Raw genomic sequence first — 72,089 nt, 5'->3', positions numbered from 1 at the left:
GTCAAGGAGTTGGATCTCGTTTAGGTAACTTAACTTCCTACAAATTACATACGTTTAATATTTGACTTTTTTATAACATATATAGATGAATATTAAATCACCACTTCTACGATGCTAGTTAAATATTGATTTTATAAAATTTCTCTTTAAAAGAGCGTTTAGGGATATTGGGTGTAAATAATGTTTCTAGCGGACATAATTTATAGCTATGTAATGTAATACAGAAATGCTAACGGAGCTTGCAAGAAGAGAAAAGGAAGAAGGTGTGACCCCAGAAGCTGAAGTCGACTTTTTCATGAAAGCAACTGCAATTGAAGGAGATGTGAGCAGTTTGATTACTTACTACACTCTAAGAGTAAGTATTCATCACATTTTATTCTCTTAATCTATCCATACCCAAATCAATAAATTTGTTAGTTACATATATGGAGTGCTAAATTTTCTCTCAAAAAACATCTTGAAGAGACTCCAACGTATTTACAAGCACATAAAGACACAAGGTGGGACACTAACAATACTCATATGTTTATTAAACCAAAACAGATATTGGGTCTAGATATATGTCGTGACACATTTGTTGGAGATCAAATGAGACGAGGTATCTCCGGAGGACAAAAGAAACGTGTAACCACAGGTTGGTTAACTATATATATTTTTTCTTTTCATTTTTTTTTTCGTACACAGCATTTTTTATCCGCACACGACAATTTGTGTTTTAAAATGTTGTATTGTACAACTCTATAATGCATAAATTTTTGTATACGAATCATTTATCATCGATAAAGTACTAAATGGATATATATGTGTCCCAGGGGAGATGCTTGTTGGACCCGCAAAAACTCTGTTTATGGACGAGATATCAACGGGTCTAGACAGTTCCACTACTTTTCAAATAGTCAAATGCTTACAACAAGTTGTACACCTCACCGACTCCACCATCTTTATGTCCCTACTACAACCGGCACCTGAGACGTATGATCTTTTTGATGACATCATCCTATTATCTGAGGGTCAAATCGTTTACCAAGGACCACGTGACAATATCCTTGAATTCTTCGAAGCTTGTGGATTCGTGTGTCCAGAAAGAAAGGGTACTGCTGACTTCTTACAAGAGGTAATTAAGTAATTATGTAAACACATACCAACCTCAATATTTATAATTTTGTACATAAATATTGAAACGTTTTTTTAATGTGTTTATGATAGGTGACATCTAAAAAGGACCAAGAACAATATTGGGCAGATAAAAATAGACCATATAGATATATTTCAGTAAGTGAATTTTCGAAGCGATTCAAACGTTTCCATGTGGGGGAGAAGTTGAAAAACGAGTTGTCAGTTCCATACGATAAAAGCAAAAGCCATCAAGCTGCTTTAGTTTTCAAAAAATACTTGGTCCCCAAAATGGAGCTTCTCAAAGCTTCATGGGATAAGGAGTGGTTACTAATGAAGAGAAATGCGTTCATATACGTTTTCAAGTCTATACAAATCGTGTTTATAGGATTTATCACCATGACTTTGTATTTTAGGACAACTATGCACCAAAGGGATGAACAAGATGGTCGAATCTATGTAGGAGCACTTTTGAATAGTTTGCTCATAAACATGTTTAATGGGCTTGCTGATCTTTCATTAGTTATTATGAGGCTTCCTGTTGTTTACAAGCAAAGGGACCTCATGTTTCATCCTTCATGGGCTTTCACTCTTCCATCTTTCTTGCTTCGTATTCCTATATCTGTGCTAGAGAGTGTTGTGTGGTGTGGCATCTATTACTATGGAGTTGATCTTGCCCCTGATGCTTCGAGGTAATTAATTATTCAATATATAGGTACTAATTTAATATACCACTTTGTTATTTTCATGTTTTATATGCTAATGAAATATGGTTTACAGGTTCTTCAAGCATCTTCTGTTGGTTTTCTTGATACAAAATGTGGCATCAGGACTGTTTAGATTAATTGCTGGCGTTTGTAAAACAATGAATATTGCGAACACAGGTGGATCTGTTGTACTTCTTATGATATTTCTTTTGGGTGGTTTTATACTTCCTAAAACAAGTATTCCAAATTGGTGGGAGTGGGCTTACTGGATTTCGCCTCTTTCTTATGGCTTCAAATCTTTCGCCATAAACGAGTTTCTTGGTTCTAGGTGGACAAGTAAAATGGTGAGTTAGTAATTCTTAACTCAATTAGGTCAATAACTTACAAAATGGGCTATTATATTAGGGATAGTTTTGCAGTTTAATCACTTATACTTTTAATTTTTCCTATCAGTGAAGTTATATAACCTTTTCAAATTAACAATTTGATCCAGTAAATTGTTAGTTTGGACTTTGGAAAATCATCCCTGAAACATGACACAATAAAATCATATGTAAAACCTTATTGAACATATCAAAATCGTTATTTAAAAAAAAAAAAAAAATCCAAATTAACCCTTTGATCTGATAAATGGTAAGTTTGGAGTCAAACATGACAATACAAAATCATATGTAGAACCTTATATAACATGTCAAAATCATTAAATCAGAAAAAAAAATCTTATAATTTTTTTTTTATTTGATTGAGAAAAATATATATCAGTGTAAATGGCAAAACTACCCTAAATAATTATATTTGTTCCTAATTTCCCTTACAAAAAACAAAAAAATTAAATTAAATATATTTTGCAGAGCTCGGACAATTCAACCAACTTGGGGTATGCAGTGTTAGAGAACCTCGACATCCCAACTAAAGAAAGCTCATATTGGATCGGTGCTGCTGCTCTTCTTGGTTTCACATTTCTCTTTAACTTCCTCTTCACTATTGCTCTCGCGTATTTAGACGGTATGTTTCAATTCACTCCCCTACAGTTTACTCATATATCCACTAACTAACCCTGTTAATATATAATTCTTCTTCTGAATGATTAGCCCCCGGAAAACCACAAGCAATTATCTCCAAAGAAGAAGCTGCAGCCATGGAATTAGAAGGTCAAGATACAAACGAACAACCAACATTGCATCATGCTAATGGAAATAAAGTCACTCCTGATGTTACTAGTGTTGCTAAGAAAGGCATGGTTCTTCAATTTACTCCATATGCCATGTCATTCGACAAAATGAGCTATTTTGTTGATATGCCTTATGTAAGTTCATTTCATTAATCTATGTTGCTACTGAATATTTATAGAATAGAAACCAAAGAGTAGTGGAAACTTAGTTTTGTGGAAAAATTTCTAGTTTTCCACTAAAATTTTGAAAACCCATTTGGTTGATTCAGTTTTCAAGAATTTTCCAAGAAAATGAATATTTCTGTTTTCCAAATTTTGTATAAATTCTAAAGCTGATTTTAAATTTTTCCAAAGCTTTCTAAATTTCTAAAACAGAAAATAAAAACTCCACCAATTGCAACCAAACACGTTTTCTAAAGCTAAAAATGAAAACTCAACTCTGTTTTCTGAAAACGTTTTCTAGAAAAAACGAGAACAATTTTTCACAACCAAATGAGAACGATTGCTTGGTGATTAAACAGGAAATGAGAGAGCAAGGGGTGACAGAAAATAGGTTGCAATTACTTAGTCAAGTAACGGGTGCCTTTAGGCCTGGTGTCCTAACTGCATTAATGGGAGTAAGTGGAGCTGGAAAAACTACGCTAATGGATGTTTTAGCAGGAAGAAAAACTAGTGGTTATATCGAAGGAGACATAAGAATATCCGGATTCCCAAAAAAACAAGAAACATTTGCAAGAATCTCTGGATATTGTGAGCAAACCGATATCCACTCTCCCACAATCACTGTTCACGAATCTTTAATCTACTCTGCTTTCCTCCGTCTCCCAAAAGAAGTCAGCAAAGAAGACAAAATGGTAACTTTTTTTTTTTTTTTTTTTGTTAAAGTAGATATGGAAAAGAAGCACAAAGTGTTGATAAATTATTTTACGTGTCAGACTTTTGTGGGGGAAGTAATGGAGCTAGTTGAACTAGACAACATCAAGGATGCGATAGTGGGACTTCCAGGAGTTAGTGGATTATCAACAGAACAAAGAAAGAGGCTAACAATTGCAGTTGAGCTTGTTGCAAATCCTTCAATTATTTTCATGGATGAACCGACTTCTGGGCTTGATGCAAGAGCAGCTGCCATTGTTATGAGGGCTGTAAGAAACACTGTGGACACAGGGAGAACGGTTGTTTGCACCATTCATCAGCCTAGCATTGATATCTTCGAATCGTTTGATGAGTTATTGTTATTGAAAAGAGGAGGAAAAGTTATCTATGCGGGACCTTTAGGCAGACATTCTCAAAGCATCATTGACTACTTTCAGGTATTTGGTCAAATACATAAATATGTTATATGTATATATAAACTATATTTTCAAAAAATTTGAGATTAATAATTTGTTTTCTGTATAATCAGGAAGTTCCTGGGGTTCCAAAGATCCCCGAAAAGTACAATCCAGCAACATGGATGTTGGAAGTCAGCTCTGGTGCTGCAGAGACGCGGCTCAACATTGATTTTGCTGAGCACTACAGTGCGTCATCTTTGCATCAGTAAGTCGTCTAATTGGGAAAAAGTTAAATTGTTACAATCACATAGACTAATCTTTCAATCCAATCCCCGAATTGAAAAGATTTAACTCACTTTTCTTGGCAAAAACAAGAGAAGATAATAAGAAAAAATCAAATTCATTAACTTAATTTTGATTGGGATACTTTGAAACCAAAGTCTTGTACTAGTTTTAATTTTGATTGGGATACATTGAAACAAAGCCTTGTACTAGTTTTACACTGTAGGACTATTTTTTTTTTATTTTTATTTTTTTATGTTAGCCAAAATATCAACATATTGTAATTATAGCGTGTGTATGCTTGACAGGAGGAACAAGGAGATGGTGAAGGAATTAAGTGTACCTCCTCCTGGTGCTGTAGATCTTCACTTTGAGACACAATATTCTCAATCAATGTGGGGACAATTCACATCTTGTTTATGGAAAATGTGGTGGAGTTACTGGCGAAATCCCGATTATAACCTTGTCCGTTTTTTCTTCACTTTACTTTGTGCACTTATGGTTGGAACCGTATTTTGGAAAATCGGAAACAAAAAGTGAGTAGATAACGTGAGGTTTAATTTGCCATCTTTTGAAATGACAATTTTGCCCTAATTTTGATATTCTTTATAAATTTCAGGTCGAGTAGTAATGATTTGAGCACAACAATTGGGGCAATGTACGCGGCTATATTTTTTGTTGGTATTAACAATTCACAGACAGTACAGCCGGTTGTTGCAACAGAAAGAACAGTCTTTTATCGTGAAAGAGCTGCTGGGATGTACTCCTCTTTACCATATGCCATGGCGCAGGTTAGATAATTTTTAAATATAATTTACTTAGTTAATAATTAACTAATTACTAACTTACCCTTTCTTTGAATAGGTGTTTGTTGAGATACCATATGTATTCCTTCAAACGACATATTACACTTGCATTGTGTACACCATGGTTTCATTCGAATGGACAGCAGCCAAATTCTTTTGGCTCTTTTTCATCAACTTCTTTTCATTCCTTTACTTCACTTACTATGGAATGATGACTGTTTCCATTACACCAAACGAGCAAATCGCAGCCATATTCGCAGCGGGTTTCTACCTGCTTTTTAATATTTTCTCAGGCTTTTATATCCCACAACCCGTAAGTATCAAAATTAACTCATTTTTGTGTAATTGTATTATGTTGTTTAATGTTTATTAAATTGTTTTATTTTTAGAAAATTCCCGGATGGTGGGTGTGGTACTACTGGATCTGCCCGATGGCGTGGACTGTGTATGGGTGCATTGTTTCACAGTATCATGATGTGGATAGCACGATTACGGTGCCTGGCATGGCAATGGACCCTACCCTCACATCATATCTCAATGACTACTATGGTTTTGAAATGGATTTCATGGGTCCCGTTGCTGCGGTTTTGATTGGTTTTTGTGTATTCTTTGCCTTCCTATATGCCACTTTCCTTAGGACTATGAACTTCCAAATGAGATAGAAAGTAAGTTGGTATATAATGTTTGTAGGTTTTCTGAAAGATGATGTAAATTTTATTTTGCTTCATAACAACATTCTACTATCATATTTGGTTGAATTGAAATTATTCATTTTTATTATAGAAAGTGAATAATATATATATATATATATATATATATATATATATATATATATATATATATATATATATATATATATATATAGTCTTTTTTTATTTGTGCATCCTTTGTCTAGTTTTTTATTTATTTAAAGTTGTATGTATGTATATCTTTTATTCTAATATTGGGTGTGACGCGTGTATTCCGTGAGTTTATTAAAAAAAATTAATATAAGTTTTTGAATATCAAGTTATTATTAAAGTACAACTTAACCACTTGGGTTGTGATGATTTGGTAAGACATGTGGAAGATATGGTGGATAACCTATTGACCCATGTTCAAATCCTGACACCACTCAGCCCTTTTCGCCATGGAGGTTCGATTGCAGAGACTCCAAGGCATGAGACAAAGCTTTATGTTTGCAACGGGGATTAGTCGGTGAGCGAAAGCTGGCCCGGAAACCCTCGTTAGGAAGTTCCCTTTCCAAAAAAAAAGTACAACTTTTACCTATAAGCAAAGTCTTTATTGAATAAGTATGTAATGAAACCAAAAAATACTAAAAATTAGTAATAACATATTCTAAATAATTGTTAAAAATAACAAATATCTGGAATACTACTTTGAATACAACATTCGATGTGTTATTGCTAAGGTTACATTTAGTATCTAAAATTAATGTTTCCAATCCATCTCTACTTTTAACAATGAAAATGCAACATACAACTGTCAACGAGTAAACTTTGTTTGTCTTGTCTCAACAACAAACAAACATTTGATTGCGATTGTCATTAACTTTTGTTTTGTTTATTGTGTAACGCGCGCAGATCCGGGCTAGTCAAATTAGAGGCAATAAGGGTCGAAAATGACTTTTCGGCAAAATGATAATTAGAATAAATAATCTTAACAAAGTTGTAGAATATGTTACAAGGTTTCCGTACATATAAAGAACGCCGAAATCCGAGTTATAACGAAGAAGTTATGACCGGTCGAAGTTTCGCGACGGAACCGACACGACACCAGGGAAGCGTAAATAGTGAATTTACGATAGAGCAAGTTTTAGACTTAGCAATATAAATGAAAGTCGTAGAATTTGTTAAACTAAGAACATCGATAAAAGAACGCCCAAATCTGACTTCGTATGAAGAAGTTATGATTTTTCGAAGTTTTGGATTAGCAGTGTACACCCCGAGATTCGAATATTAGATCGAGCGGTTCTTAGCCGACACAACCTAAACAGGAATCAAAGATCTCGTTAAGAGTAGCGTAACGAGAAAAAGATGGGCAAAAACAGACGTCGGATGAAGAAGTTATGAGAATTTAATGGACCAATCCTGTCCCGGCTTGTTAATAATATAAAATTTAAAATCGAGTCAAAATTAGCTGATGGAGTCTAAACGAAAGTTGTAGAGTACGTTCCCACCTTCGCGTGGATATAAAGAACGTCGAAAACGGAGCTCATATGCTAAAGTTACGAATTTTTAAAGATTGCATTCGAAATTGCGAAGTCTGGAACGAAATCAATGACATGGCGCGTTCTGAACCGTCCATCACTGAAGAAAGCCTCGCTTTGGATCTTGACACATCGCCCATCGCTTTACGCCCCGTGTCCGAAGAAGTTACGCCCCGCGTAACTCCGGTCTGATCCATCCGAGGGTGGGAGACAGCTGGCTTCAACTAGCATTCTTATCCGAGGACTACGCCCCGCGTAGCCTCCCTACGCCCAGCGTAATGACCGAAGTTTGGCACTATAAATGGAGGTGTGAAGTGCTCCGATTTCTCACACCATTTCTCCCATCTTTCTCTCACTAGTTTATCTCTCTAGCCTACCCTAACCCCCTAAAAGCCTAGGTAAACCCCCTAGCACCCAAAGGAAGCTCCGAGGCTCCCGGAGTCCCAAGAAAAAGGGTCTTTCGGTTTCGAAACGCTGCTCCAAATAAGTTCCGGTTTTCGATAAAATTCGCTGTAAGTGTGCTACGCTTACACAATTTTTAATATAGCTTTCAAATAATTATAGGAATGTTATTAGGTCCTTAAAATAATTATATGGGCTATTATTATGAATTATATTGAGTGTTATTTAATACTTATATGATAATAATAATAGTCAGACTATTAATTTGTCGCGGTTATCGTTAGACTAAACCCTAGTGGTGTTGATACTAGGTTTTATCGAAGGAAATTGTTTTGAGGGTATCGAAGTGCTGTCCGAGTGCTAAGTCACCACCTTTCAAGTGAGTGCATAGTTACTTTCATCTTACACATAGATATGAAGTATTTTATATAAACTACGTGCTATGTGTGCATATTATCTGTATATTTGCTGTCTATGTTGGATGAACGTTTTTATACAGGTTTTAGATGATTTAAACTGTATACGTATTTTATATACACGAATATGTTGGGTATGACACGTGTAGATGAATGATGAGAGATAAAAGATTATGTGAGTAAACATTGGCAGCTATTGACTTAGTTCCCAACTAATAAACATCGACAGCTATGGACTTAGTGCCTATTGGACAAACATCGGTAACTATGGATTTAGTACCTGTTAGGAATTGGTAGCTATGGACTTAGTACCTATTAGATTAAACACTAGTAGATATGGATTTAGTACCCGATGAATACACTATAGCAGCTATGGAATTAGTGCTTTATGAACGAACATTGGCAGCTATGGATTTAGTGCCAGTCCTATAACCCTGAAAGTAAGGGAATTTGGAATAAACGAATGCAAGATAGATGACTCTTAGGATAAATCCTTAATAGTAAAGAAGATAATGGGGATGGGTAATTGAGTTGATTGTTTGATTGTTTAAACATAATAATTATATTATTGTGGATTGAAAACCCTATGTACTCACCAGGTTTCCCAGCCTGACCCACTCAGTTTATTTATATCACAGGTGTTGATATGAAGTCACATTACAATGAGAGATTTAAAGAGATGTAGATCACTAGTGTAAATAAATGTAAGTTTTGTATATGCTTATGTTTCTGTATTAACGATGACATCCCAAACATTTTAAAACGAATAAAATACGTTTCTTCGAAAATGTTTTAATAACATATTTATCATGTTTCTATGAGAATAAATTCTGCAACATTTTTATTAAAAGAAGTACTCTGATTTTTATAAAGCATAAACAAAAATCGGTCTTTTCTGGTCGTGAAAATGGGGATGTCACAGTTGGTATCAGAGCATTAGTTTAAGTGAACTAGGAATTTGTAGGAAATTTCTAGACTTAAACTTAGAATGCTAAGCGATGATTGTGAGGTGTGAGCACTAGCTTATTTTAGGAATGATGCCTAAATCGCTTTTATGTGCTAAATGATTTGTTATGCTATAGTTTGATCGGATCTATGGTCTGTTGCCGAACGGATCTGGGAACCTTATGTGTTTAGGATTCTAAACGTACGAATACGATATTAGAACTAGCATGTAAACGATTCGGAGTGATAAGGATGATTTAAACATCAATCCTAATTAAAGGTCTAGATTCACCCTATTCGATGTATAGATCAAGATGGTAAGGACCCGTAGCGGAAACGTGAATGCAAATGAGAATAGGAACCAACCCCAGTGGTTCAGCAAATACCTGTTGTAAAAGAAGTTGCACCTGAGCCAATCACCATGGCTGGAGTTCAAGCCATGATTCGGGCTATGCTAGCTGAACAAAGGGAAGAAATGAGGCGAATGTTGAATAGGGACGAACCTACTATGCCCACTGAACAACCCGAGCTGATTCCCAAGCAATCAGAGGAAGGGAACTACAGCCGCCAAGTGAGTCAAGCAGGGACTCAAGGTGAACAAAGGTATGGCCTGGAGAGGAGAAACGACAAGGATGGGTGAATGTACAAGAATTTCTTGGGTGCGAAACCACCAAGCCTCTCAGGAATCCCAATGCCTCTTGAGATTATGGATTGGATCTTAGAGATGGAAATGGTGTTTGAGAGTTACGACTGTAGCGAGAACCAGAAGACCGACTTCGCTGTAAGACAACTGAAAACTGGAGTTTTGAGCTGGTGGAAGCTATTGGTAGATACGATGCCATGAGGAGAAGCCTAAAGGATGTCTTGGGAAGAGTTCTTGGAACAGTTGAAAATGCAGTACTGCTCGGAGATAGATCTGATAGACCTAAACAACGAGTTTCAGAACCTGAAGAAAGGGAAGATGAATGTTGATGAGTATGCCACCGCATTCACCGAGAGGATGAAGCTATTCCCCTACTTGGTGCCTACTGAACTCTCCAAGATTGATAGGTTTGCTAACGGATTACCCACAGACTTTGGCCCAATGGTCAAAATGGCAACTACTTTGAAAACAACTGTTAGGGCAGCTAAGAACGTAGAGGCCCAGATAAGAGAAAAGGGTCTAGAAAAAGATAACGTAGGAGAGAAGAGGAAGTTTGAAGGACCTTCAAGGTCCAACAAGGAAACAAAATTCTCAAATCTTGGAGGAGGAGATGGAGGTGAAGCGAGATGGTGTGATAAATGCAAGAAGAAGCATTTTGGGAAGTGCAACGAAGAAGTGACTTGTTACAAGTGTGGAAGGACTGGTCACTATTCCAAGGATTGCACACATAATGATAAAGTATGCTACAGATGTGGAGGCAAGGGGCACATGTCCAGAGACTGCCCGAGGAAAAATAAAGCAGCAAGACCAGAAACGTCACCAAGGCCAAGGGAATTCCACATGATCCTCGATGAGGCGGAAAACAATGCGAGAAACCAAGGATAAGGAATCTATACCCAAAGATTGAGTTACGAGGTAGCCTAATAGATAAAACCACATGATGTAGCCTCTTAGAGGCATAGTCTAGGGTGAACTTCAACACCTATGTAATAGTTTGAAGAAATAATAAAATCTTCGTTTTGTTATCTGGTGTGTTAAACTGGTATGTGATTTTCTTGAATGGTGACTTGGAAAACTGCGAGACAATACTTGGGACGAGTATGAGTAGGTGTGAAAGGTAGTAGATGCATATACTACCGGAAGCACAAGACTCACGCTTGGATCAGGGAAAGTCACAAGGTTACCAAGAAGCTAGTAAATGATTTCGTTTTATTCAAGCATGTCGTTACCATCGTTTCGGTAATGACCAAGAAGATTGTTGATATTCCGACCCAAGTGGTCATATCGAATTGAGTCCAAATACGATAAGTATGTTACGTGGTTCAGAGAACCAAGTTTGATGTAGCACCGACTTAAGCCAGAAAAATTAATCAAAGCGACCAGTAGAAGTATCGCGACGGTTGCTAGAAATGCTACCTTTTATGATGTGATTAGAACATGAAGGAAGGTATAGTCTGTTCCAGAATTTGACTGTAAACGACCTGAGTCCAAGCAATGCATCACACGATGACAGGTCATTAGAATATGACACATCGTTCCATCGTAGTAATAAAAGAACTTATCTTAAGTTCGTATCAACTGAGCATTGACATTGTGACTTGAAGGTCATAATTTGGAGTCTAACGTGAGATAGAGAGCGTATGCAAGATCGAGCACCGCCTGCAGTCAAGGAGTCCAAGAGTTAGATACCTGTTCGAAGCAACATAGAAGTTACAGTTATTACCTAGGATGAAGAGATACGTATGGAGTCATTATACTGTCCTGTTTTGTTGATGATTCCGGGATGTAATCATCCTAAGCGAGAGATAATTGTAACGCCTGCAGATCCGGGCTAATCAAATTAGAGGCAATAAGGGTCGAAAATGACTTTTCAGCAAAATGATAATTAGAATAAATAATCTTAACCAAGTTTTAGAATATGTTACGAGGTTTCCGTACATATAAAGAACGCCGAAATCCGAGTTATAACGAAGAAGTTATGACCCGTCGAAGTTTCGCGACGGAACCGACACGACACCTGGAAGCGTAAATAGTGAATTTACGATAGAGCGAGTGTTAGCCTTAGCAATATAAGCGACAGTCGTATGAAGAAGTTATGATAAAAAAACTAAGAACATCGATAAAAAAACGCCCAAATCTGACTTCGTATGAAGAAGTTATGATTTTTCGAAGTTTCGGATTAGCAGTGTACAACCCGAGATTCGAATATTAGATCGAGCGGTTTTTAGCCGACACAACCTAAACAGGAATCGAAGATCTCGTTAAGAGTAGCGTAACAAGAAAAAGATGGGCAAAAACGGACGTCGGATGATGAATTTATGAGAATTTAACGGACCAATCCTATCCCGGCCTGTTAATAATATAAAATTTAAAATTGAGTCAAAATTAGCCGATGGAGTCTAAACTAAAGTTGTAGAGTACGTTCCCACCTTCGCGTGGATATAAAGAACGTTAAAAACGGAGCTCATATGCTAAAGTTACGAATTTTTAAAGATTGCATTCGAAATTGCGAAGTTTGGTCCTTAAAATAATTATAGGAATGTTATTAGGTCCTTAAAATAATTATATGGGCTATTATTATGAATTATATTGAGTGTTATTTAATACTTATATGATAATAATAATAGTCAGACTATTAATTTGTCGCGGTTATCGTTAGACTAAACCCTAGTGGTGTTGATACTAGGTTTTATCGAAGGAAATTGTTTTGAGGGTATCGAAGCGCTATCCGAGTTCTAAGTCACCACCTTTCAAGTGAGTGCATAGTTACTTTCATCTTACACATAGATATGAAGTATTTTATATAAACTACGTGCTATGTGTGCATATTATCTGTATACTTGCTGTCTATGTTGGATGAACGTTTTTATACATGTTTTAGATGATTTAAACTGTATACGTATTTTATATACACAAATATGTTGGGTACACTACTAGAAAAACAGCCTTTTACGACGCTCATTGCACGTCATAAAAGGCTCATATGACCCGCAAATGCGCGTCAAGGAAGGCCCTGTCATAAAGAGAGACAATGCGCCTTTGTGCGTCGTCTATAGATGACGCGCATTTACGACGCTCATTTACAATGCACAATTACGACGCGCGTTTACGACACGTAATGCGTATCAAGGAAGGCGCTATCATAAAGGAAGACGACACGCATTTGCGTGTCGTAACCTTACGACGCGCGTGTTAATGACACGCAATGCGTATCAAGAAAGCCCCTGTCAAGAAAGGTCATGTCATAAATGAAGATGACACACATTTTTGCGTATCATAATTTAAATGTTTAAAAAATATATTATTTACAGAATTAGTAATTTTCAAATTAAATAATAAATTAAAAATCTCATAATACAAAATAAAATACCATAAATAACAAAGATAATTCATTTCATTAATATGTCAAATACAAATAATTATTTCAAAAGTGAATAAATCTTATAAAAAAATGAACTCATTTATATACAATTGAACTTAAATTCACTTGTTCCATGTAAATGTTGACTCAAGTTTCCATTTTAAATGAACTCATACACCAAAAAAAGGGATCCCTCCACACAATATCGTATTAAACGCACCTGCAAATATAAAGTCAAATGTTAAATAAATATGGCCAACTCAAAATCTTGATAAATGTATTTATCAATTGAAATACAGCATACTAGGTTTAGATGATGAACATGTGTTAATAGATAAAATAATATAATTATGTCTAAAACTAATATTCCAAACCTCGCCTATGAGTTCTGCATAAATAAGTGGCAACTGTTATGGAAGAAGGCCCTTGATGAGATTTGGCTTGTTGTGGCCAGCTATACTCAAAGCCAAAACAGCTGCACGCCTAACATGCTGCCCATGTTTATCAAAATTTAACAGATCATGCTAATAACTCATACATATAGAATTATAAGAAAAAAAAAGAGTAGGGTTTTCCCCATTCCGTTGAATTAGACAAAACAAAATGTTTTCTTTCCATTCCAATGGAATGAAGAATTCCATTCCTCCCCTGATTCCAGCATATATAGAGATACTTACCCTGATCAATTAATTTAATCAAATATGCATAAAAATACCAATCAACCCACCAACACTTTTGTTAAATCAACACAATAACACTATTATTAAAAAACTATGGCTCAAATTTTGTAAAGGAGCTGTGTTTTAAATATTGAGCATGTGAAAGGAACCAACTCTTCATGTGATTTAAGTTTGAAGCAACTCCATTATTCTATGACGAGGAAGCATCCAGTTCTTCTGTGACATCCATTTGATCACCCGAGATACTTGCTGCAAAAAATTGTACATTTTTTTGTCATTTTTAAAACAATATTCAAATAATTGTCTGTCATGTTTTCACAAACATCATTTATCTAGATAGCACTTTATAAGTGTATCACTTAATGAGGAAAAAAAGCAATTTGAGAAGGGAATAGCAATATACGAAAAGGAAAAAATAATAATAAGAAACCTACTAGAAATGAAATATGGAGGTAGCTCTCCTAATGCAGTTCCAAGGCCCCAAAGAATAGCTTCTACTTGTACTTGAGGCAAAATGCTGCTAAGTGGAACCTGAACACCTTGAGAGGATAAAAAAACAATGGAGGCCCAAACTCTGAACAATCCTTTTGAAGCCATGTAGGGCTTCTATTTAACTTTATTGTATCATAAACAACACTTTTAAGATCCACCCGACCATACTACATTGCTTTTATTGTGAAGAAAGCAATGTGGGGACCCAGATATAGAACAAAAGTGTGCAACCCAGACCCTGATCAATTAATTACAAATACAACTTAACAAAACTTCAAAAACTTTGGTTTCCAAAAAATAACATAATAAATGAAAATGCAAGAATATAATTATCTAAAGGGAAAAATACAGAACAACACTTGTACTTTCACCATTTTATTGATTTAGCCACTGAAGAAGTATTATTTTATTATTAAATTAGCTATTGAACTATAATAATAATAATAATAATAAATGATAATAGGGATAAAGTTGATTGAGCTCACCAAGACCAATGGAAGATGTAACACCAAGAGCTACCCACCACAGTCCAAACCTTGCATATTCAAGAAGCACTTCAACATGCTACAAGAACACATGTATCACATATTCATCATTATATATTAATATGTAACATATAATCATGAAAACCAAGGAACTTACAACCTCATCGATAATTTGAAGGAACTTTGAGTACGATGAATCATAGGTAAAGAATTTGTTAACAAACAGAATACCTATTGAAGATCAATGTACAACTGATTTTGGGTTTTGGTTTGATTTTATGCTTTTCTTGGAAAACAACTAATAAAGATCAATAAATAGAGACCAAAAAAATGGTATTTACTTGGTTTTATGGATGATCTCGTGATCAATAGAAGCTTTCATTTGAGAGAACTCATATACATCATTATTTCAAATACAACTGCAGAAATATGTAGTTGTAATGGCCTAATGTAAGTAATAGGCAATAAGAAGTACCTTTCCATGAGGACCATCCACAGACAGAAACAAGAGTCCAACTGCAACTGTGAGTGTGAAAAAAAGCATAAGCTAGACAACATGTGTCAGAAGGTATACCAGTGATCTTGTTATATACTGAAGAACAACCACTATAAAAAGCTTCAATGTTTTGAAAGGTTGTGCTATTAGTGTCATATTCTCGAGTTCTTGTTTATGCTTCTCACACAGTCCTACAATTACAAACAAGAAAACCGATTAGCCAAGGAAACAAGGCATCCACTCACCATTACAAAAATATAAACCCAAAATTGGAAAAAAATATCCAAATGGTAAAATGAGAACTTCCATAATTAAGGTTGTGTTTGTTACACGAGACAAAAAAGATTACAATTTTATCCAATTGACATCAGTCCACTCAATGCACACTAGACATAGAGCAATGCCATTGTATTGTGTCATGTCTTATGTATATAGACATAGACTATAGAGAGATGATAAATTTTTTCATAAGAAAAGAGTGAGGTGATCTTATTAGATCAATTATACAGATAGAGAGAGAGAGAGAGAAAGAGAGAGAGAGATACAGGAATAAACACAACCATGGTTCCATTGTGCTAGTTTGATATTATTACATTATCATATTAGATTCATGTAAACTCGAGTAACCTAGAGCAAGTTATCCAACAAACTCATTTCATATCTTCAATGACATTTAATCAATATTGTTTCGATTTACCAAATTAAGTAGGTAAAACTTTCTTAGTCTGAAAAAAGTAACAATTCAAAACCTCAACGGAAATAGAGTAAGTAAAGAAGACTAAAAAAACCCTTGCGAAAGTGCAACAGACAAAAGATATGAATCAAATAAAATAAGCCAACAAGGCATGGAGAAAGGGATATAATATGTCCCTTGATTTTATAATGTTAAGAAGAGAGCAAGAATGGTAGAAAGAATCAGCTTGTCACAAAGTCAAATCAATTAACCAATGAAAAAGGATAATAGTTTAATCTACTAGACAACCAGATCAAAAAATTTGTGGATTTGGACAGATTGAGCCACCCTAGTTATGTCCATGGATTACAACCAACAACATCAAATGTTAGAAGATTTGATTTAAACAATCCCGACATCTCAAAAATCAAAAGAGGTACCTGAGATCGGCATCTCGAAAGCCTGAGAAGACAACAAGATTTATGAGTGCGATGGAAGTTCTTCTGCACTCACATGCTAAAACGAAAATACATCTTTTGAATCAGTTTAAATTCTTGATAAAATCTCAAATTAGTGACAATCGGGATGAATACAAGTCCTAGAAAATCTGATAAACTCACTATTCAAACGGAGTAGGCTAGGATCAGTAACAACGTGAAAGCAGATCTTTGTTGTTGTTACGGCAAGAGGATTCCAGGAAGATATGAGATTCACAGCATTCACTGATTGTGCGCCGTCTCTCTATGGATATGATTTGTGCTCGCTGTTGCTTGCTTTTCTTGGTCTCGAGTTAGATGTTAAATCAGACAATCCAGCCAACATTGGGACAAAAAATAAAATGTGTAGAAAATCTTACATACATCTGGTTGGGATCGAAGATGGATTTAGTTATTTCTCCGTTTCTTTTTCCTTATTCTCTATACATTGTTCGTTTCTTTTCTCCCTTTTTCCATCTGAAAGTTTCTTAAAATTTTAGGGCTTCTGCACTTGGAGTTTGCTGAAATTTGTTAATCAGTCACACAAACACACCCTTATTTCTCCATTACCGAACAATCACCAGCCATCATCTCCTCACAACCCCTTGACAATCTTCGAACGCCACCTCACACCCTCACCTGCAATCGAAAAAAAAGAAATAATAAGAAGGGACAAGAAGGGTTGTGATCGAACCAGAGGAAGAAAAGGGGAAGAAAGAGGAAGAAAAGGCACATCTTTTCTTTTTTCTTTTCGCTCTCAAACTCTAGCTGTAAATAGGAAAGCATGAGAGATATTGGGAGAATATATACAAGAGAGACAGAGATATCCATTCAGGTACGGTTGAGAGGTGAGAACATATTATCATTTGAAGAAGAAGGAATTTGGATGGGTGAGGGTGGGGACGAGGCAAACCTGTTTCCAGTGAGATCCAGCGCACAAAAGCCCTAGTTCTTCCAATTTTGGGATGGCGTGTATTTAATGTCTCAGAGGGAGAAAATGGTAGATAAAAGAGGATAGTTGACATCGTTGACCACTATATCGCTGCCAAACTCCAAAAATACGAAAGGGAGGAAGAGTTACCGCATAATAATGAGGTCTAGGGTTTACAGAGAAAAGGAGAAGCAGAGAGTGAAGGTTGTCGGCTGATGGAGAGGATGAATTCGTTATTCCTTCCCGAACAGCAACAAATTGATCACAAAACGAAGCCTGCAAATGAGGTCTAGGGTTTACATGGAAACCCTAAAAATGGAAGAAAAAACAGGGTTTTTAATTTTTTTAGGATTTCACTTCCCCCTGATGGAACGCGCGTTCCGTTGAAATTTATAAAGCGACATCCTTAGATGACACACATGTGCCCTCCGTGTTTTTTTTTTGTTTTTTTTGGTTTAGACACTAATTTAAGGGCACACAATAATGCATGACCTAAATACTTAAATTTTTTGAAGAGACGACTCTTTTTTAATGTCACTCTCTTTTGCGTAACATAAATCAATGAGTGTCATGGTTTGCGCGTTGTACAGGGTCTTTTTCTTGTAGTGGTATGACACGGGTAGATGAATGATGAGAGATAAAAGATGATGCGAGTAAACATTGGCAGCTATAGACTTAGTGCCCAACTAATAAACATCGGCAGCTATGGACTTAGTGCCTATTGGACAAACACCGGTAGCTATGGATTTAGTACTTGTTAGGAATTGGTAGCTATGGACTTAGTACTTATTAGATTAAACACTGGTAGCTATGGATTTAGTACCTGATGAATAGACTATAGCAGCTATGGAATTAGAGCTTTATGAACGAACATTGGCAGCTATGGATTTAGTGCCAGTCCTATAACCCTGGAAGTAAGGGACTTCAGAATAAACGAATGCAGGATAGATGACTCTTAGGATAAATCCTTAAGAGTAAAGAAGATAATGGGGATGGGTAATTGAGTTGATTGTTTCATTGTTTAAACATAATAATTATATTATTGTGGGTTGAAAACCCTATGTACTCACCAGGTTTTCCAACCTGACCCACTCATTTTATTTATATCACAGGTGTTGATATGAAGTCACATTACAATGAGAGATTTAAAGAGATGTAGATCACTAGTGTAAATAAATGTATGTTCTGTTTATGCTTATCTTTTTGTATTAACGATGACATCCCAAACGTTTTAAAACGAATAAAATACGTTTCTTCAAAAATGTTTTAATAACGTATTTATCATGTTTATCTGGGAACAAATTCTGCAATATTTTTATTAAAAGAAGTACTTTGGTTTTTATAAATCATAAACAAGAATCGGTTTTTTTTGGCCGTGAAAATGGGGATGTCACATATTGTCATCGCAAAGCATACAACAAGTGGAAATTGTGTTTGTTGAAAGGTGAATGGAATCCTTTTATATGAAAGGGTCAATGACATTCTTGGATTAACCATACGGTTTTCTATATTATTTTTATAAATTATCTCTGCATCTATAACATGCTTACCCAATGATATAACTAGTAGCCTCGTTCCATTACACAAACATTATTTCTGATCAATATCCGTTAATAAGATAACTGAAACATCGACATTTAATACCAATTTATAAACCGATAAAGCTGACGGTTTAAGGCTATTTAGAACATCAGGTGAGTATAAAGATCCGTCGAAGTCATCGTGAAGAAAATCTGAATGACAAAGATTATCTAAACTTAAGTATTCTTTTTCATTTCCTGGAAATAATGATAACAAACGATTGTTTATTTCTGGAATGACTTCATTTTTTGGTGCACGAATTGCACTTTCTTGAAAAAACATCGGATTATTGGCATTGTCAATAGTATAAGGATAGACAAATCTAATTAATGAACCAATAGGGTTCGTTGAGTCAGTAATGAGAATGTCATCCGGGATATCAATAATTGCATTGCCGTCACTTAATCCACCAACCTTTCATTCTCTTATATCTTAAGCCAGTTTGAAAATGTGGTTGTTTCTTCAATATCAGATGTTTAAAGACTTAACCTCATGTTTTTTAGTTAATCTTAATACTTTTCAAGTTGACAAAATATATGAGGAACTTAATGAAGCATTCATGATACCTTGTCCACTTCTGTTAGGAACAACATGTAGAATCTGTCTGAAATCACCTCCAAAAACAAATGCTTTTCCTCCAAATGGCAGTTTTGAGTTGCTATGAAGATCACACCTCAATATATCCTTCAAATATCAATCCAAAACTTCAACGGAATTCTTGTGAATCATGGGTGCCTCTTTCCATATAATCAAATTGCAATTCATATAGTTATTTGAGCAGGGACAAAACAATCCTTTTGGTACAATGTTATTTTATGTAACAACCGAAAAATCATGATAAAATTTTTCATTGAAAGACTATCAATTCCATTCATTAAATTTTTTCAAAAACCATCAACAAATATAATATCCAAAATATCACAGTAAAATTATTGAAAATGTAGAAATCATGAGGGGATGATGTTGTGCCATCACATCAGGCCCTTCCCTTTCGAACCGGAAGTACCTAAAACTATAAACATAAATTATAAGCACAAAGCTTAGTCAGTTCCCCAAAGTACCACATATCAATCATACAACTAGGCTTAACCTTGGGTTTTCTCCAACCCGATACGTACATATGGGCCCAACGTTGGGGCCTCGCCATGGGGTGTATTTCAACCCGATCAATACATATGGGCCGTGCCTTAGGACCTCGCCCTGGAGTATCATTCCACCCAGTGATAAAATACTGGGCCCGCCCAGGGGTCAATTTCAACCCGATTATATGATATTGGGCCCCGCCCTAAGGTTTACTTCAACCCTAACATGTAAACACATGTACGCCACATAACAGATATCATCCTACATAGCACAGTAATGGACCGGTATTAGTGCCTTCGACCCATGGATACAGTGAGAAAACTCAAATCACATACGGATAGAAAGCTGAAAAGAAACGTTGTTCTGGAACTAACTCTAGCGGTCACCTTTACAAATAATAGTATCCAAAAACTCAGACTACAACTAAAAATACTCAAAATACCCCTAAGTGAAACTTGGTCAAAATACTAGTCAAAGTTAAAGTCAACCGAGTCAAATCCATTGGACAAAACCGTAACATAGGGACTCACGTTGTGACCAATCATTGGTCATGCCGTTAGATTCGACTAGGTCCGATCCCAGAAACTCGCTCCTGACTCAGATAATTCATCCATGAATTCTTACTGGACTGACCTCACGATGTGGGAATCATAGAGCCATATCGTGAGTTCCATGAGCTCAATGATATATGGGGTTAATCTTTGTCAGGTAGTGAGACATGATATCTTACGTCGTGACTATGGTCTGAAGCCAAAGGTCACAATTTTATGTTCTTATTCCATTAATCCATTGAATCTAGAAGCTAATAGGGAACCCTAAGGTCCATATAAATGTTTGCTTTATGGTCATGCTTGCACCATGCATGACCCAAACCATTCTAGGACAAAAAGTGGAAAATATGCATGAAACTCTCATGTATGGCTCTTATACCTCACCAACTTCCTGATCTTGACAAAATGATGATCAAGGAAGCCTTATAATATATAGATTTGCTAACTTCATGGATTTATTTCACTCAATCCTGCTTAACATGGAGAAATATGGACAAAATCCTAGATCTATCCATAATATGCAAGAAAATTTGAACCTTTGATACTTAAAAAGGTCCAACAACAAGAAGAGATGATGATCATGATGTTACTTTGTCCACTCCACCACTAGAGCACTTCTTTCCTCTCTTCTCTCCTCTTCAAGCTAGAAAATGCACCAAAAATGACTATGGATCTCTTGGTTGGTTGATATTAGGGTTTCTGGAGGCTTAAAGTGTAAGGGAGGCTGAGGGTGAACAACCTTCGCCCTATCATTCCATTAAATACCAAAAATTTAGGGTTTTGGTCATCATACTGCTCTCACGTCATAGACAATAAGGGCTCATGTCATGAGACTCAATGAATGTGGGTTAACAAATTAAATTTGGCTTACGATGTGAGAGGCATTACTTATGTTGTGACTTCATCCAAAAGCCAAAGAGAAGCTTGAAATCATGTACCTTAAAACTGAATGTTACAGCTCTCCCCCACTTGAATCTAACTTCTCCCTCAAAGTCCTATTCCTTGAGTAGATCGGGGTAATGCTCTCGCATCTCCGCCTCCGGTTACCAAGTCCATTCAGAACCCTTCCGATTCTGCCACTAGACCTTTACCAAATATACCACCTTATTACACAAGGTCTTCATCTTCCTATCCAAGATTGTCACTAGTATCTCAACATAATTCAAGAGATCATCAACCTGATTATCATCCAAACAAATAAACGTGGACTCATCGGCCAAACACTTCCGAAACTTAGAAGCATGGAAGGTTTTGTGGATTTGGCTGAGCTTATCAGGAAAATCCATTCGATATGAAAACATTCCCACTTGGGCGGAAATCTTGAAGGGGCCAATAAACCTGGGGCCCAGATTTTCCCGCTTCCAAAATCGGATGACACCTTCCTAAGGTGACACCTTTAAAAGCACCAAGTCTCCTACCTGAAACTCGAGGTCTGAACGTTGTCGATCTGCATAACTCTTCTGGAGACTTTGTGCGACTCCCAATCTATCACACACCTGTTGAATGAACTATGTCATCTTGAGTACTACCTAAGTACTCCCCATGACCTAATACCCAACTTCACCTCAACAAACCAAGGTCCTGCACCTCTTACCATACACCATCTCAAACGGTGGTCGGTCAATAGTGGCATGATAACTGTTATTGTATGAAAACTCAGCCAGTGGGAGATAAGTATCCCAACTTCCTTCACATGCAGTCCTAGGTAGTTTTGGGATGAAACCAATGGTAATCTCTGTTGGATAAGGTGTTTAAGTCCATAACTATTTTTGGTAAATACTTGACCCGACCCGGCATGGTCCATTTGGGTTGCATGGCAACATGCAATTGGATAGACTAAAAGAGAGAAATAACACTTGTGGTTTATTAATATATTATAAGTTCTAATATATTAATAATATTATTTAATTAGTTTGATCAAGAATTAATTTAGAATTAATTAAGTGATCAAAAGATAACTAATTAAATATATGGGTAGATTATGTAAATCTTCCATATCTTATATAGTGGGCTAAAAGGCTCCATCGATTATCAAGTTGGGTTCCACCCATAGAATGCTCCATGGAGTTAACCCATGGATTGAGAAATGAAGAGTTATGTTACATTAGGGTTTTACCTAACGGAACACACTATATAAGGACCATGTATCTCCCCAAAATCGGCTACACTAGAGAAACAAGAGGGATTGGCCGATTTTGAGTGTGTTAGAGTATTCTCTTAAGTTTATACTTTGCATTTGGTGTTGTGTGAAGCATTTGAGGCATCACACATGAGGTGCTAGGTTCACAAGATTTCAAGGAACACTTACAACAACAAGGTATGTAGTTCTATCTATTATTCAATTAAATTTGTTCCCCATGTATGCTAGATAGGATCATAGCCTTGGAAATCAACTTTGCATGATAATTAGACAAACATAGATCCAAGGTTATTAGGGTTGCATGTACACTTAGTAATTGTTAGAATGATCAAAACCCACCAGTGGTATCAGAGCCTAGGCTTGCTTGTTTGATTTTTGTGCAAACTGCTTGAAAAATCGAGTTTTCTGCTTTCTGCCCGTATGAACTCGCCGAGTCCATGGGGGGACTCGACGAGTCCATGAACAAATGCAAGCTACTCGTCGAGTCAATTCATGCACTCGACGAGTAGAGGCTACAGTTTTCAAAATTTCGGTTCTTGTTGCTGGAAATGGACTAGTAATATTACCCTAAACTTTTTTTGGTGTTTTAAAACTTGTTTTAGTTGGTGTAATGTTCATGTTAATCCATTTACAACAACAAGTTATCAAAATTACAAGTTTTTAAGTGTAATGTTTGATTCATGAAAGTGTTCATATTCATGTTCTTGATCTTATGATGTTTAGATGATCATATGAATTATTTGTAACCTATGTGGTAGATTAATTCATGATCTTTATGTGTTTTAATGGAGTCCATAACTTGTCCTCAAGTTATGGAAAACCAAAAGTCACTTTGCTTTAAAACCATTAAAAGAACAATGGGTTATAAAATGAAGAGTCTTCATTTTTAATACCCTAATAAACTCATAAGTTACAAGAAATAAAAAGTTTTGAAAGTTTACAAAACTTGCCCTCAAGTTTTGGAACAAGTAAAGTCTTGATTAAAACTTTAGTTCCAACCCTTAGAATTTTAAAAGTTAAAATTCAACCCTTATACTTATAGTATTATGATTTAATAATTATATATATATATATATATATATATATATATATATATATATATATATATGTATGTATGTATATGAACAAAATCGTCTTACCGCTAGTACGCCTCATTCATGAAGCCGGTCTATAAGGTGGGTATAAGGTTGTTGCCTATAAAATGACAACTTAATGGGTGTCCACTCTCACCCACCGCTTGCTTGTCTGGTGGAGGGTCGTTAGCCGAACGGGAAATACAAGGACTTATAAATTCTCATTAAAAGTGTAATGATTATTATAAAGTAACTAAATGTTTTATAAATTCCCAATCATAGTTACTTTAGGAAAAATGTGAATAAGGTGCTAATCCATGAAATTACACTTTACACTTTGTCTAAGTTGTTAGTGGAGCGTGTGTGGTTAACTGGCACACAAACTTGGACTTAACAAGGTAGGTAAAGGGTGACTTAATATTTATCATAGTATCAATGGAGCGTGTGTGGATAACTGGCAAATCGATTGAGGGGTAATTTATTAAGGGTACCAAGTAATTTGCATGGTTACTTCACACCTCGTTTTGTGATCCTCGGCATCCCAGTCACAAAACTTGGAGGGCACACTCAAGATTGAAACATGCCTTTGAAAAGTTCATTGAATCTCAAAAGAATCTAGGAGTTTCTAAGAACCAAATTAAATATTTTAATATTTCGAATTTGGTGGAAACTGGTGAATCGTTATTCACCTACCTTTCAAATATGTTATTACTTAGATTACGACATACCTTGTAACAACCCGATATTTCGAAACAATGAAATGTAACACCAGTCAAATATAGATAAAAACTGAACTTTCCTAGAATCTTATTTGGGTTAAATAAAGTAGTAGGAATCATGTCAAGGTTTTCATACATATAAAGAACCCTAAAATCCGAGTTACAACGAAAAAGTTATGGCCAACCGAAGATTCTCGGCAAAACTGGCAATACTGATAGACGTAAAATGCGAAGGTTCAATACAATAGTTTTTGGCCTTAGGTATCTAAATGAAAGTTTTAGATATCATAAAACCGTAAACGTACATAAAAAGAACGTCCAAATCTGACTTCGTAAACATCAAATAAAACTTCTATCCGTAGCGTAGTATCAATTTTGCTTAAACTCTAATTTCGGGACGAAATTCCCTCTAACGGGGGGATGATGTGACAACCCGATATTTCGAGACAATGAAATGTAACACCAGTCAAATATAGATAAAAATTGAACTTTCCTAGAATCTTATTTGGGTTAAATAAAGTAGTAGGAATCGTGTCAAGGTTTTCATACATATAAAGAACCCTAAAATCCGAGTTATAACGAAGAAGATATGGCCAACCGAAGATTCTCGGCAAAACCGGCAATACTGATAGACGTAAAATGCGAAGTTTCAATACAATAGTTTTTGGCCTTAGGTATCTAAATGAAAGTTTTAGATATCATCAAACCGTAAACGTACATAAAAAGAATGTCCTCTGACTTCGTATGAGGAAGTTGTGGCTTTTCTAAGTTACAGATATAACAGTAGACAGCTAAAAACTCGAAATAGAGATCGAGAGACTTTTAGCCGACACAATCTAAATGAGAATCGAAGGGCTCAACAATACTAGCACAACAGTAAAAAGTCTGACGAAAACAGACATCGAATGAAGAAGTTATGGAATTTTAACGGACTTATCCTGTCCCGGTCTATTAAAAATATAATATTAAAAATAATTTCAAAACTAGCCGACGGAGTCTAAACGAAAGTTGTAGATCGTAGTCTCACCTTCGCGTGGATATAAAGAATGTCGAAAACGGAGTTCGTATGAGAAAAATATGAATTTTTGAAGTTTGCTAATTAATTAAAATATAAATTTAATTAAAACCCGGTATTATCCGAAGAACGATTCATCGGTCCGATCCCTCGTACGCCCAGTGTACCGTCGTACGCCTCGCGTACTCGGATGCTCGGCTCCGGTTCGTCCACGTTGCCCCAACGCTTCGACCGAGGATGCGGTCACTCGTGACGTCTCGTACGCGCCGCGTACAAGCGTACGCCCCGCGTACCGAGGTCCTGCAGCCCCTATATAAAGGGTGCGAGGGTGCCGGCCAAAATTGCTAATTTCCTTCCTTTCTCGCACCGAAGCTCTGTGTTTCAACCCTCGGAGTCATCCTAAAGGCCCGGTTTTCATATCCAAGGTGGGAAGAAATTTTTACACTCCCGACACTCCCGAGATTTCCCGAGAATCTCGAGAGATCCGCTTTCTCGAGTAGAAGTTCTCCTCGGTTTTCGTCACGCTTTCTTCAATCAATCAAGTGAGTTCATACCCCTATAAACTACACTTTTAAATGTTTTATAAATACTTTTATATTCTTTTAAGGGGGGGGGGGGGAATACAAGTTAAACGCTCGATTATTGTCGTGTGTTATATAATAAAGTTAATTATACGCTTTTCATCAACGGAATCATAAGTGATTTATAACAATTATAGGGAAACTTTCATATGAAAAATATATCACGATAACATCATAACTTTTGAAATGAAAAGTGTTGTTATCTATATATATATATATATATATATATATATATATATATATATATATATATATATATATATATATATATATATATATATATATATATATATATATATATATATATATAAATCAAACACTTTGCTTATACGGTATGTATATGTGTCCATCTTTGGTACTACAAACATACGGTTATTTTGGCACGAAAAACATCAATATGTTGGGATACTTGTTGTTAATAAATCAATCATTTGGGATTTATAACTAGTATACAAATGGATTTACTACAAGTTTAGCAGTTTTACTAAACATATTACTTCAGACGACTTTCTTAAACGTTTTTACATGATTAAAGATCTTTATCAAACTGTCTTACACACTGTAAGCTTCCTTTCAAACTCGGTTACAAAGGTGTTTTCAAACAGTGGTTTTCCGTGTAATTAAACTTTCTTATCAAACAAAATACTTTCAATCGTTTTATATACTGCCATCAAGTCACAAATTCTTTACTAGACTTTTGAACGGTTTTACAAAACTTCTTTTATGCTTTTATATTATAAATTGCATGCCTCTATATGTATAGTTGTATAAGATATGTTTAAAAGAATTAGGAAGGCTATCCACCCTATTTCCTTTTCCTCGATTTGGATGTGGTCTGGTGGGATATCGGGTACCCGTCCGAAGGTCGTTTAAATATTAGTTATATATCATGTATACATATATAGTCATTAATGTTCCATCAGTCAATTCTGTTCTGACGCTCTTGGGTAGCAAGGGTGTATAAATCTACTTGGACACTCATCAATTACATTCTAGTAAACTATTATAGGAATAGTTTAGGGGATAGAAAACATTATTCCTATTAGAAGAAAATTACACCATAGTCAGTTCATTCATGAGTCTAGACTACATGCTATATGAAGGGATACTCTTATAGAGATTCCTCTTACATGGATATATTTATAGGGATACCCTTACATAGATACGCTTACATGAGTACGTTTACATGAATACTCTTACATGAATACTTATACATGAATACTTTTACATAGACATTATATGGCAAATTACTATTACATATTATATGTCTAGATACTGTTATATAATTCTCCTTTCTATCTTTACCTTGTGATACAAACACATCATCGACGAGATAGATTGGACTTTATATCCTAGTACCAAAGGATACTTTACGGGATTAACCATTCCTAGAATCTCTATTAGCTATAGAGGTAAATGCACATCCACGGATGTCTTTGGTTGATACCATTACAGGTATACTTTAAGGGATTTACTATTCCTACACCCAGCTGTTAGCAACAGAGGTAAATGTACATCTACGGATGTGTAAAGTTAACACTGTTAGTTATCCTAGTATAAAGGGATAATACGTAAGTTAGTTATGTTATTACCATTATCTTGTGACTCATCCACATAACCAATGAGGTGAATCGTATTTGAGTATCCTAGTACTAAAGGATACAATTTCTTATATTAATAATAATTGTCAAACAGTCGGGTCTTGGTAGAAGACTACTTTCAAAACAGTCGGGTCTTGGTAGAAGACTACTTTCAAAAACAACTAGATCTTGGTAGAAGATTTCATCTATATTAATAGGAATCATAGGGTTTCTAGGGTTTACCAAACGGTTTCGATTACTTACAAACATTTCCACACTTATACGAACTTTCTTTCAGAACCATATCAAGTCTTTCATTACAAGTTTTACAAATCAAAAACACATTAATACTTATGAATTCACCAGCTTTTTGGCTGATACTCGCTTTCAAAATAACTTGTATTCTCAGGTCGCAAATAGACAGGTACGACGACCAGGTTTTGTGAAGACGGAGCAATTCAGACTCGTCTTATTTTATGATTATTCAATTTATTGTTGTATATTATGAAAGAACACACATGTAATTGAAACTTATACTATTAATGCAATGGATGATGTTGTTGCTTGTTTACTACTTTGCATTGTTGTGATACATTACATGACGTCCTCCGCCGCAGAACGTTTCCGCCGTTCTCGGTTTTGGGGTGTGACAAATTGGTATCAGAGCATTGTTTATAGTGAATTGAGTATATCAACCCATAAAGATATACTAACTATAAATACAATGGGATTATAAATACTCTAACTTAGAGTTTATACTTCTAAATAATAAAATATTTAAGTAAGTATATGTGCCTGCATTCATATTAAAATCAGTGTCACAATGACAAGAACAAAAGTATTACGATTGTTGAATATCACATGTAAGCTCGGGGATGTATGGTCAGTCCTGGGAATGGCATAGCCTGATCCACTATGCTGGTCTGAGGAGTGATTAGCATATGCCCAAGAATGGTTGTGATGTGGCAACAAGTCTAAAAACTTACCAACACTACCACAATGAGAACATTATAATAGAACCTAAGTACAAAATATTGTAGGAGTATTTTGTGTTACTATAATTACTTACTTGAGAACTAAAAAGGATCTTCATTACTAAGTTGATGGTTGCTAAGTGGATATACTAAGGTTATATGTAACTAGGATGTCATAGACCTAGAATCTGTGAAATTGTGCTTTACCCCGGTTCCTTGTGAATTTGGAGTTGAGTTCACTTATTCAAAAGTCTATCCTATTTTGATTACATATAACTGGTATGCACTTTACAAATAATGATGTAACTAATGAAGATTATCTAATATTTATCTAGATAGTTCGTCTAATAATTATTTCTTTACCCAAATTCTAGTGTAGATAACATGGTTGGACTCCATCACCACAACAACCCGTACTTCCCGAACGAAGGCAGCGCTGGATGGTTCAGAGAAGAACTAGAGAATGATCATCCACTCCCTTTTGAATGATCATCATGCTGAAGACCTTTCGGATGATCATAACTCCGAACCCGAGGATGAGAACCTACCCCTAGTAGCTCCGAATTCAAACCCTAACCCTCGTCCAACTCTTCATGGCCCGACGCCTCCTTGGGTAGAATACTTGGAAACATGGTGTGAAGAGAAAGATCAACCTATGCCGTTTAATGGATACCGAAGCTTCTACCACTCAAGTGAAGGAATCTCAGCAGATAGAGTTCTAAAAATCATAATCCGTAGAGTTTCCCGAAACGAAATTCAGGGCAGGACGACTTTTCAACGTATTAGAGAGGTTAATGCCAATGCAAGAATGCATACCATTCACACCAATCACCTTGATCACCAGTGAGAGATCTGAGAGAAACCATGAGACCCTGCTGCAAGCACTAGCTAAAACCCGAGCCGAAATCATAGAGCTCCAAGTATGCCAGAGGGTGTACGAGAGATACCTGCTTGATATGAAACTTCAGCTAACCAAACTAAGGGTTCACCATAGGGGTGACCGTCACCATTAGGAGATACCTTACTTCCTTCTTTGTTTTAAAGAACCATGTTCATGTCTATGTGATGTGTAGTACTTTCTATGTGACTACCTTGTAATATAAGTACTTTTAATAAAGTCTTTATGCTATCAAGGACTTTTCTACTCCGAATATGATGTATGACCTACAACAAGGTCAATTCCCCCAAACCTATTACATTTTAAACATCTATGATATCGAAAGTCGGTTAACTTCTGTGTTACTCATTATTCAAATACCTTCATTTTACTACCATTGGAGTCTATCTGAAACCCCATCTAGTCAAGTTATTGGACTATGGTAATTTAACTCCAAAATCATTTTCAAGCCCCTTTTAAAGGTTGGATCATATTATCCACCAACCTATAATAACTCGGCTTGAACGACAAACGTTTAAAGACCATTCTACAAACATACTTCTACTCTGAACTAGGACTGCATCATAGGGATGTAGGTCAAACTATCATGAACATACTTCCAATCCGTACTAGGATTGCAGCATAAAGATGTAGGTCAAACTTTCGAGAACATTGTCTTATTCTTTACTTGAACAATCGAAGTACATCTAGAGTCAACCAAGAATCGCTCACAAAATATTTATCTTTCGTGTTACAGAATCATGTCGTCATCCGGAAACAATCAGCCGAGCAACGAAATCCCTATCCTCCATATCGACGCCGCTACATTACAAGTTGCAGTAGCAACTGCTGTAACAACTTTCCTTACACACATCAACTCAGGCAACACAAGCAAGACCGAAAAAGGAGTTGAGAGTTCCGATGGTAGTACCAAACTGGGAAACCAAAAAATGGCAACAGTCATAGACTTGCGAAGCCGTAAGACCGAAAGGAAGAGACGATATCGTCAAGCCGTAAAGGAGCGCAAGAGATCCCAAAGACTTGCCATACCACAACAACACGTGGCAACTCCTGCAGAATGCTTTAGGAAGCAATTTCCAAGGTGGTGTAATGAGGAAGGAACTCGTGTCCACATAACATTGGGTAAACACCTCACTCCCTCTACCAAGGCTAGTACTAGCTAGTCATGCCACCAATGTGGGGAGATAGGGCACCTCAAGAAGGATTGCCCTATAACAAAGAATTCTGGTGCAGACGGTAGGATTCTCAGGATCACAACTGTAGGAGAACCTACTCCGAACCCACGTTAATGTAATTTAGGCGTTTCGTTGTAACAGACTTATAAACCGTCCAAAACTAGTGCAACCAGAGCATTATCTTTTGCAGGATCCCGTCGGTATAGGGATGCTCGTGCTGCGTATACTTGCCTTTTGTAGTATACCTTATACGCAACAATAGTCTTGTAGTAGTCTAAAGTACTGTAACTTTGTTTATGGTTGCACGATTGTGTTTGTCTGTAAACATCTTATGTTCAAATCAAATGTCTTTAAGTTTCCTTATGATTCCGACATTATCATATGACTTGATTCAATTTGGTCCTCACAAAAACAACTTCATACGTACATCTCTTCCTCCGAAATCGTATTTCTAGCAAAGCCGTCATTCGAGAACACCAAAGTACTCGTGCATAGAGCACTTATTGTTTCTCATCCTTTCCGAAGAAAAATTCAACAAACCGCCCCGAAGTACCACTTGTGTAGTGCGTCAAGTTCAATCCAAAGACCCACAGTTTCAAGCTTATTTATATACGGTTTGTATACCCGAGACTATGATTGATGAACCTGGTATGGGTTCTACTATGAACTTCAGAACGGAGACTGCCCAAGACTACGAGTGATCGTGCTGCCATGCAAATAAACTTAGAAGCCCAACGCATACCCTTTCTGTCGATTGGGACAAGGAAGACAGATAGAAAAAAAGTACCTATCCTTTTTCCTTAATTCATGAGTAACCATACTTTATTTTAGATCTTCACGACATCTAATCAACCACAAGGTTCTGACTTCATAATCAATATGAATTGGTTTTGTTCTTATACAAGAGGAAATGTCAATGCCTATACCATAAAACAGCTTAAGACGCAGGAAGTTAACTATACAACGGATGATCTTGAGTCAGGGGTAGTGGTAATTGCTTTGAAGATCTAGAGACACTACTTGTAGGGTACAAGGTGTATTAATTTCACAGTCCACAAAACATCCAACATGCATTCGACCAAGAAGAGTTATCACACCAGTAAGGCCAGCGAAGGAGACAAAGCCGTTCCCAGATAGTGAAAGGTTCGCTGGAAGGCCATGCGAGGATCCGAATTCACTTAGGAATGTAAACATCAAATAAAACTTCTATCCGTAGCATAGTATCAATTCTGCTTCAACTCTAATTTCGGGACGAAATTCCCTCTAACGGGGGGATGATGTGACAACTCGATATTTCGAGACAATGAAATGTAACACCAGTCAAATATAGATAAAAATTGAACTTTCGTAGAATCTTATTTAGGTTAAATAAAGTAGTAGGAATCGTGTCAAGGTTTTCATACATATAAAGAACCCTAAAATCCGAGTTATAACGAAGAAGATATGGCCAACCGAAGATTCTCGGCAAAACCGGCAATACTGATAGACGTAAAATGTGAAGTTTCAATACAATAGTTTTTGGCCTTAGGTATCTAAATGAAAGTTTTAGATATCATCAAACCGTAAACGTACATAAAAAGAATGTCCTCTGACTTCGTATGAGGAAGTTGTGGCTTTTCTAAGTTACAGATATAACAGTAGACAGCTAAAAACTCGAAATAGAGATCGAGAGACTTTTAGCCGACACAATCTAAATGAGAATCAAAGGGCTCAACAATACTAGCACAACGGTAAAAAGTCTGACGAAAACGGACATCAGATGAAGAAGTTATGGAACTTTAACGGACTTATCCTGTCCCGACCTATTAAAAATATAATATTAAAAATATTGTCAAAACTAGCCGACGGAGTCTAAACGAAAGTTGTAGATCGTAGTCTCACTTTCGCGTGGATATAAAGAACGTCGAAAATGGAGTTCGTATGACAAAGATATGAATTTTTGAAGTTTGCTAATTAATTAAAATATAAATTTAATTAAGACCCGGTATTATCCGAAGAACGAGTCATCGGTCCGATCCCTCGTACGCCCATCATACCGTCGTACACCCCGCGTACTCGGATGCTAGGCTACGATTCGTCCACGTCGCCCCAACACTTCGACCGAGGATGCGGTTACCCGTGACGTCTCGTACGCCCTGCGTACAAGCAAACGTGCCGCGTACCGAGGTCTTCCAGCCCCTATATAAAGGGTGCGAGGGTGCCGGCCAAAATTGCTAATTTCCTTCCTTTCTCACGCCGAAGCTCTGCGTTTCAACTCTCGGAGTCATCCCAAAGGCCCGATTTTCATATCCAAGGTGGGAAGAAAGTTTTACACTCCCGAGATTTCCCGAGAATCTCGAGAGATCCGCTTTCTCGAGTAGAAGTTCTGCTTGGTTTTCGTCACACTTTGTTCAATCAATCAAGTGAGTTCATACCCCTATAAACTACACTTTTAAATGTTTTATAAATACTTTTATATGCTTTTACGGGGGGGGGGGGGGGGGGGGGGGGGAATACAAGTTAAATACTCGATTATTGACGTGTGTTATATAATAAAGTTCATTATACGCTTTTCATCAACGGAATCATATGTGATTTATAACAATTATAGGGAAACTTTCATATGAAAAATATATCACGATAACATCACAACTTTTGAAATGAAAAGTGTTGTTATATATATATATATATATCAAACACTTTGCTTATACGGTATGTATATGTGTCCATCTTTGGTACTACAAACATACGATTATTTTGGCACGAAAAACATCAATATGTTGGGATACTTGTTGTTAGTAAATCAATGATATGGGATTTATAACTAGTATACAAATGGATTTTCTACAAGTTTAGCAGTTTTACTAAACATATTACTTCAAATGGCTTTCTTAAACGTTTTATATGATTAAAGCTCTTTATCAAACTGTCTTACACACTGTAAGCTTCCTTTCAAACTCGGTTACAAAGGTGTTTTCAAACAGTGGTTTTCCGTGTACTTAAACTGTCTTATCAAACAAAATACTTTCAATTGTTTTATAAACTGCCATCAAGTCACAAATTCTTTACTAGACTTTTGAACAGTTTTACAAAACTTCTTTTATGCTTTTATATTATAAATTGCATGCCTCTATATGTATAGTTGTATAAGAAATGTTTAAAAGACTTAGGAAGACTATCCACCCTATTTCCTTTTCCTCGATTTGGATGTGGTCTGGTGGGATATCGGGTACCCGTCCGATGGTCGTTTTGTAACACCGTAAATTTCAAGACAAAATTTTAATTTAAAAGAATCATTTTATTCTTAGAAACACTTGTTTAAAATCTCATTCATAGTCGATTTACAAAACATGACTCCATTTTCACATGCATAGAAAACCAGGATCCTCCAAAATATGACTCTTTCTCTGGTGTGTATAATCAAGCCGGTGCCGTCCCGTGATACTGAAAGAAACCTGAAAAACATCACACAAAACACTGTAAGCACGAAGCTTAGTGAGTTCCCCAAAATACCACACATAACACATATTAGCTACTCGAGGCTATAACTCTATGGGTCCGTGCACCCAAACTCTGTGAACCCTCATGTTCTAACTCTGGGAACCTTCCGGTTCCAACTCTATGAACATGCACAACATAAATCACATAGAAATAATGCAGTACAACACATCACGTACATATAGCATACAAATACTCTGATCACATAACTCTAGTTACCTACTCAAGATAAAGTATAGTGAGAAGACTCACCTGGCAAGCAGAAAGCAGATATCCCCACACTTGAATCTCGAACTCGCCACCGCCTAACACGTAAGGCAAATACTCTCATGAATATAACTCTCGAGACTAGAATAAATCCTCTCATAACACCCTCTTATGGGTAAAAGTCTATTTTACCTCTCTCTTGGCCCAAAGGCCACATCGCTGACCAAACCCTAAAAGTCAACGGCCGACCCTTGGTCGAAATCAAAGTCCTCAGTCTAAGTCAACCCCTGACTGACCCTACTCACCGAGTCAACCCTGTGACTCGTCGAGTTCCCATAATAAGAACTTCACTCAATCTGCGACCTAACTCGCTGAGTCCCCCCGAGACTCGCCGAGTCCAACAACTCTGAGTCCACTCGCACACGACTCACCGAGTCATCCCTCGACTCACCGATTCTCGACTCAACCAGAGAATATTTGGGACACTTCGACAAGACTCGCCGGGTCCAAATGGACTCGTCGAGTCCAAGGCTATCTTCAACCTACTCGCCGAGTTGTTCTTCCAACTCGTCGAGTTCCAGGCCATCTTCAAGCAACTCGTCGAGTCGCCCCATGTGACTCGTCGAGTACCACCGGTCTGAATCCATACAGAAGCATCTCAGGCCATGCAATTGATCCAAAACATAGATCTAGTCTCCTACCACTCATCCATCACGTAAAGTGGCAAACCTTACGTGAATCCAAAGAGATCTAAGCCGTTTGCACATTGGGGCTAGGGTTTGGGACATGTAAGCTTCACTAAGCACTCCAACACAGGGACTTTCATGCTCTCTGATTCTTCTCCCTTCCAGATCTAAGGTAGCAACCTCAGATCTAACCTCTAGACTTCCCATTTCATCCATAGACAATTTCTCACAAACCCCAAAATGAAGAAACAACATAACAACAGGTCAATAACGAGATATTACCTTTAAGTGATGCCCCAACTGCAATGCAATTCGAATCCAAGCAAAGCCCCTTGCTCCAAGCCCTCAATCTTCCTAAAATTCCTTCAACCATTACTTGTCCAAGCTCCAATCCACTCAACAATGGTGCTTCTCTGTGATTTAGGGTTTTCTGGGGCTCAAGGGGTGATAAAGAGGCTGGGAGGAAAACATAGTGATCTTTATATAAGGCTTAACCCCGAGAATTAGGGTTTTCTCCACTCAGCGCCTATTCGCCGAGTCGGCCACTTAACGCGCGACCAAGTCGCGACTCTACTCACCGAGTCCGCACATGGACTCGCCGAGTCACTCTTTCCCAATTTACTCTTTTAGCCCTTCAACTGTACTCTTAATATTTCGGGATGTTACAATTCTCCCCCCATTAAATTAGGCTTCGCCCTCGAAGCCTACAACAACTCAACTCCAGAAATACCCACAACGTGCCACCTGGCCTTAATCGAACCAGATCTCACAAGGCATACCCATCGAAAGTCGAACACACTTTTCCTTTCCTTACGGTGTCCTGACCACTGTCTCGAATCGGGCACCGGATGTACCCTCTGATAACCACACTCAACGATCCGAGAATTACCCATGAAACATCACTGACCCAAATCTCAACAATCACTCGACCCATAAGGGTTAGAAGCCATGAACCATCGGATCCCCGATCCGAATCCCATTCTATCCAATCCGTGACGACAGAAAGGCCCACTCTTCAATCCCAGAGCAACTCTCATGAGTCCTCTTCTTGCAGTCAAGCACCCAAGCTGCACCAACCTTCGCACTCTCGGGTTAGGAGAACCCGTCGCACTGATGACATCTCTAACATCCCTAGGAGACACCACCACTACGCACACGACCCTTGATCAGAATCAAGCTGGGAGTCCCAGACTCCATCCCTACATCCATCCTGAGACTCTTGGCTCTACACCTGCGGAATCCCTTCCGCATCCTCAGCAGACATCCCATCATGATGTCATTCCATACCACTGTCACATACACAATGTTCGACCATCATACTCCAAATCATCCATTCTCACTACAACTTCCACTTCCGCGAATCGACACTTTCCTCAGCAAATGAGGGTCCGACACTTCCTCCCATACAACAGCACAAAGGGTGGCATACCAATGCACTAATGATGGCTGTTGAAATAGGATAACTTAACCAAGGATAAATACGTGCTGCAACACCCTCTGAAATATAATACACATGCCCGAAGCATGTCTTTGAGCGTCTAAATCGTTCACTCCCTCTGAGGTGTCCTCAGACATCATCATGATAGGCTCTAGCTCATCTCATATCCCTCTTCGAGACTGGTCACCAGGTCAGCTTTTGACTCCACAGCTAAGCCTCCAAAGGTCACCCAAATCATGATCCAAATATCCCAGTAACTTCCTCCCCGTGACCACTATCCCGGCCCCATGACACGCAAGTCACAAAATTCTCTTTTCCTTATGCAAGAAAGTACAATTCAACCGAGGATCGTCCCCACTCTGATCTCTGGTTTCTGCTGTGCATATCTCTTGCGGATCTCACCACATTCCCCGACAGAGATGGGGACCCCAGTCTCGCCCCCGGTCCAACATCCAGGATCCAAAAACTCAATACTAGGGCTACTCAAGCCCAAAACTCTTCCAAATCATACACTAATCGGAGAACATTCCATCATCACGCTCTCTTGCCATCTAGTGAGCACTACGGCTCCCCGCGGTATCACAGCACCCTCTGACTAGTGAGTACTACGGCTCCCCGCAATATCACAACACCCTCTGACTAGTGAGTACTACGACTCTCCGCAGTATCACAACACCCTCTGACTAGTGAGTACTATGGCTCCCCGCAGTATCACAACACCCTCTGACTAGTGAGTACTACGACTCCCTGCAGTATCACAACACCCTCTGACTAGTGAGTACTACGGCTCCCCGTAGTATCACAACACCCTCTGACTCCACTAGTTCGTGCTCCACAGACTATCATAGGCGGCTACCCATACTCGTCTCGAATATTCATCACAGAATCTGGAGGCAATCATCATAACAGATGCCCACCCTTGCGAAGATCCACTCTCCCAAGTAATCTCCCTGGATGCCCATACTCGAAGGCTCTCACTAGATCCATAGATACCTGATATACCACAAGTCGTCTCAACTCAAGATTCACGAATAACTTTGAAATAAAGATATCAATACCCGGATACCTCGGAACACCCCCACCGAACATCACAAGATCCTGCCACAACCACAGATCTCCTGCTCCAAGCACCATATAGATGCAATAATACATTCCCTCTGAACCCCATAACTAGATCTTCATTTTTCCCAAGTTGCAACTTCAGTGTATTCAATTTCTCAATTGCAATACGAAGAAACGCTAACGCTACGAAATACGCTGATAATTCTCCGAAACCCTTTTTCCCGCCGCTCAATATCCAAACAAGGATACGCATACCGACCCGGGAGTTGGCTGGTCAATCATTCTTTATCTACTTGCCCCAACACTGACCAATACCAGATTCCTGACTAATAAACAGCTGTCGTGGAGACATTCATCCTTCTCAAACAAGTACTTCCCGCATTAACTCACTCTGACCCCTTTCCTCGATCACCGACATCTCTGGTCTCATGATTTCTTACCGCATATCTCTATACTCCACTTATAACTGCTCTTGACAAATCTCTGCTTTCTTACATACGACACCTGGTTCTCCCCCACTTAGGGTTCGAACCATCACCAAATAGCACGCAACTAACCCATAACTATATTCTCCAGCAAAATCGCACCTGCCCCCAGAAAGTGCTACACAACGCCCGATAATCCCCCCTTAAGGAAATGAATCGACCTCATATACTCTGAACCTCTGGTGAACTCCTCAAGAACTTCTCGTCATGTCTGCCTCTAGTCGTTCCAAATCTCGTACCAATTTAGTACCAAACAACTCAACTGCTCGATAACATCCCTGACTCATAGACTGAACCATAAAATCATCGTACCCCTCATCTCAACTCATTAACCAACGCTCCAACGCCGGGATCATCCCAAGAACAGGATCCCACTCCCAAATTCAACACCCCATGGATAGAAAACTCTCGGCACCGCTGGACTCGACTGAACTCCCCGTTGATACCACTACCGTACACCCGACTAAACTCAATTAGGTATAGCGTGGCCCTCGACTATCCTAGTCTCAACTGACTATCTGCTCATGATAGATCACTGCCTCGCGGCACACATGCTACCTGATACTCTGGTGGGAAATCATCATCAATGACGACTTGCAGGGTTTACCCCTAAACTCAAAACCAAAACATCATGCTTCTCATATTTTTCACACGAGCATAATCAGTACCTCCCAGATCATAGGAGGTGACATCTCCTTTATCGACTGATCGCCCAACTCAGATCGAAATTCTCCCTTCTCACTGACTCCTTACTAAAATACTCTGAGGGGCTCTCGATCTCCCTTTCAAGGGACGCCTCTTCGAACTTACTCGTGATCGAATAACCGGAGAACCACAAACATCATTCACTACGAACCATGGTACTCATTCCATGACATCTCTTCTCAATATGCCCCAGTGTATGGTACCCTAACCATAACATCACTCCCCAATCCGCTCCGATGTATGGTACCCGGACCATAACATCACTCCTCAATCTGCTCTGATGTATGGTACCCGAACCATAATATCACTCCTCAATCTGCCCTGATGTATGGTACCCGAACCATAACATCACTCCTCAATCTGCCCTGATGTATGGTACCCGAACCATAACATCGCTCCTCAATCTGCCCTGATGTATGGTACCCGAACCATAACATCACTCCTCGATCTGCTCCGATGTATGGTACTCAAACCATAACATCACTCCTCAATCTGTTCTGATGTATGGTACCCGAACCATAACATCACTCCTCAATCTGCCCTGATGTATGGTACCCGAACCATAACATCACTCCTCGATCCGCTCCGATGTATGGTACTCAAACCATAACATCACTCCTCAATTTGCTCTGATGTATGGTACCCAAACCATAACATCACTCCTTAGAACCTTCAGAATACTCCATGTATCAAGTATGGGTCCTCTACTTTCAGTAGTACGGGCCCATACTACCTGCCACATCTACCCATACTTTCCACACGGACCATCCCAGAGCTTCTAAATAGCTGCTCGACCTGCTCTTTCACCAATCCCATCGCGCGTGCTCACTCCCCAACGAAATTCTCTATTCTACAAGCGCACTCATCTGGATAGGGTTACTCCTTAGGCTCTTCCGTTGTCCTCCCACTTCTTTGCTATCAGCTGCTGAAGAGCTCCTAATGATGCCAGCCATCTACCTCCTGAATATCGTCATATTCACTTGGTAGCTGACTCCCATCATCGAGATTTCCACAAAGCACAAAGCAATCATCATTCGAGCATCGAAGAATACATAGGAATCCCTCTCTGTGATAACTCCACCTTCTCGGCTCATCCTCAAAAGTACCACCGAACTCTGTAACTCTACCCCTCATGGGTTCTAACTGGATACTCTCACTCATCACATACTCAAAGGCATAACACCTATAACAACGAGTCCTAGGCTAAGGCATCAGAAATCAGGCCACTCTAGTCCTAACATATGAAATACCTAGCCTGTCTCTAGCATGCAATAATATATCATAAAGTGCATCATACATATCTCATAACACAAAAATAAGGGTATTTTGGGAAATCACCGTTCGGGCTCTGGCTGATTGTACACACGGCTCCTTCTTGCTTTTTCTTTGAACTTTTATTCATTTATAGAAAATTATTTCCTTAAAACTTTTCTTACTTCCTCAGTTTGAGTCCAGATTTACCCAAAGGCGCATTTGAATCCCTCAAACCAAGGCTCTGATACCAACTTGTAACACCGTAAATTTCAAGACAAAATTTTCATTTAAAATAATCATTTTATTCTTAGAAACACTTGTTTAAAATCTCATTCATAGTCGATTTACAAAACATGACTCCATTTTCACTTGCATAGAAAACCAGGATCCTCCAAAATATGACTCTTTCTCTGGTGTGTACAATCAAGCCGGTGCCGTGCCGTGATACTGAAAGAAACCTGTAAAGCATCACACAAAACACTGTAAGCACAAAGCTTAGTGAGTTCCCCAAAATACCACACATAACACATATTAGCCACTCGAGGCTATAACTCTATGGGTCCGTGCACCCAAACTCTGTGAACCCTTAGGTTCTAACTCTGGGAACCTTCCGGTTCCAACTCTATAAACATGCACAACATAAATCACATAGAAATAATGCAGTACAACACATCACGTACATATAGCATACAAATACTCTGATCACATAACTCTAGTTACCTACTCATGGTAAAGTATAGTGAGAAGACTCACTTGGCAAGCAGAAAGCAGATATCCCCACACTTGAATCTCGAACTCGCCACCGCCTAACACGTAAGGCAAATACTCTCATGAATATAACTCTCGAGACTAGAATAAATCCTCTCATAACACCCTCTTATGGGTAAAAGACTATTTTACCTCTCTCTTGGCCCAAAGGCCACATCGCTGACCAAACCCTAAAAGTCAACGGCCGACCCTTGGTCGAAATCAAAGTCCTCAGTCTAAGTCAACCCCTGACTGACCTTACTCGCCGAGTCAACCCTGTGACTCGTCGAGTTCCCATAATCAGAACTTCACTCAATCTGCGACCTAATTCGCCGAGTCACCCCGACACTCGCCGAGTCCAATAACTCTGAGTCCACTCGCACACGACTCACCGAGTCATCCCTCGACTCACCAATTCTCGACTCAACCAGAGAATATTTGGGACTCTTCGACAAGACTCACCGAGTCCAAATGGATTCATCGAGTCCAAGGCTATCTTCAACCTACTCGCCGAGTTGTTCTTCCAACTCGTCGAGTTCCAGGCCATCTTCAAGCAACTCGTCGAGTCGCCCCATGTGACTCGTCGAGTACCACCGGTCTGAATCCATACAGAAGCATCTCAGACCATGCAATTGATCCAAAACATAGATCTAGTCTCATACCACTCATCCATCACGTAAAGTGGCAAACTTTACGTGAATCCAAAGAGATCTAAGCCGTTTGCACATTGGGGCTAGGGTTTGGGACATGTAAGCTTCACTAAACACTCCAACACAGGGACTTTCATGCTCTCTGATTCTTCTCCCTTCCAGATCTGAGGTAGCAACCTCAGATCTAACCTCTAGACTTCCCATTTCATCCATAGACAATTTCTCACCAACCCCAAAATGAAGAAACAACATAACAATAGGTCAATAACGAGATATTACCTTTAAGTGATGCCCCAACTGCAATGCAATTCGAATCCAAGCAAAGCCCCTTGCTCCAAGCCTTCAATCTTCCCAAAATTCCTTCAACCATTACTTGTCCAAGTTCCAATCCACTCAACAATGGTGCTTCTCCGTGATTTAGGGTTTTTTGGGGCTCAAGGGGTGATAAAGAGGCTGGGAGGAAAACATAGTGATCTTTATATAAGGCTCAACCCCGAGAATTATGGTTTTCTCCACTCAGCGCCTACTCACCGAGTCCATTACACTGACTCGCCGAGTCGGCCACTTAACACGCGACCAAGTCGCGACTCTACTCGCCGAGTCCGCACATGGACTCGCCGAGTCACTCTTTCCCAATTTACTCTTTAGCCCTTCAACTCTACTCTTGGTTCATTATACGCTTTTCATCAACGGAATCATATGTGATTTATAACAATTATAGGGAAACTTTCATATGAAAAATATATCACGATAACATCATAACTTTTTAAATGAAAAGTGTTGTTATATATATATATATATATATATATATATATATATATATATATATATATATATATATATATATATGTATATATATATATATATAGATATATATATAAATCAAACACTTTGCTTATACGGTATGTATATGTGTCCATCTTTGGTACTACAAATATACGATTATTTTGGCACGAAAAACATCAATATGTTGGGATACTTGTTGTTAGTAAATCAATCATATGGGATTTATAACTAGTATACAAATGGATTTACTACAAGTTTAGCAGTTTTACTAAACATATTACTTCAAATGACTTTCTTAAATGTTTTTACATGATTAAAGCTCTTTATCAAACTGTCTTACACACTGTAAGCTTCCTTTCAAACTCGGTTACAAAGGTGTTTTCAAACAGTGGTTTTCCGTGTACTTAAACTGTCTTATCAAACAAAATACTTTCAATCGTTTTATAAACTGCCATCAAGTCACAAATTCTTTACTAGACTTTTGAACGGTTTTACAAAACTTCTTTTATGCTTTTATATTATAAATTGCATGCCTCTATATGTATAGTTGTATAAGAAATGTTTAAAAGACTTAGGAAGGCTATCCACCTTATTTCCTTTTCCTCGATTTGGATGTGGTCTGGTGGGATATCGGGTACCCGTTTGAAGGTCGTTTAAATATTAGTTATATATCATGTGTACATATATAGTCATAAATGTTCCATCAGTCAATTCTGTTCTGCCGCTCTTGGGTAGCAAGGGTGTATAAATCTACTTGGACACTCATCAATTACATTCTAGTAAGCTATTATAGGAATAGTTTAGGGGATACAAAACATTATTCCTATTAGAAGAAATTACACCAGAGTCAGTTCATTCATGAGTCTAGACTACATGCTATATGAAGGGATACTCTTACAGAGATTCCTCTTACATGGATATATTTATAGGGATACCCTTACATGAGTACGTTTACATGAATACTCTTACATGAATACTTATACATGAATACTTTTACATAGAAATTATATGGCAAATTACTATTACATATTATATGTCTAGATACTGTTATATAGTTCTCCTTTCTATCTTTACCTTGTGATACAAACACATCATCGACGACATAGATTGGACTTTATATCCTAGTACCAAAGGATACTTTACGGGATTAACCATTCCTAGAATCTCTATTAGCTATAGAGGTAAATGCACATCCATGGATGTCTTCGGTTGATACCATTACAGGTATACTTTAAGGAATTAACTATTCCTACACCCAGCTGTTAGCAATAGAGGTAAATGTACATCTACGGATGTGTAAAGTTAACACTGTTAGTTATCCTAGTATAAAGGGATAATACGTAAGTTAGTTATATCATTACTGTTATCTTATGACTCATCAACATAACCAATGAGGTGAATCGTATTTAAGTATCCTAGTACTAAAGGATACAATTTCTTATATTAATAATAATTGTCAAACAGTCGGGTCTTGGTAGAAGACTACTTTCAAAACAGTCGGGTCTTGGTAGAAGACTACTTTCAAAACAGTCGGGTCTTGGTATAAGACTTCTTTCAAAACAGTCGGGTCTTGGTAGAAGACTACTTTCAAAAACAACTAGGTCTTGGTAGAAGATTTCATCTATACTAATAGGAATCATAGGGATTTATAGGGTTTACCAAACGGTTTCGATTACTTACAAACATTTGCACACTTATACGAACTTTCTTTCAGAACAATATCAAGTCTTTCATTACAAGTTTTACAAATCAAAAACACATTAATACTTATGAATTCACCAGCTTTTTGGCTGATACTCTCGTTCAAAATAACTTGTACTCTCAGGTCGCAAATAGACAGGTACGACGACCAGGTTTTGTGAAGACGGAGCAATCCAGACTCGTCTTATTTTCTGATTATTCATTTTATTGTTGTATATTATGAAAGAACACACATGTACTTGAAACTTATACTATTAATGCAATGGACGATGTTGTTGCTTATTTACTACTTTGCATTGTTGTGATACATTAAATGACGTCCTCTGCCCCAGAACGTTTCCGCCGTTCTCGGTTTTGGGGTGTAACATACCTCTTCTATGTATAATATATTGTGATTAGGTCCTAGCCTTAATACTACATTTGGGTGTTTTATTAAGGACTATTTCTATTTCTAAACTAAACTTTTCTTCTTTTCAGATGTCTTCAAACACTGCTGCTTCTGGCTCTAATCCTAATGGCTCCTTTTCTCTTATGAACTTGTGTGGGAAAGTCACTTTTGATGGATCCAACTTTAATGAATGGATCAAAAACATCCGAATGATTACCCGCTACAAGGACAAAGAATATATCCTCGATAAGGAGCTTAAGGAGATTGATGAGACAGTTGCTACTCCTCAATAGATCGCTGACTTTAGGGCACATGAAAGGGATGCCACCAAGGTGGCATGCATCATGATGGCCACTATGACAGCTGATCTCCAGAAGTCCTACGAGGAGTACTACCCTTTTGAAATGCTCCAAGATTTGATGGAAAGATACCATCAAAGTGCACGGCAAGAGAGGTATGAAATCATCTCCTCCATGATAACAACCCGAATGAAGGATGGAGAACCCATCACGGGCCACATGCAGAAAATGCAAAGATTTGTGGACCGCTTGCTGAAACTTAATGTGAACTTTCCCGAGGAGCTAGTAATAGATATTATTTTGCACTCCTTACCTTCATGTTATGATCAATTCCGTATAACATACCACATGAACAAGGAAGAGGTCACTCTCAGCAAACTTCAAGGACTCTTAAAGACCGCGAAAAGTGGTCTTAAGGGTAAGACGGTTGTTACTACTCCTACTCCTACCAACTCCGCCCGTGTATTGGCAATCGGTAAAGGACGAGGGAAGAAGAGAAAGAGTTCGTCGAAGGGTACCAAGGTTAGGACCCTTGATGGCTCTTCTTCAAGTGGAACCAAGAAAGGTTTCATCACTCCTTCTTCTGACCCAAAAGAAGCTGAATGCTTCTATTTCCATGAAAAGGCACATTGGAAGAGGAACTGCCTAAAGTACCAGCAAGATGTGAAGGATGGGAAAGTTAAACCCCACCATGCAGGTATTTTCACTATCTTATCTAATAACCCACCCCATTCTAGCTCGTGGGTCCTTGATACCGGTTGTGGTATTCATATCTGTTCTGATTTGCAGGGACTAAGAAGAAGTGAGAATGTGGAGCAAGGAAGGATAAACTTGATCATGGGAAACAGGAAAGCTTCACCTGTCACCAAGATTGGAGTTTATACTTTATCGCTAAGTAGTGGGTTTAGTTTAGATTTGAATAAATGTTGTTATTAACCAGAAATGGAAAGAAATATTATTTCCTTTCATGCATTCTATAAACAAGTTTTCACCTTTTCATTTGATAATGAAGTTGGTTCGATTAATGCTTTCTTTAATAATAGTCTTTATTTTAAAGCATTACCTTGTGATGGAGTGTATGAAACTGTATCTGTTGTAGATAACTTAGGAAATGATGTCTTGTGTATTGATTCTCCTAATAATAATAACTTGGATAAAGCATCACTATGGCATTGTCATCTTGGACATATAAGCAAGAAACACTTAGGCCAACTCCAAAACGATGGAGTCTTGGAGTCATTTGACCTAAAGTCTGATGATAGTTGCGAATCATGCTTACTTGGAAAAATAACAAAGTCACCCTTCACAGTTTCTTATGAGAGGGGTGAAGGTTTGTTGGACCTTGTACACACGGATGTGTGTGGACCATTCAAACATGCCACAAGGGATGCTAATCGTTATTATTTGACTTTTACTGATGATTACAGTAGATATGGATATGTCTACTTAATCAAGCATAAGTCAGAGACTTTCGAAAGGTTTAAGGAATTTAAACAGGAAGTCGAGAATCAATTGGGCAGGAACATTAAGATGCTTCGATCCGATCGAGGTGGTGAGTATCTTAGTTCAGAGTTCCTCGACTATCTTAGGGAATGTGGGATTGTCTCACAATTGACACCTCCTAGGACACCGCAACTGAATGGTGTGGCTGAGAGGCGCAATCGAACCTTGTTGGATATGGTTCAGTCTATGATGAGTCAAGCTTCACTACCAATCTCATTATGGGGGTATGCCTTAGAGACTTCCGCTCATATTCTTAATCTAGTCCCCACAAAGAAAGTTGATAAAACTCCTCACGAGATGTGGACTGGTAAAGTTCCTAAACTAGACCACATCAAGATTTGGGGTTGCGAGGCTTTTGTGAGGCACGAGTCTCATGATAAGCTAGAACCCCGAAGCAAGAGGTGTATTTTCATCGGCTACCCACAAAGATCCTTTGGTTACTTCTTCTACAGACCTAGTGATAATGTGGTATTTGTAGCAAGAAGAGGAGTCTTTCAAGAGAGAGAATTTATAAGCCAAGGAGATAGTGGGAGGAAAATTGACCTTGAAGAACTTCAAGAGTCAAGTGGTGAAGGAACTTCAAACCCTAGCCCTCAACTTGAGGACACAACTCTTGTTGAGCCAATTGACAAATCTTGACCTCTGAGGCGTTACACTAGAGTTAGGAATGCAGCTGAGCATTACTATGGTTTCCATATTACTATGGAAGGTGAGACACTTATTAGCGATGACACACTAGTAGGTTTGGATGAACCTAACAGCTACACAGAAGTCATGACAGGCCCTGAGTCTACTAAATGGAAAGAGGCTATGGATAGCGAGATACAATCCATGTATGACAATAAAGTTTGGAACTTGGTTGAGAATGTACCAGGTAGGATGCAAATGGATCTTCAAGAAGAAGGCCGACATGGATGGTAATGTACACACCTATAAGGCTCGACTGGTTGCAAAGGGCTTCTCTCAAATTCCTTGAGTGGATTATGATGAGACCTTTTCTCCAGTAGCCAAGATTAACTCTATTAGGGTTATGTTAGCCATAGCTGCATTTCTATGAAATTTGGCAAATGGATGTCAAAACCGCTTTCCTAAATGGAAAGTTGACTGAAGATGTTTACATGAGTCATCCAGAAGGTTTTGTCAGCAATGAGTACACTAATAGAGTGTGTAAGCTTGAGAAATCCATTTATGGATTAAAGCAAGCACCTCGCAAATGGAATATTTGCTTTGATGAAAAGGTCAAGGAATTTGGATTTTCTAGGAGTGAAGATGAATCTGGTGTGTATGCCAAGTCTAGTGGGAGTATATTTAGCTTTTTGGTATTGTATGTGGATGACATACTACTCATAGGAATTGACATCCCAACTCTGCAGGAAGTTAAGTCCTGGCTTGGGAAGTGTTTCTCTATGAAGGACCTAGGAGAAGCTACCTATATTCTAGGGATAAGAATTTTGAGAAACCGGAGTAAAAGACTAATTAGACTTAGTCAAAGTATATACTTGGACAAGGTGTTGAAGAGATTCAGCATGCAGAACCCCAAGAAAGGAGAGTTACCCATCCAGAGTAACGCCAGATTGAGTAAGACACAAAGCCCAAGTACCGAGGCTGAGATAGCATAAATGAGTCAAGTACCTTATGCTTCAGCAGTAGGCTCGATCATTTATGCTATGACGTGTACTTGACCTCATGTAGCCTTTGACTTGAGCATGGTTAGCAGGTATCAAGGGAATCCTGGCAAGGCACACTGGACTGCGGCAAAGAATATCCTCAAGTACCTACGGAGGACTAAGGACTGGGTCCTTACCCTCAGTGGGAGTGATGACTTGAGAGTTGTAGGGTATAGAGATGCTAGCTTCTAGACTGATAGGGCTGATTTCCGCTCTCAGTTGGGCTGGGTCTTTACCTTAAACGGAAGAGCAATCACTTGGAAGAGTTCCAAGCAGGAGACAGTGGTTGATTCCACTTATGAATCAGAGTATATAGCAGCGAGCGAGGCAGAAAAGGAGGCAATATGGCTAAAGAACTTCATTGGAGTCCTTGGAGTTGTACCAGCTATAAAGGAGCCCATGGAAATTTTCTATGATAGTGAGAGTGCGGTTGCGTTAGCCAAGGAACCAAGGGATCACGGGAGATCCAGACACATCGACATAAAATATCATTTTATCAGACATCGCATAGAAGAAGGAATCCTAGTGGCAAAGAGGGTATCATCGGATGAGAACCCAACAGATCCCCTCACGAAGGGACTGAGTAGCGTTAAGCATCTCCAGCATACTCGGAGCATAGGGCTGAAGGATGATATAAGTTTTAGTAGTTATATAAATTATGAAATTTGTAAAGTGTAATTGACATTCGATGATGAATAAAAGTTGTGTTTCTTTATGAGTAAAGTGTTACTATCTTTTGTCAATCATTTACTATAATTTCTTTTGCATGTTTTGACTTCTAGAATAATTATGTTTGGTATATCATATTATTCAAACCTCCACAGTCGGTCATATGTCGGAAGTAGGTATGAATCAAGACTGTCATGATTGGTTGCAGAGGTCTAAGGTGTTGGACATGGCTACAACAATCATGAGTGCTCATAAGTTCTGAGCATTGGACACAGCCCATGCTCACTGGAATCACTTCATGGAATTTATCTTGAGTGATCGTGAGACGGTAAGATCATATAAGTCTTCAAACTTAGAGATATGATTTGTTACTTATGAGTTGGTTATGCATTGATTGTACGAAAATGTATTGGTAACTCGATGTTATAAAACGTGCTTTTATGTGTAATTTAATGAGTGGTAGAACAAACATATGAATCGAAGTTTATCTGTTCCTTCTTGGATTAGAAGTTGATATCTAGGCCCCTCAATGATTTTGTTTTGACCTATGTACTGGGCCCGGTCAGAAGTAAGTTGATGTGTTCAATTAAGTTCTTTGTCAAACAAATCGGAAATCGGGAAACAAATTGTTGGAGAATAAGCAAGACTATGTTCCATGTGTTTGTCCGGCTGATATCTAGAACAGAGGATTATATGATCACTTATCTTAAATGGTGTATCAACATCTTCTCAGCTCCGAGAGACCTTGAAAGAGCTACGATTGTCGATCGGTTCCTGATGTATTGCAGTTACAGTTATTAGACTTATTCAAGTGGGAGACTGTTGGATAAGGTGTCTAAGTCCATAGCTATTTTTGGTAAATACTTGACCTGACCCGGCATGGTCCATTTGGGTTGCATGGCACCATGCAATTGGATAGACTAAAAGAGAGAAATAACACTTGTGGTTTATTAATATATTATAATTTGTAATATATTAATAATATTATTTAATTAGTTTGTGTCACACCCCGAAAACCGAAGGCGGAAACATTTCCGGGGTTGAATCCACGTTGAGTATCAAATCCAATGCACGTAGTAAGTAAAGTAGAACAACCATTACATTACATAATAAACATTTACAGTTGTTTCAAAAGTAAACTTTGTACAGTCGTGATACATAGTATATATAAACAAAATGAAACGGGTCTTCGTGTACACTGTCTTCAAGCAAAAGAATCTTTGGGTACCTGTTCTAACGCTGACCTGAGAACACAAGCGGTTTGAAAGTCAGCATATAGCTGGTGAGTTCATAAGCGGTTTTTGTTTGTGAAAATGTTTCGAGTTTCCTTTCTGTTTCTGAAATGTTATGTACACCAAGAAAATCCCGTATTTTCTTAAAAGTTAGTTATTGTTTCACAAATATAAAGTATAATAAGTTTGTACACTGAAGACATGTCTACTCATGTGAAAATGTATAGTTGGTTATCTGACTTGTTAAACTGTTTTGTTTACTTATCATGTGTGACCAGGAAAGTCCCATACTTTCCTTATTGTATGTTACCAATTGTAAAAGATGTAATGTTATCCAGTTTGTTACTCTTTCTAGTTATGTGAGTGTTACCCAGAAAAGCCCCATGCTTTCCTGCATTTTGATTTCTAATGTAAACAATGTTAAAGATGTAATCGTGATTAGGTCCCATGTTTTCCCCAGGAAAGTCCCGTACTTTCCTGAATGTTAGTTACAATATGTGAAAGATGTAAAAGATGTATAAAGTGGTTCATTATTACTATAAGTAAATCTCTGTTATCCTAATTGCGAGTTCCATAACCATACAATAGACTAAATCCTGTGGCAATAAGTAGTCCACATGTGGCAATAAGTCGTCCACATACTTATGACTTTCGTCACCCTTGAACCATTTCGGTTCGGCTCTAGCTAGCAGCCAGGTGTGGGGTAGTCAGCCCCGTATAGATCTATACACTCAAGTCACGCTCTCTAAATACCAGAGATTCTGGTTATGGGTGTAGTCCTCCACTCGCGTATCTCGGTGGAGTGTTCTCTGAGGACATGTCTCCAATCATATAGGATTAACAAATTTACTAGTAATAATATGATAGTCCTCCACTCGCGTATGTGTGTGGAGTGTTACCGAGGACAAAACAGTGTACAGGTATTATGTTCAAATGTCTAATGTCATGCTTTTAACTGATAAAATATGAAAAATCATTTGTGAAATATATGTAAAACATAACAGTTTAAGAACCTATTTCACAAATATATGTTACGTGATCTGCATGTTCAATTTGTTATAAGTTGTGATGATCAGTAATAAAAGCATATGAAATATGAAACACACATTTGAAAACATGTTTTGAGTACAAGAATTCCCTTGTACTTTGCTTGATTTCCCCCCTGAAAACAGTGAAAACAGTGAAAAAGGGTAGGGGCATGAACTCACCGGACTCGGAAACGTGTTGGTTTTGAATACTAGATGTTGGTTCGGGGTTTGATTACTCGCGATGTTCCTATGTAAAATGAAATAATGTCCATATATATACAATTAGGGATACATTCACTAATCATATGGAACATTACACTCCAATGAGGCTAAACACCTCAAAACGAGCGTTTGGAGTGACCCGGGTGACATCTTCGGACGTGTAATGGCACTAGGGACTTGGGACTTGAGTTTACTTCCCAAGAGTAAACATTTTTAAAGAGTTTACAGCCATTGAACACACACATACATGAGTTTACGTCCATAAACTCATGTGGGTGTGGTTTTGAGTGCTTAAATGGCTTAAATGGACATGGGGATTGTTGGAATGGATTTCTAAAATGCCTTGGAATGGATTGTATGAAATTATAACACTTAAAAGGGACTTTACAGCCATACCATAGGAGTTTACAGCCGTAAAATCACCTATGGCCAAAGAAAATTGATTTGAGCTTCAAATGACAATCACATGTGATTCTAGAAATTTATACAAGCCATTTGAGTGTATTTGATGCATCATTAACATAGTTTTATGATTTTACGGCCAAGGGTATGCTCCTAGGCCGTAAACTCCTATAAATGACACTTTTGATATGTTTCAAACCCTTAAACTATTTTTAGATGCATCTAGATTTTACCACAAGGCCATTGGTTGAGTTTCAAGGCATTTGGACATGTTTTAAGGCACTAAATCCCCAATTAAGAGGAGTTTACGGCCCAAGAATATGTCTTGGCCGTAAACTCTCTTTTTTCCCCCAAAAATCATGTTTAAGGTGTTCCAAGTCTAGTTTAGCAAGCCTTAAGGTCATATCTAAGTCCCAACTATGATTTGGAAGGGTTATTTGGCTAAAAAACCCCTTGAATATGAGTTTACGGCCCAAGAATGTGTCTTGGCTGTAAGCTAACTTTTGTCCCTCAAAATACATGTTTTACATGTTATAAGTCCTTTCCATTAAGCCATTAAGCCATATCTAATGTCCAACAATGCTTAGGAAGGGTTTTAGGGCTTAAAAACCCCATTTTTAGGAGTTTACGGCCCAAGTTAGTTCCTTGGCCGTAAAATCATGTTCTTGGTCCCAAAACACAAATTAAACATAAATTTGAAGGCTAAAGAGGTTGAATAACAAGTTAGGGGTGTTACCTCTTTGATTTCAAGCCTTAAATCTTTGTTTTGGACCTTGATTTTGGGTTGAGGAGAGAGGTTGTGAGAGTTAAATGAGAAATTGACCAAAGGCTTCAAATGGAGGCTTAAACACGTTTATATAGTGTTTAAGTTTTGGACACGGTGAAATTCTACCCGATACCGGCGTTAGACGAGGCTTTTGGTCGTACCCGATTAAGTTACCGTAACCCGATACGGTAAATTTCTAGAAATATTCCGATCACTAAAGTTGGGTGTTAAAATGATTTCTATATGTATTAAGACACCCATTAAGTCATTTTAAATATGTACAAGTTAGTGACTTAATTAAACGGAAGATCGGAAATCGAATTTGGAAACGACGATTGGTTGCGTGAATTGTACTACGAAAGAGTTACAACAAATGATACAGAAATTTTTGGGTTGTTACATTATCCCCCCGTTAAAGGGAATTTTGTCCCAAAATTCAAAGTTTAAAACACAAGACAAGATACAAATCATGGATCAAGAAAAGAGTTGTGGATACTTCTGTTTCATTGAATCTTCCTGTTCCCAAGTGAATTCCGGTCCCCGCTTGGCATTCCAGCGAACCTTCACTAATGGGATGCGACTTTGTTTTGTACGTTTGACTTCTCGATCCATGATTTCGATCGGTTCCTCCACAAAGTTGAGGTTTTCATTGATCTCGATCTCATCTAAGGGAATTGTTAGGGTTTCATCGGATAGGCTGAATGTTACTGAGTTCGTGAGGTAAATGATGTTTATAGGCAACTGGACCAATCCTGGAGAGGATCTCAAAGGGTCCAATGTACCTTGGATTAAGTTTCCCACGCTTGCCAAAGCGTACAGTGCCTTTCCAGGGCGAGACTTTTAACAGGACACGGTCTCCAACTTGGAATTCTAGTGGTTTTCGACGATTATCAGCGTAACTCTTTTGACGATCACGTGAAGCTTTCAATCGGTTACGGATTTGAATGATCTTTTCGGTGGTTTCGCGGATGATTTTAGGACCAGTGAGAGCACTGTCGGGGACTCGACTCCTGGCTAACTGTGTATCCCCCACCTCGGCCCAACACAGAGGGGATCTGCACTTACGACCGTATAGGGCTTCGAACGGAGCAGCTCTAATGCTGGTGTGGTAACTGTTGTTGTATGAGAATTCGATCAAGGATAGATGTGTGTCCCACGACTTTCCAAAGTCAATTACACATGCCCTAAGCATGTCCTCCAGGGTTTGGATTGTTCTCTCACTCTGTCCATCGGTTTGAGGATGATATGCCGTGCTCATATCTAGTTTGGTTCCGAGGGCTTTCTGAAGGGATTGCTAGAATCTGGAGGTAAACCTGCTATCTCGATCAGAGATAATGGATATAGGTACACCGTGTAGACGTACTACCTCCTGAATGTAGAGTCGCATGAGTCTTTCCATCTTGTATGATTCTTTGATTGGAATGAAGTGAGCGGATTTTGTCAAACGATCGACAATTATCCAAATGGTATCGTACCCACTAGAACACTTGGGTAATTTTGGTGATGAAGTCCATGGTAATCATCTCCCATTTCCACTCGGGGATCTCGGGCTGTTGGAGCAGACCTGAAGGTTTCTGATGTTCAACTTTGACTTTGGTGCATGTCAGACACTTTCCTACGAATGTAGCTAACTCAGCTTTCATGTTTGGCCACCAGTATTGTTTCTTGAGATCCAGGTACATCTTGTTCGAACCCGGGTGAACAGAGTTTTTGGTTCTGTGTGCTTCTTCCATGACTATTTCCCTGAATCCTCCGGACTTGGGAATCCAGATTCGATCCATGAAACAGTGAAATCCATCACCTCTGATCTCAAGTTTCTTTTCCATTCCTCTTAAGGTTTCCTTTGACATGTTCTCGGGTTTGAGGGCTGTTAACTGGGCTTCTCGGATTTGCATGGGTAGGTTAGAATGGATGGTCATTGTCTGGTTCTTCACTTTGTGGCCTGCACTATTGTTTCGGCTAAGGGAATCTGCTACCACATTGGCCTTGCCGGGGTGGTAACGGATTTCACACTGATAATCACTGAGTAATTCTACCCATCGCTGTTGTCTCATGTTTAAGTCTTTTTGATTAAAGATGTGCTGCAGGCTCTTGTGATCAGTGAAGATCGTGCACTTGGTTCCGTAGAGATAATGTCTCCAAATCTTCAATGCAAAGACTACGACTCCTAGTTCCAAGTCATGTGTAGTATAGTTGACCGCGTGTGCTTTCAGCTGTCTTGAGGCATAGGCAATCACCTTTCCTCTTTGCATAAGCACACAGCCTAAACCTTGATTAGACGCATCGCAGTAGACAACGAAGTCCTCTGTCCCTTCAGGCAGAGACAGAATAGGCGCGCTGCATAAGGCTCTCTTCAACGTTTGGAATGCACTTTCTTGTTTATCACTCCAACAAAAGGGTACACCTTTCTGTGTTAGAGTGGTTAAAGGTTTGGCGATCTTGGAAAAATTCTGAATGAATTGTCGATAGTAGCCGGCGAGACCCAAGAATTGACGAATTTCTGTGGGTGTTTTCGGTGCCGACCAATTCTCTATCGCTTTGATCTTGGAAGGATCTACATGAATACCCTCCTCTCTTACCACGTGACCAAGGAAAGTTACCTTCTGTATCCAGAATTCACATTTAGAAAATTTCGCGTATAGCTTTTCGGATCTAAGGGTCTCCAACACTAGCCTCAAGTGTTGCTTGTGATCTTCTTCGCTTCGGGAGTAGACGAGGATGTCGTCAATGAACACGATGACGAATTTGTCTAAGAAAGGACGGCACACTCGGTTCATCAGGTCCATGAACACAGCCGGTGCGTTGGTTAGACCGAAGGGCATCACTACGAACTCGTAGTGTCCATACCGAGTCCTAAAAGCTGTTTTGGAGACATCATTTTCCTGGACTCGTAACTGATGGTACCCTGACCGAAGGTCTATCTTTGAAAAGTAGCTAGCTCCCTGGAGTTGATCGAAGAGGTCGTCTATTCGTGGAAGAGGATATCGGTTCTTAACAGTTAACTTGTTCAGTTCACGATAGTCGATACACATCCGAAAGGATCCATCTTTCTTCTTGACAAACAGAATCGGAGCTCCCCAGGGTGAGGAACTCGGTCTAATGAATCCTTTACTGAGCAACTCATTGAGTTGACTGGATAACTCCTGCATTTCTGCCAGAGCTAAGCGATACGGAGATTTTGCTACGGGGTAGCTCCAGGAATTAGGTCAATACGGAACTCGACCTGACGTTCGGGAGGAATTCCTGGAAGCTCTTCGGGAAACACATCTGGAAAGTTACAGACTTTGGGGATGCTCGCGAGGTCTCTAACTTCTTGTTTCTCGTTAATCACATGGGCTAAGAATGCAATGCACTCCTTCCGTAGGAGCTTTCGAGCTTTCGAGCTTTGATGCAAGAAATGATATGAAGATTGGAACTGGGTTTATCGCCATAGATTACAAGAGTTTGATCCGAAGGAAGATTGAGACGAATGGCTTTTTCATAACAAAGAATATCAGCATGGTTGGGACTCAACCAATCCATGCCAATGATAACATCAAAGCTCTTAATGGAAATAGGCATGAGATCTATAGGAAATGAGTGATCATTTAGGGTAAGCATACAACCTATGAATACATCGTTAGCGCTTTCTTTCTCACCGTTAGCCATCTCGATGGTAAATGTTTCGGTTAGTGGTTGAGGATTAGGTTTTAGATTATGTTTGAATGTATGACTAACAAAACTCCTTTCAGCACCCGAATCGAAAAGAATACTAGCATATGAGTTGTCGAGAAGGAACGTACCCGAAACAACAGTGGGATCAGCGACTGCTTCCTCCCGTCCCATGGTTAGAACCCTTCCAGTGTTATCAGCAGTTGACTTCTTTGGACAGTTCCTTTTAAAGTGCCCAACTTCTCCACAGTTGTAGCAGGGTTGACTAACACCTGCTCCATATGATTGGTTGGCTGATTGGGTAGGAGTTTTGCAGAATCGAACTGTGTGCCCTTTCTTACCACAGTTGGTACACGATAGTTCTCGGCAAGGACCAGGATGATGATGGTATTTACACTTGTCACACAGAGGGAGGTTACCTGCATACTTACTGGTAGGAGTTGGGGCTGTGGATCCCATGACAGAAGCAGCAACAACAGGGGTAGTAGTAGCAGCATTGACTGCTACCGTCTGCTGTTTCTTGGAAGATCCTTGAGAGGATTGACCCTTCTTTTTCTTCCAGAATTTTCTCTTTTCACCACTCCTTTGAGTCGGCTCAGAAGTGGTAGTGATTTCCTTAACGTCGTCGCTGTGATCGATCAGAATTTGGGCTAAAGTCTTAGCACTATCATAGGTATCCGGACGAGCAGCCAAAACATGACTCTTTGTCGTTTGAGATAACCCCAAACGAACCTTTCGATCTTTTTGTTCTCAGGAGTGACTAATCCCGGGCAAAGAAGTGCGAGATCATCGAATCGGGAAGTATATGCAGCAATGTCGGAACCTTTCATCTTCAGGTTCTAGAGCTCGTGCTCTAGTTTTTGCATTTCACCACGGGGGCAACACTCAGCAATAAGAAGTTCTTTCATGGCTTCCCAGCCCATGTCATTGGCTACTGGTAAGGTCAGAGATTTGACTCGACCATTCCACCAAGTCAAGGCTTCATAAGCGAAGCTACAGGCCGCGAATTTAACTTTATCAGATTCCGCACAAGCACAAATTTCAAAGATGGAGTCGATTTTCTCGAACCATCGAGATAAGGAAATGACACCTCCAACTCCATTGAAAGATGTTGGTTTTGCGTTCATGAAATCCTTGTAGGAACCCCCTCTTTGGTGTCCCTGGCTAACTTCGGGGTTTTGAGATTGAGGACCACCTCCGGAACCACTAGGGTTCATTTGTGACATAGCTGCTACCATTGCAACTGTCATCATCGTCTGGAGCGATGCTAGGTCAAACTGGGGAGGAGGTGGCGGCGAAGAAGGATTATTGTTGTTCTTTGAGCTAGGTCTCTTTCAGGGAGGCATCTTGATCTAATAAGATCAAGAAAGAGAGGATGGTAAGTCCTCTATATTGAATCGATAGAGATTGCAATTATATGATTTGAATAAGCGATAAAGCAGGAAGGAGTTATGAAAACAGATAATTTATCGCTAAGAATAATCACATAAAGCCATTCGAATAAGGATTTCTACAGAGGATTGGGATCGAGGAATACTCCTATAGTATTTCATGAATTGTTTACGACAATGATTTGATGTTTGGGATATTAGGGTAAGTTTTAGGCATGCCACACACCACAGTCACTCCCAAGCACATGTTGGCGGTGTCTCGAATGAATATAGTTGGCCAGGCTATATTGACCCTAGACACGACTACATAACTGCCCAGGTTTAACCATAGTGTACAACACCCAATTACATATGTTATGTTCTACTTGTGGTTACGGATGATGATGGTTCGGTATACTTGTATACTTTTGAAAATACTTGTAGTTTGAAGATACTTTTAATTTAGAGCACTTAGGCCCCTTTAGTGTTTATAGTTTTATACCATGTAAGGTTTGGTATACTTCATTCACTATAAACAAGGGCTCTGATACCAATCTGTCACACCCCGAAAACCGAAGGCGGAAACATTTCCGGGGTTGACTCCACGTTGAGTATCAAATCCAATGCACATAGTAAGTAAAGTAGAACAACCATTACATTACATAATAAAAGTTTACAGTTGTTTCAAAAGTAAAGTTTGTACAGTTGTGATACATAGTATATATAAAAAAAATGAAACGGGTCTTCGTGTACACTGTCTTCAAGCAAAAGAATCTTCGGGTACCTGTTCTAACGCTGACTTGAGAACATATGCGGTTTGAAAGTCAGCATATAGCTGGTGAGTTCATAAGCGGTTTTTGTTTGTGAAAATGTTTCGAGTTTCCTTTCTGTTTCTGAAATGTTATGTACACCAAGAAAATCCCGTATTTTCTTAAAAGTTAGTTATTGTTTCACAAATGTAAAGTATAATAAGTTTGTACACTGAAGACATGTCTACTCATGTGAAAATGTATAGTTGGTTATCCGACTTGTTAAACTGTTTTGTTTATTTATCATGTGTTACCAGGAAAGTCCCATACTTTCCTTATTGTATGTTACCAATTGTAAAAGATGTAATGTTATCCAGTTTGTTACTCTTTCTAGTTATGTGAGTGTTACCCAGAAAAGCCCCATGCTTTCCTGCATTTTGATTTCTAATGTAAACGATGTTAAAGATGTAAAAGATGTAATTGTGATTAGGTCCCATGTTTTCCCCAGGAAAGTCCTGTACTTTCCTGAATGTTAGTTACAGCATGTGAAAGATGTAAAAGATGTAAAAGATGTATAAAGTGGTTCATTATTACTATAAGTAAACCTCTGTTATCCTAATTGCAAGTTCCATAATCATACAATAGACTAAAACCTGTGGCAATAAGTAGTCCACATGTGGCAATAAGTCGTCCACATACTTATGACTTTCGTCACCCTTGAACCATTTCGGTTCGGCTGTAGCTAGCAGCCAAGTGTGGGGTAGTCAGCCCCGTATAGATCTATACACTCAAGTCACGCTCTCTAAATACCAGAGATTCTGGTTATGGGTGTAGTCCTCCACTCGCGTATCTCGGTGGAGTGTTCTCCGAGGATGTGTCTCCAATCATACAGGATTAACAAATTTACTAGTAATAATATGATAGTCCTCCACTCGCGTATGTGTGTGGAGTGTTACTGAGGACAAAACAGTGTACATGTATTATGTTCAAATGTATAATGTCATGCTTTTAACTGATAAAATATGAAAAACCATTTGTGAAATATATGTAAAACATAACAGTTTAAGAACCTATTTCACAAATATATGTTACGTGATCTACATGTTCAATTTGTTGTCAGTTGTGATGATCAGTAATAAAAGCATATGAAATATGAAACACACATGTGAAAACATGTTTTGAGTACAAGAATTCCCTTGTACTTTGCTTGTGTTCCCCCCTGAAAACAGTGAAAACAGTGAAAAAGGGTAGGGGTATGAACTCACCGGACTCGGAAACGTGTTGGTTTTGAATACTAGATTTTGGTTTGGGGTTTGAATACTCACGATGTTTCTATGTAAAATGAAATAATGTCCATATATATACAATTAGGGATACATTCACTAATCATATGGAACATTACACTCCAATGAGGCTAAACACCTCAAAACGAGCGTTTGGAGTGACCCAGGTGACATCTTCGGACGTGTAATGGAACTAAGGACTTGGGATTTGAGTTTACTTCCCAAGAGTAAACATTTTTAAAGAGTTTACAGCCATTGAACACACACATACATGAGTTTACGGCCGTAAACTCATGTGGGTGTGGTTTTGAGTGCTTAAATGGCTTAAATGGACATGGGGATTGTTGGAATAGATTTCTAAAATTCCTTGGAATGGATTGTATGAAATTATAACACTTAGAAGGGAGTTGACGGCCATACCATAGGAGTTTACGGCCGTAAACTCACCTATGGCCAAAGAAAATTGATTTTAGCTTCAAATGACAATCACATGTGATTCTAGAAATGTATACAAGCCATTTGAGTGTATTTGATGCATCATTAACATAGTTTTATGAGTTTATGGCCAAGGGTATGCTCCTAGGCCGTAAACTCCTATAAATGACACTTTTGATATGTTTCAAACCCTTAAACTATTTTTAGATGCATCTAGATTTTACCACAAGGCCATTGGTTGAGTTTCAAGGCATTTGGACATGTTTTAAGGAACTAAATCCCCAATTAAGAGGAGTTTACGGCCCAAGAATATGTCTTTGCTGTAAACTCTCTTTTTTCCCCCAAAAATCATGTTTAAGGTCTTCCAAGTCTAGTTTAGCAAGCCTTAAGGTCGTATCTAAGTCCCAACTATGATTTGGAAGGGTTATTTGGCTAAAAAACCCCTTGAATATGAGTTTACGGCCCAAGAATGTGTCTTGGCCATAAAATCACTTTTGTCCCTCAAAATCCATGTTTTACATGTTATAAGTCCTTTCCATTAAGCCATTAAGCCATATCTAATGTCCAACAATGCTTAGGAAGGGTTTTAGGGCTTAAAAACCCCATTTTTAGGAGTTTACGGACCAAGCTAGTTCCTTGGCCATAAAATCATGTTCTTGGTCCCAAAAGACAAATTAAACATAAATTTGAAGGCTAAAGAGGTTGAATAACAAGTTAGGGGTGTTACCTCTTTGATTTCAAGCCTTAAATCTTTGTTTTGGACCTTGATTTTGGGTTGAGGAGAGAGGTTGTGAGAGTTAAATGAGAAATTGACCAAAGGCTTCAAATGGAGTCTTAAACACATTTATATAGTGTTTAAGTTTTAGACACGGTGGAATTCTACCCGATACTGGCGTTAGACGAGGCTTTTGGTCGTACCCGATTAAGTTACCGTAACCCGATACGGTAAATTTCTAAAAATATTCCGATCACTAAAGTTAGGTGTTAAAATGATTTATATATGTATTAAGACACCCATTAAGTCATTTTAAATATATACAAGTTAGTGACTTAATTAAACGGAAGATCGGAAATCAAATTTGGAAACGACGATTGGTTGCGTGAATTGTACTACGAAAGAGTTACAACAAATGATACGGAAATTTTTGGGTTGTTACAGTTTGATCAAGAATTAATTTAGAATTAATTAAGTGATCAAAAGATAACTAACTAAATATATGGCTAGATTATGTAAATCTTCCGTATCTTATATAGTGGGCTAAAAGGCTCCATGGATTATCAAGTTGGGTTCCACCCATAGGATACTCCATGGATGCTACATGGAGTTAACCCATGGATTGAGAAATGAAGAGTCATGTTACATTAGGGTTTTACCTAATGCAACACACTATTTAAGGACCATGTCTCTCCCCAAAATCGGCTACACTAGCGAAACAAGAGGGCTTGGGCGATTTTGAGTGTGTTAGAGTATTCTCTCAAGTTTATACTTTGCATTTGGTGTTGTGTGAAGCATTTGAGGCATCACACTTGAGGTGCTAGGCTCACAAGGTTTCAAGGAACACTTACAACAACAAAGTAAGTAGTTCTATCTATTATTCAATTAAATTTGTTCCCCATGTATGCTAGATAGGATCATAGCCTTGGAAATCAACTTTGCATGATAATTAGGCAAACATAGATCCAAGGTTATTAGGGTTGCATGTACACTTAGGAAGTGTTAGAATGCTCAAAACCGATCAATCTCTTCCCACTTCCATATGGGGATGAGTTATGACTGCATCTTGTCGTGGGATCTCTGATGTTTGACCTTGACTTTCCTACATGTTAGGCACCCCTCGACAAACCATTCTATCTCCTTTTCCATAAAGGGCCTATAATAACTCAACTTCATATCTTGATACAACTTTGTGGCCCCTGGATGGATTGAGAAATTTAACTTATGTGCCTCCTCTAGAACTGTTTGTCTCACCTCACCCATAGTTGAAACCTTGAATCTAACGCACCGAGTCAATAACCTCCGACTATCTTTGTCAATTAAAGGAATCTGACCCCTGATTCACTCAACTTTCCATTTTACATTTTTTTAATCTCTCCACGTAATCCTTTCTGATCAATTCCAACAAAGGAGAAATAAATACCATCTTTAATTAAATATCCTTCATACGAACACCCAAAACCCTTATGTCTCAAAGCATCGACATCTATACCGCCCTTCCCAGGGTGGTACAAAATCTCACAATCATATTCCTTAACGACATCCAACCACCTCCATTGCCGCATATTCAAATTAGGCTAATCCATCAAGTACCTCAAACTATTGTGGTCAGTGTAAATGGTACACTTAACCCCATACAGATAGTGCCTCCAAATCCTGAGTGAAAAGACCACACCCCAACTCCGAATCATGTGTTGGATGATTCGCCTTATGATGATTCAACTGCCTTGAAGCATTAACAATTATAAAACCCCTATACTTTAGGAGAACTCCAAAACCTGAAATAGTCACATCACAATAAACCAAAAAATCTTCCAATCACTTGGGAAGCGCGAGAAGCGGGGCCTCGCACAATCTCTTCCTTAGAGTCTCAAAAGCCAACTACTGATTAGGCTGCCACTAAAAAGTCAGATTCTTCTTCATCAAGTGGTTCAAAGGCACTGCAATATTATAGAAATTCTGGATAAATCTCCCATAATACCCCGCGAGACCTAGAAAAATCCAAATCTCAGATGGGGTCCTCGAAACCTCCCATTGTATCACAACCTCAATATTGGATGGGTCGACCAATATACATTTTTTGATTGATAATGTGCCCCAAGAACTACACCTCACACAGCCAAAACTCACATTTGGAGAAATTAGCATAAAACCTCTCCCTCCTCAAGGTCTACAACACCTCTTACAAGTGTTCATCATCTTGTTCCTTAGTCTTGGAGTAGACCAAAATATCATTTATGAATACTATCACTGACCGATCTAGCATCAGCCTGTAAACCCGGTTCATGAGATCCATGAATGCTACTGGTGCATTAGGGAGCCCGAAAGGTATCACCATGAACTCGTAATGACCATATCGAGTCCTTAAAGCTATCTTCTACACATCATCATCCCTAAGCATCATCTGATGGTACCTCGATCGCAAATCAATCTTGGAAAACCAAGATGCACCCTAGAGCTGGTCAAATAAATCGTCAACCCTCAGGAGTGGGTAATAGTTCTTCACCATTAGCTTATTCAACTCGTTGTAGTCAATGCACATCCTATATGAATCATCCTTATTTTTCATGAATAGGATCGGTGCTCCCCACGGAGAACTATTTGGGTGAATAAATCCCTTATCTAGCAGCTCCTGAAGTTGTGTAGACAACTCTTGCATCTCTGGTGTTGTCAAGCGATATGGTACCTTGGTTATTGGAACCACTCTAGGAAACAAATGAATCCGAAACTCAACTTACCTCTCGGGAGGCACTCCTAGTAACTCCTCCGGAAACACATTGGGAAAATCTAGGACAATGGGCACCTCAATCAACGTCGTCGTGCCCTCAACTCAAGTATCTGCCACATAAGTTAGGAAGCCAGAACAAACCTGTTGCACATATCTCTTGACCCTCACAACTAAAGAAAGAGTTAGACCATGTGATGCTACCTCACCAGGAATAACCGGTTCTCCTCACTTGGGGTTCGAACTCTCATAAGTTGATGCACGTAGTCAATCATGGCCCCATTAAGAGCCAACGAATCCATCCCGATGGTAACCTTCAATCCTCATAGAGGAATCATTACGAAATCAATAAAGTACATCTGGCTGAACAAGTTTAGCACACACCCACGATGAACCCTCAAAGCATTCACAAAACATTCTCCAGTAATCTCGACCTCCACAGGGTAATCAAGAATGCCGATGTCACTCCCACAAATTCAGGCTAGTCAATTTAGAGACGATAAGAGTCAAAAATGACTTCTGATATAGGATTATTTAGAATAAATAATCTTAACTAAGTTGTTTTATATGTCACAAGGTTTCCGTACATATAAAGAACACTGAAATCTGAGTTATAACGAAGAAGTTATGACCTATCGAAGCTTCGTGACAAAACCGGCACGACACCGAGAATCATAGATAGTGAGTTTATGATAAAGTACTTATTAGCCTAATAGACCTAAAATAAAGTTGTATATTACGTCTCCATCTACGTGTGGATATAAAGAACGTCAAAACGGATTTCATATGCAAAAGTTATGGCCTTCCGAAGATGCAACTGTCTAAGGGCATGACAAGTGGCAAAAACCCAAGTTGCGTTAAGTCACGACATGAACTTGAAGTTCACGATGTGAAATTTGTTAGGGACACTAATCGGGGCTAGAAGACACGTGTTAAAGACACAGGATGACTCATGGAAGTTTACGATGTGAACCTATCATGTTCACGACGTGAATGGCCCCAGAACACCCTATAAATAGGGATCAAGGCTCATTCATTCCTCACACCTTCTACTATCATTATTTCTCGCTTTTTGAAGACTATTTCCCTTTCCAAGCCCGATGATCACGAACTGCAGACCGTTTTTATTTAGATTCTATCGAATCACCCTACTAAAGTGAGTGGATAGTTACTTTCATCTTACTCATAGATATGAAGTATTTAATGTAAATTATGTGTTATGTGTGCATATTATAAGTGTTCTTGATATCTACATTAGATGAATGATTTATACATATTTTAAATGATTTAAATTGTATATGTATTTTATATCTACAAGTATGTTGGGTAAAACATGGGTAGATGAAGTAGTTGGTGTGTGATGAAAGATGAGTTAGGTAATGAGAGATAAGTTATGATAAAAAGGTGATGATAATTAGGTGATGAGAAATAGGTGATGATAGAAATGTGATGATAATTAGGTGATGATTGATAGGTGATGTGAGATGAGAGGAGGTACCATAACCTCGATTAGCGATGTGGCGATGTAGTCATCTACCAGAGTATAGATGACGACCACCGACTATTCTAGGCAGTCATGTGGAAACACCAGCGGGCTCATAAATTGTAGGTGATGAATTACGAGTTCAGGAAATGTTGTAACTATGTATTCATGCGATGATACTCTAACACTTTATTATGAATTACAAGTTCATGCGATGTTGTAACTACGTTTTCATGCGATGATACCCTAACCCTTACCAGACACATATTGAGGGAGTAATCCCTGAATAAGTACTGTCTATGTGATGTAAGCAATGATCCTTAGTAACAAACATATAAGGAAACGCGATGTAAGTAAATGAGAGATAAATACAATGTAGGAGATGACCCTTAGTATAAATCTTTAAGGAAGGTATTTAGGAATAAGGAAGATAACAGAGATGGGTAATTGGGTTATTTGCTTAATGGAGCATAATAGTTATATTACTGTGCGTTGAAAACCCTATGTACTCTCTAGGTTTCCCAACCTGACCCACTCAGTTTATTTGTATCACAAGTATCGATACGAAGCTACTTTACACTGAGAGTTTAAAGGAGATGTAGATCACTAGTGTAAATAAATGTAAGGTCTGTTTATGCTTATGTTTCAGTATTGACGATGACATCCCAAAGTTTTAATATGAATAAAATACATTTCTTCAAAAATGCTTTGATAATACATTTATCATGTTTTTATAGGAACAAATTCCGCGATATATTTATTTAAAAATATACTCTGATTTTCAAATAAAGCATAAAAAATAGTTCTTTACTGGCCGTGAAAATGGGGATGTCACACCCGGGGGCATCACATAACTTCTTGCTAAGCGTAAGAGATACAGAATATCATGAGTAGTCATACCATTGACCAAAAAGGGTCCTATACAAGATCACATATAATCATCAACATAAATAAGGAAAACAATAAAAGAAAAGGATACATCATATACCAACAACCACATACAGTGTTGTATGAGCCTCATCGATGGTCAGTTGAAATGCACTGATCTTCACCGCAAGAGCTTCCACATTGCCTTGGTGGCCATCAGTAATCCTCAAAGTGGTTGGTATAGGCATCGACACTGCTGCCCCCTGACAATCTCAGATAATCGACATTTTTATGGCTGGTATGATTGCAATAAAAACAAATCAGAGCACCCCTGGGGTAGTCCCTACTCATGTTGCCCGACTGACCACAATTGAAACAGATTGAACGCATCAATCGACACGCCCCACCGTGCGACTTTCCGTACATTCTACAGTGGCTCTGACCCTGTGGGCCTTTTTTGCGTGGATCAGAGGTCTTGGGCCTCTTATCCTGGCCCACCGCTGTCTATGCCAGCTCCCGCTTTGACTTCGTCCAAAGTTCCAACTTAATATTCCGCTTATGGACCATCTCGATCATATCATGCAGGGTCTTGCACCCTGATAACCTCACAAACTCCCTCATATCCTCTCTCAACATATCATGGCATCTCATATTCTGCATCTCCTCATCCATAGCGTATTGTGTGACAACCTGATATTTCGAATCAATGTAATGACCTAAAAAGTAAAGAATTGTAACCCCTTTTAATATAATGAAATTATTGCCAAAAATAAAATGATCAAAAGTCATCTACTGGATTTCATAAATGATAGTTATCAAGTCAAGGATTTCATAAATATAAAGAACACTAAAATCCGAGTTATAACGAAGAGGTTATGACCAACCTAAGATTTCACCACAAAACCTTCAATATGATTAAACGTAAAATGAGAATTTTTAGTAAAATACATTTAAACCTTAAGTATCTAAATGAAAATCATAGATATCATTAAAACCGTGAACATACATAAAAAGAACGCCCAAATCTGACTTCGTAGAAGTAGAAAGCTAAAAACTCGAAATAGAGATCGAGGGATGTTGGACCGAAACAATCTAAATGAGAATCTAAGACCTCAACAATGTTAGTACAACGGTAAAATGTCTGTCGAAAACAGACATCAGATAAAGAAGTTACGGAATTTTAACGTATCTTTAATGTCCCGGCCTGTTAAAAAACAATATAATTAAAATAAATTCAAAATTAGACAATGGAGTCCAAACGAAAGTTTTAGATTACATTCTCACCTACGCGTGCATATAAAGAATGTCAAAGATGGAGCTTGTATGCGAAAGTTACCGATTTTACAAGTTCAAGGTGCACAAACCGACACGAGTTACGCCCAGCATACCCTCGTACACCCAACATACTCGAGTACTCGGCTTCAGATCGTCCACGTCGCCCCTTTACGCCTCTATGCCCAGTCCCATCCGAAGTCTGGCAGAGGAGGATGCGGTCATCCATGACGTCCGGTACGCCCCGCTTAACCCCGTACGCCCTGCGTACCGAGGGTTTTCAGCCCCTATAAAAGGGAAGCGAGGGCTCCGAGGAAAATTGCTCATTTCCTCTCTTTCTACTGTATTTTCACTCCGTTTTGCATGCAAGCAATATATTGAAGCCATGGTTTTCATACCCAAGTCCCGAAGGAAGTTTTACGCCCCTGAGATTCCCGATAATCCCAAGAAACCCGTTTTCTCCTATCGAAGTTCTGCTCGGTTTTCCTCTCACCTTCTTTGAACTAAGAAGTGAGTTCATACCCCTATAACTACGTTTTCAAATGCTCTGTAAATTCCTTTATACATTTTTTTTTGGGGGGGGGGGGGGGGAATACTAGTAAACACACGATTATTCTCGTGTTGAAAACATCAACCTTTTTGCTTTATTTTTTCTTATATAATCAATTATATGTGATTTACAACTATCATATGAAAACGTTTTCATGCAACATATCACGATAACACTTTGCCCATTTTGAAATGAAAGATGTTGTTATATAAATATCAAACACTTTATTTATATTTTGAGTACAAATGTTCAATGATTTTTTTACAAATGTTATACTTTACATACAAAGTCGACACTACACTAGGGTTGACCATACAAACGAAATACACTTTTGGAAAAACTATAATAGGTATAGTTTACAATGAAATCATGAGATTTTACATACTATAAGTACAATATCAAGGAAATACTTTCATATACAAGAACAAATGGATTTTTCATGCGTAAATCTATTTGATACTAAGTTTTGTGAGACATTCAACTTCACGTACTTTCAAGTATGCCGTTAAAGTTCTGTATTATATACCACAATCTCTTATAGGGAGAGCGTGATACTTTTGTATAGATCTATATGGGATTGATAATCCCATACCTAAACTGTTAGCTAGAGCTAGACCGGAAGGTCTGAGGTGACAAACGTCATAACATTCAGACGCGTAAAGAACGTTGATAAAAGCAGCATAAGTCATTAACATGGGTATAAAACTCACATGGAGTATTAAAAACACGACGATTTACGTGGTTATCAAATGTCTTAATGATTTTACACGTACATAAATCTATCATTCTAGGCATGACAACTACTAATGCATTAAAGTTATGAACTCACCAACTTAATTGTTGACACTCTTTCATAACTACTTGTATTTCTAAGGGATTTAGTAATACATGTAAACCCCAACTTTTGGAGAAGGGATGCTAAGGCGTTAGTTTAAAACTCATTTTTTTCATCATATTCTAATTTATTTTGAACAAGTATCACTCAACAATGTAACTCTTTAATTATATATATATATATATATATATATATATATATATATATATATATATATATATATGATGGTTGTTTTACTTTCTTTATTATGTATTCAATTGTTACGATACTACATGACGTCATCCGTCCTCGAACGATTCCATCGTTCTGGTTTGGGGGTGTGACAGATTGGTATCAGAGCATTGTTTATAGTGAACTAAGTATATCGAACACATAAGATATACAAACTATAAATACATGGGGAGTAAAACTCTCTGACAAAATGTTTTTACACCAAAACCGCATTTCGTTTAGCTTATGGTATTTGGGTCGTAAAAGCACAAATACATGCATACAACGAGTCATTTTCATAGTTAGGACTATACAAGAAGTATTAAGATAAGTTGGACACTACGACTAGGTCTCAGAATATGTAATCAGATTTGGGACGAATATACCATGATCAACTATATCTATCCGAGATCGGACTAATGTATGTTGAGGAATGGTGGTAGTAAGCAACAAGTCAAAACGTACCAAAATAACACTAGTATCAAACATACAAACTTAAATACTATAGGAGTATTTGGTAAATACAATAGTTTAACTTATGTATTTAGTTGTGCATGTTTTAAAATTCTAGACAATTCACACATCTCTATTCTCGCACAGACACAATGGCTGGATTCCACCCACCAGGGGACCCCTACTACCCGAATCAGGGAAATCGAGGGTGGGTAGAGGAGGAACCCGAAGAGAAAGAGTCCATAGAGTTGGAAGAAGGGGATGACTCGGAATAGACTTAGAACTAGAAGTAATCGACCCACCAGTCGCCCAACCTCCCGCTGTGAGGAGGAACTTTCAGGGACCAACTCCCATTTGGGGAAGTCACCTTCACCATTGGAGACAACAAGAATGAGTACGTCCTCCCTACGGTATGTGTTGGGATGTCTAGGACGTCATGGATGGAGGTTAAGTCGACCGAGCACTCCAGCCTTGATAGGAAAACTAGCCAACCAGTCCTATCAATCCGAGGTCCAAGCAACCGGATTCAGGAAGTCAACGTGGAAGTACAAGTTCACACTTCCGACATCCGTCGACTGGACAAGTTGCAGGATAACGCTCAGCTCCACATTGACACATTCCAAGGACAACTGATTGCAGCTGTCTTTGAGATAAGGGAACAGAAAGTCGCCTTCGATAGGCGCCTTATGGAAGTAAAGCAATCAGACGCAGATTCAAGCTCCAAGCACAACTTACGTTGCAAGTAGTACTTGTCGAATCCCAAAATTTTGTTATAGAATAGGAACTTGGCTAAAAGTCTTACTTTTCTTTAACTTCTGTATCGGAGATCCTTAGAAGGGTCGAAATTTTAATAACTTCAAGTGTAACTCGGCATGTGTTTAATATATATGAAGAAATTACTTTGTGTGTAAATTCTTTGACTACCACTAAGATTCACAAGTTAATCTATCACTATACAAACTTTTTATTACGAGTCAAACTCTAAACCTTGGGTAGGTCAGTCGAATTTATAAATTGATAAAAATAAAAAATTTATTAACACACAACTTGAAAACATTAAAAACTTATGTTCTTCATTCTATTTCCTTAGCAACATGATGCCGCCCTGTAGATCTACACGCCATGTCAACAACGCAACACCTCCACCACCCCCACCACCTCCGTTAACGGATAATATCTCCATGATAGTTGCTGTAACAGCTGCAGTAACAGCAACAATAGCACAAATAAGTAATAATGGGTCCAGAAGTGGAGTAAATAGCTCTACGAATGGCCAACACCAGGGTCGTTAATGGATTGCACTTTCAAGGATTTCACCAATAGCAAGCCCATAACTTTTAACGGATCCGGAGGGATAATGGAACTATCATAATGAATAGGGAAAATAGAAGCGGTTTTTGAGATCTGTGCATGTCTGGAAGTGAGCAAGGTAGAATTTGCTGCTTGTACATTCTCCGAGGGATCTCTAATGTAGTGGAATGGCCACGTCAAGTCACTAGCTCTCGTAGTGGCGAATTCTATCGGCTGGGAGAATCTAAAGTACATGTTAATGCTAGAGTACTGTCCAAGGGGAAAAATACAAAAGCTGGAGCTGAAACATTGGGGCCTTACTTGTTGGATAAGGTGTCTAAGTCCATAACTTATTTCGTATATACTTGACCCGACCGGCATGGTCCATTTGGGTTGCATCTCATCCAAACTATTATGGATAATTTTATGAGAGTTATACACATATGTTTATTAATATATTATGAGTTATAATATATTAATATGAAGTTACGTTATTTAATTAGTTTTAGTCTTAAATTAATTATGAATTAATTTAGAGATTAAAAGGAATACTAATTAAATTATGGGCTATTTGTTTTATATAGTGTGGGCTAATACTCATTTGTTAATGGGCTAGGCTTATGTGGAAGTCCATGGATGATCCATGGAGCTTTTAACCCATGGATCCTTGGAAAAGGAAAAGACATGGGTTATTAGGGTTTCACCCTAACCATGCACACTATATAAGCATGCTTATGGAGCATGAAATGGAGCCTAAGAGAAAACTAGTGAACTAGTGTGTGTGTGCATGTGTGTGGCCGATTTTATACAAGGTGTATACTCTCTCAAAGTTTTCCAAGAGTTTGTGGTGTTTGTGATTCCATTTGAGGCATTCACACTATTGGTGCTTGGCCCTCAAACTCCTTAGAACCAAACTCACCAAAAGGTATGTAATCTCTTCTAACTCTTTTAGGTTGAAATGTTCCCCATGCCATGTTAGATAGGTTATAAACCTTGGAAAATTATTATTTTGCATGTATTTAGACAAACATAGATCCAAGGTTTATTATGGTTGCATGCACACTTAGGAAGTGTTAGATTGCTCAAAACCCAACAGTGGTATCAGAGACTAGGCTTGCTTGTTTGATACTTGATGGAAAATAGTGAAAAAAAGTCGAAATCGTTGCTGTCAGCATGGTGGACTCGCCAAGTCCATTGGGGGGACTCGACGAGTCCAAGGCAAACTTCAACCTACTCGGCGAGTAAGTTCATGCACTCGACGAGTAGGATTGAAAGAGTGCAGATTCTCGACTTTTGCTGCTGGAAATGGACTAGAAACATTACCCTAAACTATTTTGGTGTTATAAAACTTATTTTAGTTGGTGTAATGGTTGTTCTAATCCATTTACAATAGCATATATCAAAATTCCATGATTTTATGTGTTCATATAATTCTTGAATTTTTGATGATCATGTTCATGTTCTTATGAATTTAGAAAATGATAGGAATTATTTGTTGAATTGTTTAGGATTAATTCTTTATCATTTATGTGTTTTAATGGAGTCCATAATTTGTCCTCAAGTTATGGATTACCAAAGGTCACTTTCATTTAACACACACTTAAAACACATAAGTTACATGAAAATGAAGAGTCTTCATTTTTATGAACCTTTAATTCATAAGTTATGAAATGAAGAGTTTTGCAAAGTTACAAAACTTGCCCTCAAGTTTTGGAATTTGTAAAGTTTCACACACTTTAATAAACTTTAATTCCAAACCTTAGAGTTTTAATAGTTAAAATTCAACCCTTATACTATTTATAACATTAATGGTTTATTATTATATATATGTATAAGAATAAGTCGTTTTACCGTTAGTGGGCCTCATTCACGAAGCCGGTCTATAAGGTGGGTATAAG

General features: G+C 38.2%; 1 protein-coding gene and 1 pseudogene across 1 annotated transcript in view; one reads left to right on the top strand and one right to left on the bottom strand.

Moving 5' to 3' along the window:
* Positions 1-6,096, top strand: part of LOC145043265 (ABC transporter G family member 35-like) — an 8,866-nt gene extending 2,770 nt beyond the window's left edge. The window contains exons 3-17 of the mRNA XM_078991868.1: positions 1-24; positions 225-355; positions 544-634; positions 813-1,114; positions 1,207-1,805; positions 1,894-2,164; positions 2,672-2,825; positions 2,912-3,126; positions 3,513-3,845; positions 3,927-4,301; positions 4,394-4,527; positions 4,853-5,080; positions 5,164-5,335; positions 5,409-5,663; positions 5,740-6,096. The exon at positions 1-24 is cut by the window's left edge and continues 221 nt beyond it. Of these exons, the coding sequence (XP_078847994.1) occupies positions 1-24; positions 225-355; positions 544-634; positions 813-1,114; positions 1,207-1,805; positions 1,894-2,164; positions 2,672-2,825; positions 2,912-3,126; positions 3,513-3,845; positions 3,927-4,301; positions 4,394-4,527; positions 4,853-5,080; positions 5,164-5,335; positions 5,409-5,663; positions 5,740-6,012 (3,557 nt within the window). The 3' untranslated portion in view covers positions 6,013-6,096. The remainder of the gene's footprint in view (positions 25-224; positions 356-543; positions 635-812; positions 1,115-1,206; positions 1,806-1,893; positions 2,165-2,671; positions 2,826-2,911; positions 3,127-3,512; positions 3,846-3,926; positions 4,302-4,393; positions 4,528-4,852; positions 5,081-5,163; positions 5,336-5,408; positions 5,664-5,739) is intronic.
* An 8,001-nt stretch (positions 6,097-14,097) lies between these two features.
* Positions 14,098-65,829, bottom strand: LOC145040447 (vacuole membrane protein KMS1-like; annotated as a pseudogene).
* Positions 65,830-72,089: the final 6,260 nt, after the last annotated feature.

This window comes from Lactuca saligna, chromosome 4 (genome assembly GCF_052625555.1).
Source record: "Lactuca saligna cultivar CGN05327 chromosome 4, ASM5262555v1, whole genome shotgun sequence".
In the NCBI taxonomy this organism is placed as follows: domain Eukaryota; kingdom Viridiplantae; phylum Streptophyta; class Magnoliopsida; order Asterales; family Asteraceae; genus Lactuca; species Lactuca saligna.
This window is presented reverse-complemented; position numbering and strand designations above follow the sequence as displayed.